The 72,089-nt window shown below is 35.5% G+C and overlaps 1 protein-coding gene across 1 annotated transcript; it reads right to left on the reverse strand.

Annotated features, from left to right (window-relative positions):
• Positions 1-37,889: 37,889 nt before the first annotated feature.
• LOC139856797 (BEL1-like homeodomain protein 11) lies at positions 37,890-39,727 on the reverse strand. Its single transcript, XM_071845502.1, has 4 exons — positions 39,083-39,727; positions 38,596-38,978; positions 38,269-38,329; positions 37,890-38,177 (listed from the first exon to the last, which is right to left on the reverse strand). The coding sequence occupies exons 1-4, from the start codon at positions 39,725-39,727 to the stop codon at positions 38,073-38,075; spliced, it is 1,194 nt and encodes a 397-aa protein (XP_071701603.1). The 3' UTR covers positions 37,890-38,072.
• Between the last annotated feature and the right edge of the window lie 32,362 nt (positions 39,728-72,089).

Here is a 72,089-nt window from a genome sequence, read left to right on the forward strand (position 1 = left end):
GAAAGTATGATGTGCATGTGTCACGATACATCTTTTACCCTCTAAATTTATATATGATTCAAACACTACAAATAAGCACACACAACTAATGAGCACTTAGAACCCGATTATTATAGCACTTCAATGTAAGTATTCTTATCAAGTTCATCCCAAGAGAGCGGTGTAAGTCGAATATTTGAAACTATCAATTGTCCTAGGATTTGTTTGATTGGGGGAGGGGGGGTTGATTGATTTTAATTAACAACTAAAACTTGCACAATTAAACAAACTTAAACTTAACAAGTAAACTAGTAGCAAGAAACAAGTACAAAGTATTAAGACTTAAATCAAATTAACTAAGAAGTGTTCACTTATCTAATCCTATCTATGCTTGGCTTGCCCCGTTTTGCCTATTTTGTTATTACAATAGTTGTTGAACTATTAAATGTTTAGTATTACCACCAAACCTCAAATCAAATAAAACTCCGTGAATTCACATAAGCATTATATTCTAAGATCGAGTTAAGCATGATTTGGTTATTGAGATTATGCTTAGGTTGAAATCACTTAAAACCCCCAACTATTGAAATCACTTAAGATAATCGGCACTACTATATTGACTAAAGACCAATTAAAAACTAACCTAGATCAAGAACACAATCACTTGAAATTCCTAAACTAGTTGTCTAGATCACCTAAGGTGTTGAAGCACACATTGATTCACTTCTCAAATTACTAAGAGAGCTACTCAACATATATAATCAAAGTTAAGCCTAAAACAAACTCATAGCAATGGATCTTTAGCTAACTTAGTGACACATGATCATGTAATTCATTCTAACAACATTATTTAATTGATTTTGGGGCAAACACTAGCATTAGAGATTCATTGATAAGTAAACACAAGAGATTTAGCCAATCATGGCTAAGATCAAACTAATAATAAGCATAGAAACATAAACAATCATCATCTTAAAGTTATTACAAGTAATTAATGCAAAGTAAATGAAGAAACTAGAGATTACAACCCAAAATGTAAATGATGAAGATCTAGAGTAAATCTAAGATGAATCTTGAGCTAGCTTCCTTGAATCCACCCTTAAACACCAATGGATGATGGAATTAGGCTTTTTTATGTGAAATTCAGAGTTGTGGTAGATGCTCTCTAAAGATACATATGAAAAATAACCTAATATTGTTCTTTTTATAGTGCTGAAAATCTGGGCTGAAACAGCGACATGAGCGCCGCTTTTGAACCAGGAGCGGCGCTTTTGGCTTAAGTGAGGAGCGGCGCTTTTATTCAGGAATGCTGCTTTTGGCAACATTCAGGGGCGGCACTTTTGCTTTAGGAGCGCCGCTTTTAGCTGGATATGAGTGGCGCTTTTGGCTGTAGGAACTGCGCTTCTGGCCACTGGTGGAAAATAGAGCCAAAACATGCATAAGAACGTCGCTTTTGAGAGAGGTGCGGTGCTTTTGCTCCACAGAAGCGGTGCTCTTAGTTGAGGAGCGGCGCTTTTGATGCTGAATTCTGCACTTGCCATTTCCTTAGCCACTTTTGATCAAGATTTGGTCAATTTTACACCAAATTAAGTCCTTAGCCCCCAAATTGCCATTTAGCTCAATATCACACAAAATAGGCTCCAAGATCATCAAAAACCGAACAAAGTGAGGGAGATATCGCGAGATAAAACATATATAAATGGAGTGATATCAGTTATATCAAAGGTGGTTGATGTATACGATACTGTCATCAATGACGTTGATGATATTGGTATCAAATATGTTTCCGGTGTAAAAGTTGAAGTGGTAAGTGAAGACATAAAGGTTGAATCTTGTGTTAAGTAGTTGAACCTTGTTGGTGGGACCCATAAGGCAGTGAGTGAGCCAAATGAAAATTGTGTTGTTGACTCTATTGGAAGGAGATATGCTCTTCATAGGTACTTCAAAATGTTCCATGAGAACTATGTTGAGTATGTACAAAAGGTTTTCTTTGAGCTCAAATACCAAGGGCCTCAACTAAAAAAATCATTGATGACCAGCCTGCTCATTTACGTGAAGCACAACAGAAGCTAGCAAAAATGGTAGAGAACTGGAAGAATAATGGTGGTAATGATGTAGACTTGAGGATAAGTCTTTTCGAAGAAGGGGAGGATGATGCATGTATGAGTATGAATAATGTCCCAAATCGAGCAACATACCTAATTCGATTATCTGATTATGTGGATGTTGTTGGGCCTCATGGGTCACAAAATTGAAAGGATCGAATAGGGTGTTACATCCGTTACTTAGAGAGAAAAAAGAATATTCCATTAGATTTCAATTAAAATTAAAACTATTTAGTTTCCTTATTGATATTATCTTGTTTCTATTATTAAAACTTTCCAACATATTGTTTTATTCAGTTTCTGTTATTTACTAATAAAAGAATAGAGGTTGTCACATGTTAACTTGAACCGAGAAGGTTCTCCAGGTTAAACCTTGGAGGTTTAACGATGATCTTATCTTTTATGTTTAAGTCTTCGATCCTTAATCCGCATTATGTGCTATCAGAGCTTTGGAATAGTGGCCAACTATCGTGGACGAGTTATCGCAGAAACACCAAACGAGGTAACAAAACTGATCCGCGAGATGCTGTGATCCAACGCCTTCAAAAGAGAATTGTCGAACTTGAGTTCAATCGTAATCATGGTTTTTATAAAGGGAGTGATTCGTACCTAACCCACGATCATTGGGAAAACTCAAATTCCTTTGCAACCAGGGATCCTCATCAGGATTATAGAAAATATCTATTACGACATCTGGGAATTAAAATCGAGATACCTTAGTATAACAGGATGATGCACCCTGAAGATTTTCTACAATTGGTTAAGCACGGTTGAGTGCATCATTGATATCAAAGATATCCCGAAGAATCTCAAGGTTAAATTGATGGCGATAAAGTTGTGTAAACACGCTTCTTTATGGTGATAACATATTCGGATTTCTAGGGCGTATGCCCGAAAATCTATAGTGAAAACATGGGAAAAGATGAAACGGTTTCCTTGACGGAAATTCTTGCCCAAAAAATACAAGGAAAAAGCTTTCCTGGAGCACCACAACCTCCAACAGCACTCTTTTATTGTCGAGGATTGTATTCCAGAGTTCGAATTAAATTCCCTAAACAGTTATGAAGGTAGTGCTTCAAAGAAAATATTTAAACTGGAATAAGTTCCCGAACCTATTGTGGATGAAAATACTGAACCATCTATGATATGGATGGTGAGGAGGAAGAGTTACAAGTGGACGATGTTAACCTCACTCTCGCACTTTTGACACTCGACACAAACCGGAGGATGGGTTCACCTTTTGTAGACTTAAGTCTATAGATCTATAGCAACTGCTTAAGTTAGTGGAGCTTTTGACAACTTCGAAAAAACGTATGGCAGTGTACTCTGATACAAGTTCTAAACAGTTATCAGAATTGTCTGTATAAAAACCTAAGCTTATTAATTCGAGCAAATCAAGTGAAACCTTTAATAAATATACGATGTCCAACATTAGTTACAAACCTTCTGATGATAATTTCACGAGTCCTTTACCGAATCTTGATTTGAATGACTCGAGGATGAGTCTTTTTTAAGACTGAGAGGATGATGCACATTATCCTTATGATCTAGGTGGGCAACAAAGAATGCGGACATAATTGGGTCAAGAACCGGGTCGTGAGCAACTGTTGAATTATTGTGAAGACTATGTTGCACTTTGGGATCCATGTTGAGTTTCATCTAGCTTAGAGTTCATGGGAAGGCAGAAACTTTGAGTTAGAAAGGGATTCTAATTTCATTTTTTTTTATTGTGTTTCCTATTTTAGTGGAATAGGGATTTATCCAATGTTTAGTATTTAAACTATCATTATTTTTCATTCTTAGTTAGTTTTTTGTTTGATTAATAAAATAAAGAAAAGTTACCGCATATTGTGTTTCTGGTTATAGTCACGAACTACAGATCCATCATGCAACTTTTGTTTTGGCCATTCCAATCCTTGCATTAATAATCCTCTAACATATGAGGAAATCATGTTTATGAAATAATGGATACAAAGGAGAAGATTTGGCAGTTTGAACAACAATGGCATTAACAGTTGAAATAATGAAGTCTTTAAACCAAGTGGGAGGTTGTAATTTTGACCTAGTATATTTTAAAAGTGTAGGCTTAGAAGTGGGAGTACTAGAATTAGGTAAAGGGACAGTAGGAACAACTATAGGATTTGAATAGAACTTCCAGAATTATTGGAAGTTTCACTAGAAACAAAAGGTAAAAGGATTTGGTCATCATCAAAAAAATAATCTCGTGACAAGATTATCACCCTTTGTGGAATTAGTGATCTTAAAAGGAATGATGTATTCTTTGAAAATCACATATCTACTGTATAAGACTTCTCTGGTATGAATTTTATAGAGTTTGTATTCTTTTTGGGTAGATGGATACTCTAAAAATACACATTGAGTGGATTTTGGAGCAAATTAGTTATATTGGAGGTTTTGTAATGACAACATAGCATAGACAATCTATGACCCTTAAGTGATCACAAGTAGGGGGTTTCCTATGTAAATCTTCAAAAGGGGTTTTCCAGGATTAGTTTGACATTGGCATTATGTTTATGATTTACGTGGAAGTTTAGATACAGTCACCTAAAAAAGAATCAGAAAAGTTGGCATGTAGTTTAAGAGCTCTAGAAATTTCAAGTAAATGTATGTATTTTCTTTCTATAATGCCATTTGGTGTGTAGGTTACAGACCATTGATGAATTATGTCATTGGTTTGCATAAAAGATTGACATTTTTTGTTAACAATTTCAATGCCATTGTAAGATCTTATGTATTTTGATTTGGTGTTGAAGTGAGTGAACATATAAGCAACAAAGAGGTTAAAGTCACATGGACCTGAGATTTAGAATGTAATCTATAGGTCCAAGTAGTTCTCGTAAAGTCATCAAAAATAGTGAAGAAGTAAGAAGCACCATTTAATGCTGGTTTTCTATATGGTCCTCAGAGATTAACATGAATCAGTTCAAATGGTTTGTAAGTATTAATAGTTCTTATAGGGAAAGGTAATATGCGAGCTTTGGCAAGCATACAAGTATCACAGAAAAATTTAGAGAAATCATAATGTTTACAAACACTAATATGCCGCAGTTTAGAAATAGAAGTATGCCCTAACCTATCACGAAACAAATCCTAATTAAAGCTTTTAACTATCAAAACAAATTTATTATCAAAAGAGGAAACAATTGGTAAATCAGAAGAGTCAACATTTTTTGAAGAATCAACTTTGCAGACATACACCCATACTCCTTTTCCAACAGCCACACATAGAATATGAAAGATAGTCATAATAGATTTACTCACTAGTCATCAGCCACTAAAAACAAGCACATGACTATACTACTCACTAATTAGCTAATGATCATGTGACCCCATACGGAGTCCCACATGGGAATAAGGCTTTCAATGGCCCATCGGTCCCCCACTCCATTCAATCTTTCGTTTTGAGTGACATCCCAGACTTCGCCTACTTTTCTTGGTCCGTGGGTTCCTTATTTTTTTTTGTTAAAAGGTCCTAGAAAAAAAATGATTTGGGTGCAATTAACCTTATATTCTTGATAATTTACTAATATGAAGAAGATTTAAGTTGAATACATGGACATAGAAGACATCTAAAAGAATAATATTGGGATTGACCTGTATATGTCTAACTATGGTCACAAATTCAAATGTGCCATTATGAAGAGCAATTTGAATGGATTGTTTTAAATTTTGATAGATTTGAAGAGATGTATGTGAAGGGACATGATCAGGAGCTCATGTGTCTATTATATAGTTATATTTCAATTCTCGATAATTCGTATTCTCAAATCATGATAAAGCATGAACATATGTACAAAACTTTATACATGCAGAGTTCATCTCTAGTATCCCTTTGCCATGAAACAATTTTAACATCTCCTAACAAACTGCAACAACCAATCTTTAATCCAAGTTATTCTAGTGCTCTTAATTGAGTTCATTAGTGCTCTTCACTGAGTTCATTTTCACATTCCAGATCAATGGTGTATCTTTATTCCCACATATATCAATATGTACAACTACTCTTGCCACTTTCTTTTTTTATTCTTCTTACTTTTGTAAGCATTGCTCCTCCAAATGTCCATCTTCTTTATACTAAGTACAATACATCTTTTCATACTTGTTATTTGTTCTATCTCCTTTATTCTAACCTCCTCTATTATTATTCATGTTAGCAAAGAAGGTAGTGGGTTCAACAATGTGATTTGTAACTTGTTTTGTTTTTCAACTTGCTGAACAATATATTATGCCTTATTTACTATTAGTAATGGATCTATGGATAGAATTTGACTTTTAACAGACTCACAACTATCATTCGGCTTCATCAATAATTTCATTAGCTTAGAACGATTCTCAATTTCAAGGAAATTCTCTGCGATACCACAACTGCAGTCTCTCGTTTTGCCACAAGAACATGTAGATATCCCATTCAAGTTATAGAACTCATCCTAGTATCTCTTCATTTTATTGAAGTACGAAGGTGTTGTGAGATTACTTGAGAAACATTGCTTAATTCCCTCTCTAATTGATACATGATCGGTCCATTACTCTGGCCATAACGTTTTGCAATTTCTTTTCAAAGATCAAATGCTATCTGTGTATACAAGAAAGCTTCGGATATTTATTCAACCGTTGAATTCAAGATCCAACATGTAACCATACAGTCACATCTTGTCCACCTTTAATATGTATTATCTGTAACAACATGTTTTGGATTAGATCCATCTAAAACTTAATTTTAACTTCGTAACGAAATCCATTTTAACAAAGGAAATTTCTTCCATTAAAAAGAGTGTTAGTCAACATCATTCCAAGATTATTTGAATTTGAAATGTATAAAGGACCATGAATTGAATTCATCGCATTCGATTATGTTGAAGTGTTGCTTGTTTCCGGCGTAGTGTTCGTCATAATCAAGAATTAGGTTACCAAATTCTAACAACGATTGCATAATTAAACAAATTGAACACGAAGCTATTTAACAAAATCAAACAAAGAATGAAACAGAAGTTTGAGTAATCAATTAATTGACTATTCAATCGAATACGAAGTAATTTGAATTTAGGTCAAATTAAAAACACATGTAGAACCTCAAGCTTTGATACCATATGATTATGCTGATGTATTAACATTGAACGAGAACGAAATTGTACCAATTACAGATTCATCTAAAAGTACAATGCTCAAATAATATGAAGCAACTATATACAGTCAGCGTTGCTAACTACCACTATTAACGAATTAATTACAGTGATAACAAACTCCTAACCAACTTTTAACATATTTACATTTTGCTCCCTTCTACTTTATAACTTTACATTTTGAGATGAAATACATTATATTCTATAAATAAGTAGTCTAGAGGACTAGCATTCACAAAAGACTAAGAACATCACACAAAATACTACATATCTAACTTTGTGTGTGGGAGATCACAATCACATACTTTGTTTCCACTGAATGTAGAACATTTCAAAATTTGATTAAAGGGAACATGAAATTTCTATCAACGTCATAAATTGCATATTCAGAGATTGAACTGAGTATCTTTACAATCGTCCATGTCATCAACTACTTTCTTGTTAGTAAGCCTTTTTCGCAGAATATTCTCTGGAGTAATTCTGGCGTCTACCTCGACGGAATCCGGTAAGAGATCAAACGAAACATCCATATCATCATCGACGGGGGATATGGATAACACGCCAGTTCCCTGTTCTACAACCTTAACTGAAAAAGTAAATTGACGATGACATTTACTGTTGTTAAAGTTGTTAAAATGAATTTTTTATTATAGAGATACTAGTGGTGAAATTAGGGTTAAAATTGAAGTCGAATTGACAAAAGCGAGATAAAAATCTAATTATTGAATGAAAACATGTAGTCATTAAAGTAGTTTATTAATACGTTAATTATTTATTGGATATTAAAATCGTTGTTTGTGGATTTGGTTTTAGCTAATGTATCATTGTCGTTAATGGCGGTTGGAAATAATGAAATTGGCCGTTTTCACCTTTAAGTTTTGAATTATGCTATACATAACATTTACATTTTGTTAGTTTGTAATGTACATATCAATTTTTTTAAAAACTTATTTCTGACAGTAGTCGCTTTAACTTTTACTTTTTTTTTTTTTTTTTTAGTTAGTTGCTCATTTTAAAATCTCATCATAAACCCGCACAATCTATTGTATAAATGTTTAAAAAATCAAAAGAAATATATACTTGAACTATAAGTATTATATTAATTTTCATAATTTTTACGGCGATCATGGTTAACGTGCATAAAAGTATAAAAATATTACATAGTATACATTTAAATATAAAGCAACTGTCATTTATATATAATGAAGTCGAGGAGGCATTCTTCCGGTTTGCAGGGAGCTTTTTCTCCCAAGACGGGATATTCTTTTATTATTTTGACCACTACCAAAAAGGAAAACTACTCTCTATTGCCATCTACAAGAACCTATGGCTAGTATTCGGCTTATCACTTGTTTAAACTCACTCTGTAGGTCAGTTTTAAGTATTATATTATCTTCTCACTCCATTTTTATATCTTGCTATTTTTTCAGTACCATTTCAGCCACTAAACTAGTAAGTGAAAATTTAAATTATTTTTAAAAAGAGCTCCATATAGTTTAAGAACGTCATCCTCATTTATGCTATCTCACGACAATGTGGAGGGCGAATACACGAGGGCGCCTCAGGGTAGGGTCACAACCATCAACGCCCTCAAGGGTGTAGGTGAAGGCGGGTGAGGACAGGATCCGTGTGATGATCCGTCCAAATCCCTTTAGACGAATACATCATTCATCAATTTCACAGTGAGGTACTGACCTCTACATGATATGTTTTGTAAACATTGCATTCTTTTGAAAAGACACACCATAAATGAATTTATAATTTCAAGGTTTTTGACGTTTGATGATTTCTACGTATAGACAATCACTGTATATAATAGTTTACAATACTACATCCGTTGATAATGCAGCCAAAATAAGATACATGGTGATTATTTTGTGAATGCAACATTTTCTCGAATAAAGCATGTATGACTCCATGCACATAGCATGTATGGTTTTCCATCGTACATCGGGGGTTTAGTCCTCATGAAGCCCTTAAGACAACGCTCCATTTCACTACTACCCCGAAATTCGGAATACCTCCTATCCATTCTTTCATCCAACGCACTCATTTGCTCCGCAACGGCGGCCGCAACTCTAGTATTAAACTCTTCGTCATTCGTCTCGATCTCGTTTCGCGTCGCCATTCTAAAGAATGCAAAATGATTAGTCCACGAACGTATAACACCATACGCACAACACCGCCCCATCTTGCTCAACATCCGTCGTACATCACTTGTTTGACACGATTTGCACCCGTAATAAGGTTTGCAAGTCCTTATTACTCACACACGCCGTATCGACTCGTTAGTACAACGACCGCTTCGCTCGATGATATAAACCAACACAACGCAAATTCTAAGCGATATAAGCACCCGCAAGAATTATTATCACAACACAATAATATATTAATAATATCCGCATTACTAATATAAACGTTAGTCCACCTACAAACAAGGCACTAACTATAACCTATTCCGACCCGTACTCCTACAAGTCCCGCAACAAATTAAGCACACACAAAAGTCTAAGTCTAGGCACCTACCTCAAGTCACCTAAATCCCTTAGACCATGCTCTGATACCACTTGAAACAACCCAACCCGTATTAAAACCGGCCCATAAAAATTTTTCCTTTTAATACGCGTTAAATAATACTTTAGGTCCCGTTACACATATTCCAAAACGTATTTGTTATCAAAGTAAGTTCATCGAACTTAAAACATACATTAATGATTTAAACTCCTTAATACAATGGTTCATTAATTAAATCGTAAACCGGTTATAATCATTATGACCCGACTAGTTACGTTTACACAAAACCGAGCATGGTGATTTGGGACTATGCTACCCAAATCCTAATCGAGTCCAAAAGCAAGATCTTCTAAAGCAACCTAGCCGAGATCTCTAATTCCCAAGCTTACCCGAGCCGCCAAGCATGCGAACCTATAAAAATATCAACAACGAGAGGGTAAGCTAACGCTTAGTGAGTGAGAATATACTACATACATATATATGCATAAAATGGACATGCCACAAAATAGCAAATACCGCATACCGGAGCATCCAAACATAAAGGCAAGCTAGTCTAAGCATACCGTAAGATCACTAAGCAATGAGCTAAAGATACATCAACAAAATATAAGTTTGCCAACAACGATGTGAACAATGCCAATAAGCTACACCCGGAGGGTTAGCTACAACACGACAATACAACATTATATGTATACAATATATATGTATATATATGTATATATCTCTCGAATAACATAATTCGCTTACGCTTACAACACAATAACCATGGTTAACCAATCGTACAAGGGAACGATACTCGTAAGAGACCGTCGGAGTTCGTAACATCCATTAGCGTTACTTAAACACCGCGTAATCACTAATCCCCCGGGTGATGTCTTAAACACCGCGACTAATTCACCCCCATGACAATGTGGCGTCTTAAACACCGCGACGAATCCACACGTCAATCAAAATAATGAGTGGTGTCTTGAACACCGCGACAATTCCACTCCCATGACAATGTGGTGTCTTAACCACCGCGACAATACCACATGCCAATCAAACAATGAGTAGTGTCTTAAACACCGCGACACTACTACTCGTTACTTAGAATGTGGTGTCTTGAACACCGCGACAATACCACATTCATACTACACAAATACATACATTATATACGTACACGCATAATTATTCCACTCACAATATTAACCCTTCGCCATTGGGGTTATATAATCCACATCACACGCCCATGTGATAGAGTACACGCAAGGTGTGCACCTCGTCAAAGATGGTCAACCAAAACGCACAACCGTGCCAATCGGACCTACACACAAGTCCATCAATCCACCTATATGTGAAGTGAGCTCTATAACCGAGAACCACTTCACCCGACCCGCACCCATCCTACACATACATATGCATATAGGATATTAACACTCACCTTGTCGCCTTGAAGAAATGCTTCCAAGTAATCCGCAACTCTTCAATGGAAAGTACCTAATCCATTATCACAAATTCAACAACACACTTAGATTGGATTTACAAACCAACCCAATTTGACACTTAGTGCAAATTCGACCCAAATGCACTTCCAAGGACAAACCGCGTCCAAACTAACCAATAATGACTAACACAAGTGATAATGGTCCTAATATGCCAATTAAACCCGAATACAAGTGTTAAACACTTATCGTTCTCAAAATCGCCCACAAACCCTAATTTTGACCCATAAGGTCAAAATCTCACCATTTACAAGTTTTGACACCAAAACATGTTTAACTCGGTTTTATACTTCAACTTAATCCATTTTAAGTTTATAAACCTTAATAAATCAACAATCGGGTCATAATCCTCAACAAACCCTAATTTTGACTCTAGTCAAAATTAGTCAACCATGAAAACCCTAAAAGTCTTCAAAACACCAATAATCACTAATGCTAATGATTATACACCATTCTCAAGTCTTAAACATGGTTAAATCATTAACCAACCCAAAACCCGCCTTTAACACTTATATACCCGAATCTTGGTGTTAATCTCCAATTAGCAACTAAATGGGTTTCACCTATGAATCATACAATCAAAAGCCCCAAATTTGAATGATGAACACGAAAATGAATTTCGGAGTTAGAGCTTACCACTAGTATCACCGTGTAGCTAAGAACGAGGAGAACACACTTGTCAACTACGCCAAAGATCAATTCCCGATTCTTCCTTTCCAAAAATCCGTTTGAATCCAATTGGGTGTTTGAGTTTTTGAGAGGAAAATGAAATGAAAAGGGAAAAGAAATTAGGAAATGAAAGGAGTGGATGAGATTTAAGATCTCAATCTGGTTCAAACGTGAAAAGACCAAAATGCCCTTATTATTCTCTTAAAATTACAAAATCCGGAATCAGTTTGCCAGCATGGTCGCGCCGCGACCCTATTCGTCGCGCCGCGACGATTGCCTCGAACTGGTGGCTTTGTTTACAAGCTTTCTGATCCTGATTCTAGTGTAATGCCGCGCCGCGACCTTCTGTGTCGCGCCGCGACCCAAGGCGTGATCTGACATAACCTTTCGCACTCAAAGCTTTAATACTAGAAAATGTCCCGAACCCTTCATACGCCTATCGTACATACCCAATTCACCTATAAATCATGTACGGGGAAAAACGGGGTGTTACAACTCTCCCCCACTTAGACTCGATCACGTCCTCGTGATCCTTGTCATTTAACCAAACGGACCACACTTCACGGTTCTCAAACATAAGTCCAAACCGACTTTCCTAAGCAATTCTTCCCACTGAATTGCCTTTAACAACTAAATCGTCACCCGCGATTTATCAAATCCACAATCCGAGCACTAAAACCATGCTCATTCCCTAACATCGGGAAAACTCAACCAATCTCGTACAGAGATATCAACCCCTTAGCGTACCCTTACCGAGTACAACGCTAAAAGCAACCAAGTCTCAACCTAAGGTCAACAATCCGAAACGATGAAGACCGAACCAACGAATCCTGACGGATAACACCAATCACTAAACATCCCTTGTAGTGCGCAATACGATCAATACGCAACTACCGTAACATCATAATCAAAAGGCTAAAACCGATAGCGCCCAAAACGACTATGAAAACGCCAAATCCAAAGGTGTACAAAATCGACTATCGTCACACCCGTAACAACACGTGAGCGAAACACGGCTATCGCATCACTAATCATACCACATGGTCCTCGCGACCCCACCATCGGCGTATAAAAACACCCGATCGATCACACAACACGGTCCTTACGACCCCACCATTGGTGTATAAAACAACCAACAGATCAACATCACGGTCCTTACGACCCCACCATCGGTGTATAAAACAACCGACAGATCACACAACACGAAGGCTGGCCGAAAACACACGCGCCTTAGTGAATCCGAACTACACGCGATTCACTACCATGATGAAGTCAGCGAACCCGAATATCATGCTTCACCAATCAATAATCCCATGATGAAGTCAGCGGACCCCGAAGGTCATGCTTCACCAATCTCAACACCGGATGAAGTCAGCGGACTCCGAAAGTCATGCTTCACCGATATAACACCTCGCTCATGATGAAATCAGCGGACCCCGAAGGTCATGCTCCACCAATCGCATACTCCCATGATGAAGTCAGCGGACCCTAAAGGTCATGCTTCATCAATCACCAATACCATGATGAAGTCAGCGGACCCGAAAGTCATGCTTCATCAATCAACGCCCTTTTGGCCTCGAACGACGAGTAGCGTAACATCGCGCTCTGCTACGCCATAGTGAATCCTAACGGATACCACTAACCATTCACATACACGAGCAAGAACCACCTATATCAAACATAGGCACAAAACAATTATTCTCTAGAAGAGAATCCGACACACACCTCCCTTAACCGAAGGATTTCACCTTGCTCGCCAAACACGTCCATTATCTCTCAATCGAGATTTACCACATTACCACCCCGGTGATAATTCAAATCCAAAATCATAAGTACAATTTAACCGAAATTGTACTCTACCACAAATCGACCAAACTAGGTCCCAACACAAGTTTCGGATCTACCATAAGCATTATCCGAATTCTCACCCTAAAACTTCCTCGTGCGGGAGTGTAACTCCCCCATTTGGAACTACGTCCCATATCCACAACTCGTACAACCGTACAATGCTACCTAAGGTAGACTTTACAAAGATTGGGCTCACACGACCCGTCACCATATCTTGCTCCAGCCTTGAGCACACAAAGGATTTCAATCAATCCTTAAACACTTCGAGCAAAAAGTGTACCACGATTACACAAACCATACCTTCGCAATCATCCAATTGCTTTAGTTTGTCAAATTCCACCTAGTCACTCATATACCTAAGGATTTCACTTCGGTACCCTAAGTACAATGTAACCGCAACATAATTGGAGTCGAACACCACGCTAGTAGGTATAAAAGAGGCACCTAATGTCGCGTCATAAAGACTCCATTACCAACATACATCGAGATTCAAAACACTCGATCTCAAGGGTTTCAGCCCACCCGTCGAACCTCACGGTTCATCGACCTCAACACAAAAGCGAACACGCGCTTAACAACCGAACACCAACCCATTTCCATGGCTTGGTAGAAACATTTTACAAATATCAAGGAATGCTTGGTTACACCAAGTCTTACGCCCTTCGCCCGTCAATCAAAACGTCGTCATAGGGTACTTCCATTAGGAACGTCACCCATATCAATAACATGCACAACACAATGCATTTAATAAACTCAACTTCAAACGGCACTTAATAAATAATCAAAAGGCATATTTATTAAAACGAAACGTACCCTAACGTCTCCTTGCCACACCCGTCCCCACTAACTTGGGACATTCCGACTTACGATGTCCTTCTTCTTGGCAATTGAAGCACACCATGCCATCACCCTTTGGTACCGAACATTCCCAAGACTTGTGACCCCTCACGCCACAATTGTAACACCTAGACGCACTAGAATCCGTTATACTCGTCCGCGTACCACCCGTGCTCACACTCGGACCCTTAGTCCTCTTACTAGGAGCACCATACGAAACAACCCTTCTCTCACTTGAAGGTTCACCAATCTTTGATCGCGTATACGACTCGAAACCTCTAGCCACGGCGAATAATTCCGCAAACGATTTCGCGTAACCCCGGCTAATCTTATTCTTCAAGTCATCATTCAAGGTTCGATAGAAATCTTGTATCAACAAATTATCATTCCCCAAATACTCCGGGCAAAAATGAGCCTTCGCCATAAAGGTCGTCTTGAGAGTATTCAAATCCATAGAACCCTGTTGCAAATTTCGCAACTCATTACGCATTTCCGATAAATCGGCTGAAGTTCGGAATTCCTCAAAGAATTCCTTCTTAAACCCGTCCTACGATAACGCCATAAACGGTTCACCACCGATAAGATCAATCTTACCATCCAACCAATCCTTTGCCCTATCCCGCAACAAACTAGTAGCGAGTCTTGTCCTCTTCTCAGGAGGGCATTCAATAGTACGAAAACACCCTTCGACATCCGAGATCCAAGTTGTGCTTACCAAAGGATCCGGTTTTCCATCGTACATCGGGGGTTTAGTCCTCATGAAGCCCTTAAGACAACGCTCCATTTCACTACTACCCCGAAATTCGGAATACCTCCTATCCATTCTTTCATCCAACGCACTCATTTGCTCCGCAACGGCGGCCGCAACTCTAGTATTAAACTCTTCGTCATTCGTCTCGATCTCGTTTCGCGTCGCCATTCTAAAGAATGCAAAATGATTAGTCCACGAACGTATAACACCATACGCACAACACCGCCCCATCTTGCTCAACACCCGTCGTACATCACTTGTTTGACACGATTTGCACCCGTAATAAGGTTTGCAAGTCCTTATTACTCACACACGCCGTATCGACTCGTTAGTACAACGACCGCTTCGCTCGATGATATAAACCAACACAACGCAAATTCTACGCGATATAAGCACCCGCAAGAATTATTATCACAACACAATAATATATTAATAATATCCGCATTACTAATATAAACGTTAGTCCACCTACAAACAAGGCACTAACTATAACCTATTCCGACCCGTACTCCTACAAGTCCCGCAACAAATTAAGCACACACAAAAGTCTAAGTCTAGGCACCTACCTCAAGTCACCTAAATCCCTTAGACCATGCTCTGATACCACTTGAAACAACCCAACCCGTATTAAAACCGGCCCATAAAAATTTTTCCTTTTAATACGCGTTAAATAATACTTTAGGTCCCGTTACACATATTCCAAAACGTATTTGTTATCAAAGTAAGTTCATCGAACTTAAAACATACATTAATGATTTAAACTCCTTAATACAATGGTTCATTAATTAAATCGTAAACCGGTTATAATCATTATGACCCGACTAGTTACGTTTACACAAAACCGAGCATGGTGATTTGGGACTATGCTACCCAAATCCTAATCGAGTCCAAAAGCAAGATCTTCTAAAGCAACCTAGCCGAGATCTCTAATTCCCAAGCTTACCCGAGCCGCCAAGCATGCGAACCTATAAAAATATCAACAACGAGAGGGTAAGCTAACGCTTAGTGAGTGAGAATATACTACATACATATATATGCATAAAATGGACACGCCACAAAATAGCAAATACCGCATACCGGAGCATCCAAACATAAAGGCAAGCTAGTCTAAGCATACCGTAAGATCACTAAGCAATGAGCTAAAGATACATCAACAAAATATAAGTTTGCCAACAACGATGTGAACAATGCCAATAAGCTACACCCGGAGGGTTAGCTACAACACGACAATACAACATTATATGTATACAATATATATGTATATATATGTATATATCTCTCGAATAACATAATTTGCTTACGCTTACAACACAATAACCATGGTTAACCAATCGTACAAGGGAACGATACTCGTAAGAGACCGTCGGAGTTCGTAACATCCATTAGCGTTACTTAAACACCGCGTAATCACTAATCCCCCGGGTGATGTCTTAAACACCGCGACTAATTCACCCCCATGACAATGTGGCGTCTTAAACACCGCGACGAATCCACACGTCAATCAAAATAATGAGTGGTGTCTTGAACACCGCGACAATTCCACTCCCATGACAATGTGGTGTCTTAACCACCGCGACAATACCACATGCCAATCAAACAATGAGTAGTGTCTTAAACACCACGACACTACTACTCGTTACTTAGAATGTGGTGTCTTGAACACCGCGACAATACCACATTCATACTACACAAATACATACATTATATACGTACACGCATAATTATTCCACTCACAATATTAACCCTTCGCCATTGGGGTTATATAATCCACATCACACGCCCATGTGATAGAGTACACGCAAGGTGTGCACCTCGTCAAAGATGGTCAACCAAAACGCACAACCGTGCCAATCGGACCTACACACAAGTCCATCAATCCACCTATATGTGAAGTGAGCTCTATAACCGAGAACCACTTCACCCGACCCGCACCCATCCTACACATACATATGCATATAGGATATTAACACTCACCTTGTCGCCTTGAAGAAATGCTTCCAAGTAATCCGCAACTCTTCAATGGAAAGTACCTAATCCATTATCACAAATTCAACAACACACTTAGATTGGATTTACAAACCAACCCAATTTGACACTTAGTGCAAATTCGACCCAAATGCACTTCCAAGGACAAACCGCGTCCAAACTAACCAATAATGACTAACACAAGTGATAATGGTCCTAATATGCCAATTAAACCCGAATACAAGTGTTAAACACTTATCGTTCTCAAAATCGCCCACAAACCCTAATTTTGACCCATAAGGTCAAAATCTCACCATTTACAAGTTTTGACACCAAAACATGTTTAACTCGGTTTTATACTTCAACTTAATCCATTTTAAGTTTATAAACCTTAATAAATCAACAATCGGGTCATAATCCTCAACAAACCCTAATTTTGACTCTAGTCAAAATTAGTCAACCATGAAAACCCTAAAAGTCTTCAAAACACCAATAATCACTAATGCTAATGATTATACACCATTCTCAAGTCTTAAACATGGTTAAATCATTAACCAACCCAAAACCCGCCTTTAACACTTATATACCCGAATCTTGGTGTTAATCTCCAATTAGCAACTAAATGGGTTTCACCTATGAATCATACAATCAAAAGCCCCAAATTTGAATGATGAACACGAAAATGAATTTCGGAGTTAGAGCTTACCACTAGTATCACCGTGTAGCTAAGAACGAGGAGAACACACTTGTCAACTACGCCAAAGATCAATTCCCGATTCTTCCTTTCCAAAAATCCGTTTGAATCCAATTGGGTGTTTGAGTTTTTGAGAGGAAAATGAAATGAAAAGGGAAAAGAAATTAGGAAATGAAAGGAGTGGATGAGATTTAAGATCTCAATCTGGTTCAAACGCAAAAAGACCAAAATGCCCTTATTATTCTCTTAAAATTACAAAATCCGGAATCAGTTTGCCAGCATGGTCGCGCCGCGACCCTATTCGTCGCGCCGCGACGATTGCCTCGAACTGGTGGCTTTGTTTACAAGCTTTCTGATCCTGATTCTAGTGTAATGCCGCGCCGCGACCCAAGGCGTGATCTGACATAACCTTTCGCACTCAAAGCTTTAATACTAGAAAATGTCCCGAACCCTTCATACGCCTATCGTACATACCCAATTCACCTATAAATCATGTACGGGGAAAAACGGGGTGTTACATTCGCGCCCACCAGTTCTTATAACCGGCAGTTACTAGTTACCAAAGCTAAAGGATTTTCGGTTCAAACTCAGTGTAGAATTTAGTATGTACTTGTATCCATTACGTTTAAAATAAAGTGCATGTATTCTCAGCCCAAAAATGTAGATTGCAAAAGCAATTAAAAAGGGTGCAAATGAAACTCACCTTTGTAGCACATAAGGTCATTCACCGAAATGTGACCGAAACTCGGAATGCAAAATAACCGTAGATCTCAACCTAGAGAACATATGTTGGTCAATACATGTCTAATAAGCTAGGTCAGGTCATAGTATATCACAATCCTAATGCTCGAGACCGACATGCAAAAGTTAACAAAAGTCATCTCAAAAGTCAACCTGACCCAATATGATCTTTAAATCTATACATGTTTATTAACATAATATAAGTCTTGATAATTGAACGAATTTATAGTTTATCAAACTCAAAATATTATTTATTTCAGGAGCTATATTATATTTGAATTATCATGGCAACCGAACATATTTTATTATTACACATAGTTTTCCAATACTTGTAAAATCAGATTATAGTATTTATAAAGCTTTAAAACATGATAAGACAGTCAACTTTGACAATTGATCAACAAAACAGAATGTGCCTTATATAGAAATTCATTTACTCAATTAGTAATATCTAAAAATCCAATTTATCAATCTCATAGACAAGTTGTTTAAATATTAATTTACAGTTTCAAACACAATTTCAATTAACGTTAACCATAATTCAGTTGACCATATCTTTTAATTCATTCATCGAAATCACGCGATTTCTAAATGAAAAGTTATTAATTTTCGATAGCTTTCCAAAGACATGCATATCATATACTTTATATCAGTAGCATATGTATCAAATTCGTGATTCATCATAGACTATCAAATAATAAACTTAAAGCATACAAGCATGCATAAATACATATACTCGAGCACTAGACATGGATATACTATTGATATATATATATATATATATATATATATATATATATATATATATATATATATATATATATATAAGATAAGATAAGATATGAATGCTCACGTATCAATATTATGATTCAATATTGCAGGAAAGTACGAAGATGCAACGGAAATGATAAACGCTAGGTTGACCTTTGACTCATGATCATAACCTCCAAGCAATACCCATAACCTCCATAGCTATAACCCATAATTTCCTTACCTCTATCCCGCTCGAAAAGCTTGTTTTGAAATCGTTTGGGCATAAGCTCGTCGTAATATTTTATGTATAATACTAATAATAACGCTATCTAATAATACTAATACCAATAATAATAAGATTAATAATAATAATCATTAATAATAATAATAATAATAATAATAATAATAATAATAATAATAATAATAATAATAATAATAATAATAATAATAATAATAATAATAATAATAATTTTAATAAATATAAATAATATATTAAGAGACAGAGAGATTGAATAAAATAGATGGATTCGGCAGAAAAATGTTGGCTTTTATACGCCAATCCTGACACTGACACCTCCGCAATCGTGGAGGTTTTATGCCTATATGCTCCACGATCACGGAGCTGTGAAATCCATCTCATGCATCATTTGGCTTCTAGTTTATCGACATAATTAAATATATTTAATATATATAATTTATATTAATTAATTATATATTATATTATATTCTCGTGCATGGTTGGCTAGTAACTTTAGCTCCATTGTGTTGTATGTTGACGCTCAACTTATGTCCCGGTTCCGGTTTCTCGAACGTCCTTTTGTACGCTTAGAAAACTAGCACTTTAAGTTTCGCGACGTGTACATTTATCAATAATCAGACTTAATCAATGATAAACTATATTACCCGAAGTATAACTTAATCATTTGAGTGTTTTGGTCATTCGCTTCATTAAATCAACTTCTCGTTATTTATTAATATATATTTAAAATCTAAACGTTTTATAACCAGGTTAATATTATATTTTATCATTTTGTAATATATATATATATATGTATATGTATATATATATATATAAATATATATATATATATATATATATATATATATATATATATATATATATATATATATATATATATATATATATTTATACACATGTCCATTAACAAATGGTTGTTTGTGAATTGAAGGTTAAAGTCCAACGAATAAATAAATGTATGAAATTATTTTAATGTGACACGTCAATTTGCTTATCTTGTCGACATCCATTATCTCAAGTATTTACACTCCGCATTTCCACTTTTAGATTACTTTACCAATTATTCTGTATATAGTTAAAAAGGAATAATTTCTCAAATCAACGTGGACCTCACAACAGAGACCTATAACCATATCATAATATTTACGGGATTTATAAGTGTTGAAGTATCTACTAAATCAATCATTGGTATTACCTTCTAGTTCCGTAGATAAATATATCAAATATATATTGAGACAAATACATTTAACGTAAAGTATTATATATTTAATACTTTGTTAACGTTTTCAAGCTATAATATATATATATATATATATATATATATATATATATATATATATATATATATATATATATATATATATATATATATATATTCATATCCATTTATATAATTGTTCGTGAATCGTCGGAATTTGGTCGAGGTAAAATGAATACATGAACATAGTTTAAAATTTTGAGATTCAACTTAACAGACTTTGCTTATCGTGTCAGAATCATATAAGATTAAGTTTAAATTTGATCAAAAAATTTCGGGTCGTTACAGTACCTACCCGTTAAAGAAATTTCGTCCGGAAATTTGATCGAGGTCGTCATGGCTAACAATAGGAATGTTATTATGATGAATATGAGTCGATATGTGGGGTTTTATCATGATTGAGAAATATGAATAAAATAATTCGATTACTCGAAGCGTATGAGTGAAGCTATCGCAGAAGAGTGAAATGAGAAAATAAAAATTCGTCTTAACTTTTGACGTAGTCACGGTGGATTTCCGAATTTCAAGGAAATTAAAGAAAATCTTCGTAATCTAAATAAGATTTGATTTTTCGGTAATTAAGGAAATTAGGATCCGCTTTGGTTAAATGCGATAATCTGTTTTGATTTCTTTCTCGGATATTTCATTATAAATTCACTCCCTTCGTTTCCTTATTTCCACAGCTCATACCTTCTATTCTCTCCCTCAACTCATACTTAAAAGTATTCGTCAATATGCTCCATCCAGTTCTGATTCTTGATATACTTCTAACCTTCATATCTGTCATTCTTCTTTTTCATCTGCCACCGGAGGAATCTATTCACTTCTACTATACTCTTGGTTTTATAGTGTTTTTAGTTCTCCCGTGTCTTTACGTTGCAATACTTATTGATATACACGGTTTGTAATTTATGCGTTGTCATCGGGCTTTATATCTTTCCTTATTTTTCGGAGTCCCTGCTCTTGTCTTCCCATAATTATTGACATTCACAGTTAATGCTCTCTCTTATTTGCTGTGATTTATACTCCCATTTCTATTTCGGAGCTTCATGCTCTGTTTTCTCTTCTATCCATTAAGCACAGCAAGTAATGGTCCAGAATTCGTAGGTATGGAGTTTCAAATGAACATAGTTAATGTTCTAAGAAGGAAATCGTAATGGCACGATCTTGATTTGTCAAATTATCAGGATATCCGGAAAAGACCGAATCATCAAGAAAATATTTTCTTGATAGTTTAGAGGTTAAATAGAATGAAAGAGTTATGTAACATGGTTCATGATGAGGGTATGATCTGTGAACCTTTATCACGTTCCATTAGAAACTCAGCATGACTTACTGTAATATAATTACGTTGATCAAGTGTCATTATATTATACTAATTCATGCTTCAGTTCCCAACACTACTTCAAAAATATTCATATTTTAAATTTGAATTTTTCAGAATTAGAAACTAAAACAGTTTCCTTTCTGATGTAATACTGATATCGCGAAGAGATAAATGATTTCAGATAAGAATAGTTACGAAAATATCTTCAGAAATATCGAAGTTATTTATAATGAAAGATACGATGATATCTTAGAATTTCTAAGATCGAAAGGTGATGAAGAATATTTGTTCGCAAAGGTTTAGATTCAGGAGCAAGGTATTCACTAATGACTTCAGCAGACACTGAATCATTTGGATTCTTTGAAGGCAGGTTTAGTCTTTGTGATTTGTCCACAGCCTCCTTCATGGTTTGCTCATTCCGTTTTTCAGTTCCAAACCTTCTCTTTTTCTGAGCTTTGCCAACACACTATTCTTTATCATCAAACTTTTAACTATTAAGGTCGTTTACAGTTTTTGCTGCTTCATCAGCATTTTTTAAAAATTCGAAGAACTAATTCATAGTTTAGGGTGCTTTTCAAAAGTTCACAATTGAAGTACGTAAGTCTAGGAGATAGATGTTATATGTACACATATAACTGTTGGCGTAGAATTGCTGCGACATTCGAGAATAATGATTGAAGCTTTTTGGTATGACAATTACCGTTACAAGATGCAGATGAGTACATGATAGGGTTTCAATGAATATAATGATTTTTCGGACAGTCAAAGATCAATGAAGTTGTTGATAGTTTTACTGCTAATGTGGTGGGATATAAACGGTTCCCCGGTAATGATGACGAAGGGCAAACTTATATAACAAAGTTATAATAAGGCTTATTCGAATGGAAGGTCGATGTTGATTTGCTGGAGATGTGATAAAGCTGGCTAATTTTGAAAAGGGATTACAAGGTTATTTTCGGTAATAACAACGCCAATGGATCACAGATTCGTGTTAAACTTCTACTTAAGTTCCGGGAGTTTTCCAAGTGCATGACTATATGCATAAGTCTTTCCTTTCGTAGGTAACGTGTGGTTGGATCATCCTCTCGATTATTTCTTAATTGAGATGTTTTCAAGAATTATGTAGGGTTTGAACGCAGATTGTAATCGTCATATGATGTTTATAATTATTTTTTTTCTGGGTTTTATGAATAGGAGTGATGTTCTAGCACAGTTTTGAAATCAAAGTACAACTTTGAAAGATGTAGGGATCTAAGAGTGATGATATCGGTTATATCTCGACTTGGATTCTGATATGTTAAAATCAGAATATGTAATTGAATTTGAATGAGTATGGTTGTTTTGATTTCTATGAAAGAATATATCTCGTTATAAAAGTAGTGAGTATAGTTGATGATTTGTTGAATCAGAATCGAAGAATGTAACATATTAGTTGTGAATATATATATCTCGCGGGTATTACCTACCCGTTAAAATATTCTCATCATTAACAGTTTGTACAAAAGAATTTTCTTAATTACAATCTTTATAAAAATATACCTACATATATATTTTCTTTAGGTGTAATCATGGATTTAATGAGTTAACATAATATTAATCTCATCTGGTTTTCGACTAGGACTAGAATATATAATCTCTAAAACTTTAGATATTACTTAATCGCCGTAGAATATTTCTTCAATGAAGTTATGAATTAATACTTCATCGTTTGTTGTTGTTGGTATTCCTTGGTACCTACAGTGCGTATGATGTTGATGCTCAAGGTACAAATTGTGATGTTGAGGTGTAGGATGCGGAGGATGTTGGTGGTGGTGGTAATGGTACTATTGGTGTTGATGATGGTGGTACTGCTGATGCTGCTGGTGCTTGTAACCTTTGCACCATATTTTTCAAAGCCACTACCCGAGCGCGAAGCTCATTGACTTCTTCTATTACACCGGGGTGATTGTCGTTCGGACGAGCGGACGAATAAGATATAGAATTTGAGATAGTATATAATCATGATGAGATACACTGGAGATGAGAGAGAAAATGGTATTACGAACAGGTTCGCCGGTAAGTGCTCCAGGTTCTTCGCTAAGAGGGGAATGTGGTGGATGGAAGGGATCGCCTTCTTCTTGTCTCCAATGATTAAGTAGACTACGAAACCATCCCCAATTCATCCAGAATAGATGATGGCTAATTGGTTGATCCATTCCGGTCACACTGCTTTCGGAGCTCGAGTGGAAATCCATATCAGAATAGTTATCGGAATCTAAGGAATTTGAACTAGATACGTGATCCATCTTGTATAATCAGGGAATTGATTTTTGATATGAAATAGATTATAAGACTTAGATTGGTATTCTTCAACACATAATTTACATATGTATATATAATACCAAAATCCCATAAATTACGGAGAAATTTTCGGAAGATGTCAGGAAAAGTTTACAGTAACAGATACGCTAAGATATGAATTAGCAGATACGCTAAGATATGAATTTTTGTCTATACACTATTCATGCAATAAATGCAGGAAAACGTATCTAGACTTAAGAATGATAAGCATGTAATTTCTGACAAGAAATGATAAGCAAAACTCGATAAAAACAGATACAGTCATAGTCCAGACTCACTAATGTATCCTAACAATTACCAGTTAAACACACTAATGCAAATTCTGGTTCCCTATGACCTCAAGCTCTGATACCAACTGTGATGATCCGTCCAAATCCCTTTAGACGAATACATCATTCATCAATTTCACAGTGAGGTACTGTCCTCTACATGATACGTTTTGTAAACATTTCATTCTTTTGAAAAGACACACCATAAATGATTATATAATTACAAGGTTTTTGACGTTTGATGATTTCTACGTATAGACAATCACCGTATATAATAGTTTACAATACTGCATCCGTTGATAATGCAGTCAAAATAAGATACATGGTGATGATTTTGTGAATGCAACGTTTTCTCGAATAAAGCATGTATGACTCCATGCACATAGCTTGTATCACATATAAGCAAACAGCGGAAGACTTCTAGGAACCTGAGAATAAACATTCTTTCAAGTGTCAACACAAAGGTTGGTGAGTTCATAGTTTTAATGTTGCGCATAATCCGTATATAAAGGTGGATCACAAGATTTCAGTTGTTTCATCCAGAAACGTTTATCAAATTATTCTACAAGATTGAGCACCCTGGTAACTAAACTTTAACATTATAATAAGTACCCCTGTTTTAACATACATGCAACCAACATGTACAATACACGTAATCCAACGTGTACTAAACTCAAATAGCATACGTCTGTTTTATAGTTCATGCTAGGGTTTCTATACCTGGAACAGAAGGGGATGTCAAGCCCTATGGATCCATATACAACTATTCACACCCACCAGTTCTTATAACCGGCAGTTACTAGTTACCAAAGCTAAGAGATTTTCGGTTCAAACTCGGTGTAGAATTTAGTATGCACTTGTATCCATTGCGTTTAAAATAAAGTGCATGTATTCTCAGCCCAAAAATATACTTTGCAAAAGCAATTAAAAAGGGAGTAAATGAAACTCACATTTGCAGCACATAAGGTCATTCACCGAAATGTGACCGAAACTCAGAATGCAAAATAACCGTAGGTCTCAACCTAGAGAACATATGTTGATCAATACATGTCTAATAAGCTAGGTCGGGTCATAGTGTATCACAATCCTAATGCTCGAGACCGATATGCAAAAGTTAACAAAAGTCATCTCAAAAGTCAACCTGACCCAATATGATCTTTAAATCTATACATGTTTATTAACATAATATAATCTTGATAATTGAACGAATTTATAGTTTATCAAACTCAAAATATTATTTATTTCAGGAGCTATATTATATTTGAATTATCATGGCAACCGAACATATTTTATTATTACACATAGTTTTCCAATACTTGTAAAATCAGATTATAGTATTTATAAAGCTTTAAAACATGATAAGACAGTCAACTTTGACAATTGATTAACAAAACAGAACGTGCCTTATATAGAAATTCATTTACTCAATTAGTAATATCTAAAAATCCAATTTATCAATCTCATAGACAAGTTGTTTAAATATTAATTTACAGTTTCAAACACAATTTCAATTAACGTTAATCATAATTCAGTTGACCATATATTTTAATCCGTTCATCAAAATCACACGATTTCTAAATGAAAAGTTATTAATTTTTCGATAGCTTTCCAACAACATGCATATCATATACTTTATATCAGTAGCATATGTATCAAATTCGTGATTTATCATAGACTATCTAACAACAAACTTAAAGCATACAAGCATGCATAAATACAAATACTCGAGCACTTGTGTAAGACTCTAATATTTATTGTACGGAAGTGTAATTATGCTACGTTGAATGCAGGAAGTATTGTGGAATTAAACGAAGGTCAGAATCTGCCCAGACTGTTGTGCGCGCCGCGCACCTTGCCAGCAACAGATTTCAACCTTTTTCTATTTTGAGTTTAATGAAGGGCAATTTAGTCATTTCACTTGAGGCCGGATCTGTGGGCTTTATCATTTGGTTTGGATCCAACTTTGGATCATTTTCACATCCATTCATCACTCTCATCTTCAAACCATAGAGAGAGAAGAGTTTTAGAGAGAGGAAGCTTCATTTGGAGAAGAAAGAGTTGGATTCTCACCAAAGCTCGGGTTTTTAAAGTTGTTCACCTCGTTCCTAGCTACGTTTTGGTTCTTGTGGTACTTTTCATTGACGTGTTGCGGAATTACTCGGTTGCATTCATCAAGGCGAAAAGGTGAGTGTTAATATCCTATGTGCATATGTATGTGTAGGATGGGTGCGGGTTGGGTGAAGCGGTTCTCGGTTATAGAGATCACTTCACATATAGGTTCATGATGGCTCGGTTTGCACGATCATCTTATTGTTAAGTTGTGAATTTCGGTTAGAGCGGATTCATGGTGACTCGGTTTATACGGTCATCTTATTGTTAAGGTTAAGTGTTTAGCCTTGGGTTGTAGGTTCGGGGATATTATATTATCTTATGTTTTGATATTGATGTGTTGTAGCTAGCCCTTCGGGTGTAGCTTGGTAGTGTTGTTCATAACGTTGTGAGTGAACTTACATTGATGTTGTAGCTAGTGGTATCGCAATTGTACGGTAAGCTTAGTTTTGCTTGCTATATGCTCGGATGATCCGGTATGTGTTATTTGATATTGTGTGGCGTGTCCATTTTATGCATATATATGTATGTAGTATATTCTCACTCACTAAGCGTTAGCTTACTCTCTCGTTGTTTACTTTTTTTTATAGATTTGCTTGGATGCGGTGGCTCGGGTAAGCGTGGGAACTAGTGGCTCGCGTAGTTGCTTTAGAAGATCTTGCTTTTGGATTGGATAGGATTGGGTAGCATATCACCAATCACCATGCTCGGTTTTATTTTGTATTAGAAGTCGTGTGGTTGAAAACTTGTATTTTGTACGAAAGTCGTAGAACGGCCAATGTGGGCCTGGTCTCGTAAAACTCATTTTATTATTGGAACGTGATAGTTTTAACTATTATAATATGTTGTAAAAAGCCTTTGGTCTAAATGTGTCGGGAAGTCGAAGATCTTTTCGAGTAAAACGGAAAAAGTGGACAGAAGCTGCTAGGCACCAGTGCGCGCCGCGCACTTGGTGTGGTGCGCTCGGCGCACCCTTCTGCCCAGTTTTAAATTTTTTTTATGTTGCGATTTTGATTGGTTAACGGGTTGGGATGTTACAAGTGATATCAGAGCATGGTCTAAGGGATTTAGGTGACTTGAGATAGGTGCCTAGACTTAGACTTTTGTGTGTGCTTATTTGTTGCGGGACTTGTAGGATTACGGGTCAGAATGGGTTATAGTTAGTGCCTTGTTTGTAAGTAGACTAACGTTTATATTAGTAATGCGGATATTATTAATATATTATTGTGTTGTGATAATAATTCTCGCGTGTGTTGTTATCGCGTGGAATTTGTTTGTGTTTGTTTATGACATCAAGCGAGGCGGTCGTTGTACTAACAAATTGATATGGCGTGTAGGCGTAATAAGGACTTGCAAATCTTATTACGGGTGCAAATCATGTCTAACAAGTGATGTACGATGAGTGTTTAGCAAGATGGGACGGTGTTGTGCGTATGGTTTATACGTTTGTGATCTAATCGTTTGCATTCCTTAGAATGAAAACGGAAGATGGATGCGGAACGAGTGAGCCTATTCACGAAGAGAAGGATGAGTTAACGTTAAAGATTGAGGCCGTGTTTGAACAATATGTCTCGGTTTTCACCGGCAAAGTTAGGGAAGTAACCAAGGAGTTGGTCGAAGGACAAATGACGGAAATGGTTCGAGACCAAGTGACTAATGTTGTAAAGGAAGAGTTTGAAAAGAGGTTTTCCAAACCTCGAGGTAGTGATGATGAAGATGTACTTGCAAGGTTAGGATTACATGGTGCTCATGGTAAGAGGGCACGAAGTACGCCTGAAGGAGTCAGGAATGTGAAGAAGAAGAGTAAGAAGGGTTACAAGCTCACGTGCTTTAAGTGTGGGGAACGGAGTCATTTGGCACAAGATTGTACGGTGGTGCCTTTAGGCTCAATCAGGTGTTTCATTTGCCGGATGGAGGGGCACCGAAAGTCAGAGTGTTCCGAATTGCATGACGATCGGGTTAGGAGGTTAGAGCGCGAATACATGATGGGTAGTGGTGTACGGAAGCCCAACAGCGCTACATCAGGTACCTTTAGTACGAAATTATATGTTGTTCGTTTGTAATAACATGCGGTATGTGCGTAAGTCTTAGCTAAACTTTATTCTCCATTGGAGATAATTTGTAGCAAGCGGGCGGTTTACGTTTATGGTTCCGGTTTGCTCTCAGTATAGTGTATAAATGGTGTGTTGTGCCTTGATCCTATGGTGCGAATCCTTGAGTGCTTAAGCATTTTGGTTGGTATCGGGTCGTTAAGCTCGTTTGAGTGAGACCCTTAAAGTCTCAATGGTGTTGTGCATGTTATTGATATGGGTGACGTTCCTAATGGAAGTACCCTATGGTGACGTTTGATTGTCGGGCGAAGGGCGTAAGACTTGGTGCAACCAAGAATTCCTTAGTATTTGGGAAATGTTTCTACCAAACCATGGAAATGGGTTTTGGTGTTCGGTCGTTAAGTGCGTGTTCGCTTTCGTGTTGAAGTTGATGAACCATGAGGTTCGTCGGGTGGATTGAAACTCTTGAAATCGAGTGTTGATCTCGATGCATGTTGGTAAAGGAGTCTACGTGACGCGACATTAGGTGCCTTTTTATACCTACTAGCGTGGTGTTCGACTCGGATTGTGTTGCGGTTACATTGTACTTAGGGTACCGAAGTGAAATCCTTAGGTTCATGAGCGATCGGGTGAAATTCGACAAACTAAAGCAATTGGATGATTGCGAGTGTATAGTTCGTGTAATTTGTGGTACACTTTTTGTTCGAAGTGTTTAAGGATAGGTTAGGATCCTTGGTATGCTCAAAGTTGAAGCAAGACGTGGTTATGGGCCGTGTGAACCCAATTATTGGTAAAGTCTACCTTTGGTAGCATTGTGCGGGTGTACGAGATGCGGTTATGGAACGTAGTTCCAAGTGGGGGAGTTACACTCCCGCACGAGGAGGTTTTAGTGTGAGATTTCGGACAATGCTTTTGGTAGATCCGAAATTTGTGTCGGGACCTAGATTTGGTCGATTTGTGGTAGGGTACAATTTCGGTTAAATTGTACTTATGATTTTGGATTTGAAATATCACCAAGGTAGTAATGTGGTAAATCTCGTTGAGAGATAATGGACGGGTATGGTGAGCAAGGTGAAATCCCTCGGTTAAGGGATGTGCGTATCGGATCCTCTTTTAGAGAATTATTGTTTTGTTCCTATGTTTGATATAGGCGGTTCTTGCTCGATTGTGTGAATGGTTAGTGGTATCCGTTAGGATTCACTATGGCGTAGCAGAGCGCGATGTTACGCTACTCGTTGTTCTAGGCCAAAAGGGATTGTTGACTGGTGAAGCATGACCTTCGGGGTCCTCTGACTTCATCATGAGATCATTGATTGGTGAAGCATGACCTTTGGGGTCCGCTGACTTCATCATGGGATCGTTGATTAGTGAAGCATGACCTTCGGGGTCCGCTGACTTCATCATGGGATCGTTGATTGGTGGAGCATGACCTTCGGGGTCCTCTGACTTCATCATGAGATCATTGATTGGTGAAGCATGACCTTCGGGGTCCGCTGACTTCATCATGGGATCGTGGATTGGTGGAGCATGACCTTCGAGGTCCTCTGACTTCATCATGAGATCATTGATTGGTGAAGCATGACCTTCGGGGTCCGCTGACTTCATCATGGGATCGTTGATTGGTGGAGCATGACCTTCGGGGTCCTCTGACTTCATCATGAGATCATTGATTGGTGAAGCATGACCTTCGGGGTCCGCTGACTTCATCATGGGATCGTGGATTGGTGGAGCATGACCTTCGGGGTCCTCTGACTTCATCATGAGATCATTGATTGGTGAAGCATGACCTTCGGGGTCCGCTGACTTCATCATGGGATCGTTGATTGGTGGAGCATGACCTTCGGGGTCCGCTGACTTCATCATGAGATCGTTGATTGGTGAAGCATGACCTTTGGAGTCCGCTGACTTCATCATGGGTGTAGTGTTATATCGGTGAAGCATGACAGTTGACGGGGTCCGCTGACTTCATTCGGTGTTGAGATTTGGGAAGTGGGTCGCGTGTAGTTTTCTGCCATCCTTCTTGTTGTTGGATGTGTGATCTATTGGTTGTTTTATACGCCAATGGTGGGGTCGTAAGGACCACGTTGTGTGAACTAACGGTGGTTTTATACGCCGATGGTGGGGTCGTGGGGACCATGTCGTGGGATTAGTGAGGCGATAGCCGTGTTTCGCTCACATGTTGTTACAGGTGTAACAATAGTCGATTTTTGTGCACCTTGGGTTTAGCGTTGCGATAGTCATTTTGGACGCTTTCGGTCTTAGCCGTTGCTTATGATGTTAGGATAGTGGCGTATTGGTTGTATTGCGCGCTACAAAGGATGTTTAGTGGTAAGTGTAATCCGTAAGGATTTTTGTGGTTCGATCTTCAACGTTCGGATTGTTGACTTTAGGTTGAGACTTGATTGCTTTTAGCGTTGTCCTTGGTAAAGGTACGCTAAGGAATTGATATCTCGGTTCGAGATTTGCTGAGTTTTCCCGATGTGAGGGATTGAGTAAGGTTTAGTGCACGGATTGTGACTTGATAAATCGCGTGTGACGATTTTGGTTGTTAAAAGCGATTCGTTGGGAAGAATTGCCTAGGAAAGTCGGTTTGGGACTTACGTTTAAGGACCGTGGAGCGTGGTTCGTTTGGTTAAGTGACAAGGATCACGAGGACGTGATCGATTCTAAATGGGGGAGAGTTGTAAGACTCTAATATTTATTGTACGGAAGTGTAATTATGCTACGTTGAATGCAGGAAGTATTGTGGAATTAAACGAAGGTCAGAATCTGCCCAGACTGTTATGCGCGCTGCACACAGTTATGGGTGCGCGCCGCGCACCTTGTCAGCAACAGATTTCAGCCTTTTTCTATTTTGAGTTTAATGAAGGGCAATTTGGTCATTTCACTTGAGGTCGGATCTGTGGGCTTTATCAGTTGGTTTTTATCCAACTTTGGATCATTTTCACATCCATTCATCACTCTCATCTTCAAACCCTAGAGAGAGAAGAGTTTTAGAGAGAGGAAGCTTCATTTGGAGAAGAAAGAGTTGGATTCTCACCAAAGCTCGGGTTTTTAAAGTTGTTCACCTCGTTCCTAGCTACGTTTTGGTTGTTGTGGTACTTTCCATTGACGTGTTGCGGAATTACTCGGTTGCATTCATCAAGGCGAAAAGGTGAGTGTTAATATCCTATGTGCATATGTATGTGTAGGATGGGTGCGGGTTGGGTGAAGCGGTTCTCGGTTATAGAGATCACTTCACATATAGGTTCATGATGGCTGGGTTTGCACGATCATCTTATTGTTAAGTTGTGAATTTCGGTTAGAGCGGATTCATGGTGAGTCGATTTATACGGTCATCTTATTGTTAAGGTTAAGTGTTTAGCCTTGGGTTGTAGGTTCGGGGATATTATATTATCTTATGTTTTGATATTGATGTGTTGTAGCTAGCCCTTCGGGTGTAGCTTGGTAGTGTTGTTCATAACATTGTGAGTGAACTTACATTGATGTTGTAGCTAGTGGTATCGCAATTGTACGGTAAGCTTAGTTTTGCTTGCTATATGCTCGGATGATCCGGTATGTGTTATTTGATATTTTGTGGCGTGTCCATTTTATGCATATATATGTATGTAGTATATTCTCACTCACTAAGCGTTAGCTTACTCTCTCGTTGTTTACTTTTTTTTATAGATTTGCTTGGATGCGGTGGCTCGGGTAAGCGTGGGAACTAGTGGCTCGCGTAGTTGCTTTAGAAGATCTTGCTTTTGGATTGGATAGGATTGGGTAGCGTATCCCCAATCACCATGCTCGGTTTTATTTTGTATTAGAAGTCGTGTGGTTGAAAACTTGTATTTTGTACGAACGTCGTAGAACGGCCAATGTGGGCCCGGTCTCGTAAAACTCATTTTATTATTGGAACGTGATAGTTTTAACTATTATAATATGTTGTGAAAAGCCTTTGGTCTAAATGTGTCGAGAAGTCGAAGATCTTTTCGCGTAAAACGGAAAAAGTGGACAGAAGCTGCCAGGCACCAGTGCGCGCCGCGCACTTGGTGTGGTGCGCTCGGCGCACCCTTCTGCCCGGTTTTAATTTTTTTTTTATGTTGCGATTTTGGTTGGTTAACGGGTTGGGATGTTACAACTAGACATGGATATACTATTGATATATATAAGATAAGATATGAATGCTCACGTATCAATATTATGATTCAATATTGCAGGAAAGTACGAAGACGCAACGGAAATGATAAACGCTAGGTTGACCTTTGACTCATGATCATAACCCCCCAAGCAATACCCATAACCTCCATAGCTATAACCCATAATTTCCTTAGCTATATCCCGCTCGAAAAGCTTGTTTTGAAATCGTTTGGGCATAAGCTCGTCGTAATATTTTATGTATAATACTAATAATAACGCTATCTAATAATACTAATACCAATAATAATAAGATTAATAATAATAATCTTTAATAATAATAATAATAATAATAATAATAATAATAATAATAATAATAATAATAATAATAATAATAATAATAATAATAATAATAATAATAATAATAATAATAATAATTTTAATTTTAATAAATATAAATAATATATTAAGAGACAGAGAGATTGAAAAATATAGATGGATTCGGCAGAAAAATGTTGGCTTTTATACACCAATCCTGACACTGACACCTCCGCAATCGCGGAGGTTTTATGCCTACATGCTCCGCGATCGCGGAGCTGTGAAATCCAGCTCATGCATCATTTGGCTTCTAGTTTGTCGACATAATTAAATATATTTATATTAATTAATTATATATTATATTATATTCGCGTGCATGGTTGGCTAGTAACTTTAGCTCCGTTGTGTTGTATGTTGACGCTCAACTTATGTCCCTGTTCCGGTTTCTCGAACGTCCTTTCGTACGCTTAGAAAACTAGCACTTTAAGTTTCACGACGTGTATATTTATCAATAATTAGACTTAATCAATGATAAACTATATTACCCGAAGTATAACTTAATCATTTGAGTGTTTTGGTCATTTGCTTCATTAAATCAACTTCTCGTTGTTTATTAATATATATTTAAAATCTAAACGTTTTATAACTAGGTTAATATTATATTTTATCATTTTGTAATATATATATATATATATATATATATATATATATATATATATACACACACACACACACACATGTCCATTAACAAATGGTTGTTTGTGAATTGAAGGTTAAAGTCCAACGAATAAATAAATGTATGAAATTATTTTAATGTGACACGTCAATTTGCTTATCTTGTCGACATCCATTATTTCAATTATTTACACTCCGCATTTCCAATTGTAGATTTCTTTACCAATTATTCTGTATATAGTTAAAAAAGAATGATTTCTCAAATCAACGTGGACCTCACAACAGAGACCTATAACCATATCATAATATTTACGGGATTTATAAGTGTTGAAGTATCTACTAAATCAATCATTGGTATTACCTTCTAGTTTCGTAGATAAATATATCAAATATATATTGAGACAAATACATTTAACGTAAAGTATTATATATTTAATACTTTGTTAACGTTTTCAAGTTATAATATATATATATATATATATATATATATATATATATATATATATATATACATATTCATATCCATTTATATAATTGTTCGTGAATCGTCGGAATTTGGTCGAGGTTAAATGAATACATGAACATAGTTCAAAATTTTGAGATTCAACTTAACAGACTTTGCTTATCGTGTCAGAATCATATAAGATTAAGTTTAAATTTGATCAAATTTCCGGGACATCACAATCCGTTAGGAGTGCTGTTATGATTGGTAGTGAAAATGATGAGTTACTAATGAAAAATAAATACCGATGTAGCGCTGATGTGACAATATGTTAATTTGTTGGAGTGTGTTATGGATGAAAGTGGTTTTAAAGCTATCATTAGCGTTTTGTCAGGGAGCGTTTGATATATAAAGATTTTTGTCGTTCTAAAAAAACAAAATAACCATTTTGGTGTGTAGTTGAAGAATTCTTCCTAACAGAATTCTTTTATATACAGGTTTTCACCAGGCAAATTTCAGATTATAATAGAATATTAGTATTTCTACCCTAAACCCGACTAGGACCAAATGCTGGTCAATCGTAGTTTCAAATTTTTTGCTTTGTATCAAGTTTTAACAAACGGATTCACAATTATAGTTCGCAAAATGGAGATTTTAAAATTTTTCTACGACTTTTTTGTGCCATTGGTCCCTCCATTATATACCAAAAAGCTAACAGCGTCCCTCCGATTTTTTTTCTAACAGCATCCTTCCATTATCTTATTTAAACATACCGAGTCCCTCCATCTAATTTATGTTAAAAAATTTTGTTAACCCTTGACATGTGCCTCGCATGTGAGGGCAAAATCATCTTTTTACCCTGCAACTGGGTGAATTTGTTCTTACTGAACGTTCGAACATGCTTCCGCCTTCATCTTCTTCACCTGACTTTCATAACCGTTTGTCATCTTCTTCATAGATTAAATCCATATGTTTGATTCTCGTCCGAATAGTTGAAATCGAACACCTGCATCTGCTAGCTGTATGTGTTTCTGTCCGATTCTTATAATCAAAATCTCCATGAACTTGAAGAACGAAAATTATCAAAATCATCAATAGTTTGAATTAGGAACTGCAACTGATTGAGATGAGTTCAAACAGCAGTGATGAAGATGAAGTTGTAACAAACTTCGATCATAAACAACATCAGCAAATTAAATCGATGAACAGTCATGAACATGAAGATGAACTTCAAAAAAAGCGAACTCAAATTTTGGCCTGTTTTAGACCATGATTCCTTCATGAAAATCGCTCCATATCATCAACTTATCACGCGCAAATCAATTGATTAAACGGAAACATCAAGAATCATTCGAATCAAATCGTTGAACACGAAGAACAAAAGTTTGACTTCGAAATATGTACTTCTGTGTTGTTTCTCAATCGGATTTGAAGCTTCGTATAGCTTGAGTGATCGAAAAAGAATCATAATATGTGTTTAATTCGTTCTGAAAGTCTCTGAATCACTCCGGAGACCAAATCACCACAAGACGAACACAAAGGAAGAACTCGATCTAATTCGCCACAAATTTGTTGTTGATAATTCGATTTAATGATGAACGAGTGTTAGGAAACTTTTCTACATCAGGAATATGTGATCAATTTGTTGTTTAAATCCTCAAGTTTTGATTTCAAATTTTTGCTCTATGAATGGTGATGAACTATACTGTAGTCTGTAGCATCAATAATATGCTTCTGATTTATTTTGGATTTTCTGAAATGTAAATAAGAAAATGAAATGATCACAGGAATTTGTTTGTTGATGTTTTTATGATTTGATATGTTTTGGTTAGATTTGTGATAACAATTAATTTGTGAACCCAAATGAAAAAGAAGGGACAAAGTGAAAGTCCATAGGACTAAAATGAAGAAATTAGGTTTTGAAGGGTAAAAAGTCTATTCTATCCTCACATGCAATGCACATGTGAAGACTTAACAGACCTTTTAACGGAATTTAGACGGAATGACTCAGTATGTTTAAATGAGATAATGGAAGGATGATGTTAGCCAAAAAAATCGAAGGGACACTGTTAGTTTTTTGATGTATAATGGAGGGACCAATGGCACAAAAAAGTCAATTTTCTGGTCATGACTCTAATTAGTAGATAGAAGATTTTGAATTTTTATTTTTTTACTTCAAAATCCATTAAAATTGTCACTAACACACAGAAAAATATTATATATTTAAATAATTAGTGTTTAAAATTAATTAATAATTGATCGTCATGCACAACACTTTTATACGGCAATGCTAAAAGTTGTAAATATATGTGGTTAAAATTCATCTTGGATGATTATAAGTCTACTAGCATAAGAATCCATGTTGAACGAATTCACCGACTGGACACAAAATGGTTAAACGGCACTCGCGTAATATGGTGTATTTTGTTGGTAATTTTTATTGTTCATCTAGGTAACCCTCATTTTAGGTAATTGAAATTTGAAATTTATTTGAAAACAAGAGTTATTTAGTAATACTTAAAAAAAGAGTTTGGAAATTGTGGAGTGCACGTCCGTAAGAGTTTGCTAGATATTGTCGCGACAATAGAGGGAGAAGGGGTGCACCTCGTCAGGGTTCAAGGGGCAGTGCCCTGGTTGGGCTCCCGTTATTCCCGCCAAAAGTCACACATGATCGATTAACAGGTTCTCTCGTCAAAATGAAGGGTTGCACTATTTCATTTTTAACCGGCAAATAATTGATTTTCTAATTGTTTATTGGGCACATTTGTTTTTCATTCAAACACATAGAATAAACACAAATACTCTGATATAGTGATTTGATTTCTTCTTGTTTGAAAACAAACCTTTGTTCTTGTATAATCCCAGATAAGATTTCATGTAACCTAATGCTTGATATGGCTGAATACTTACTGCGAAGGCGTTTCACACGATTCAAGATTAATCCGGATTATTATACCACGTTTTCTAAGTTTTTTTTAATTATACTTTAGTGTTAGTATGATTCGAGTTTTAAGTTAACTTAATATTAATATTTATACATTTATAATGCTTAACTAAATGAGTTTGTATAACATATTCAACGTATGATCCAAAAAATCGATAACTCCTGTTTAGAAATCATAATCATAACATCCATCATAAATGAAAATGACTAATCAAATAAGTACATGTAACCCTTGCCACAAAATGAGATGCATAAATCATAATGTTCACAATATAATATTGTGGTCAAAAAGTACTACTTCATTTTCAAGTACACTTACATTCAATTAACTTGATGACAACCTATTCATTAATTTCTGGTCTTTTGACTCTGAAATCACCACCTTAAAACCACTACACATTTCACTGATATCAAAACACTGCAACCCTAAACAACCTCATTCATTATCCAGGTTCTTTTGATCTGTGATACCTTTATACCTGCACTTCACAAATTTGAATCCTCAGATGAATCTGCAAATTCTTCCTTGTACATTTCCTCGATCATCGGTTTCCATAGTCGAACTCGCGCATTTATGAACCAATTTGACACCTAAAACAAACACCCTCAAGAACATTAGAAACAATATGCCATTCATTTACATGATAAGTTAATTATTAATTTTCTAGTAATAATTAGTTACTTGGTTCTTTGACAATCCTGTTTGTGATGCCAATGTAAGTTTCTCACTGTCGTTCGGGTACCTGTGATCATAACAAGATTAATCAATTTCAGTACATTATAGAACCATTTTGGATCCATTTAATTATGAACGGGTCGATTATGGTTATGTGTTATTTCGAACGGGTAAAATGAAATAGCTAGAAAGAAATAGGTCAAACGGGCTAGTAATAAATCAAACGAATTTTGTAAATATATATATGACACACTACGTATTATTATATCTGTACATTGAAAGTAGATAAATCTTTAATCGGGTCAACTTAACCGGCCCGTTCAATGTACTTACGGGTGGAGAAAATGCTCGAAGAGCCAGGACCGTAGGATCATGACCGAATTTTCGGGTAAACCTCGAATGGGCCTCCAAGTTTGTCTTGGGCTAACCATCATTCCAAGGTGTTGAAGTGAAACGCGGTTGTTTCTACTGGTTTCTTTATCGAACAAGCTAAGTTGTGCGAAACCCGTGTTGATTTTGTGCAAATCTTGCAAGATCTTCTTTCGGGTCGAACAGATTTGGGCCAAGATTGCATCTTTTAAACTAGAAAAGTGTCCTGACATTGCATTAAGTGCTAATGCAGTGTATAATTTCCCTGATCCTAAACCTGCATTCAATTCAAATGAAGACACCACTTCTTCTAAGTGCTGATAGTATTGTTCATATCTTCTCTCAACCTAAATATTAGCCCAAAAAACAGTTAATTACTAAATGATCATAAGGTACTAGATTATGGAATTATAATTTCATAATGCTACTATATATTATATATTATATATACCTCTTCTAATAAAGATATGAGCTTTACTAATGTAGCTTGAAGTTCTTGTTTTTCCATTGAGAACCCATTACTACTTAACTCAGCTTTTAACTCGGAACATAATCGTAACGAACCGAATTGGCCCAAACCGGATAATTTAGCAGTGTACATCTTGTTGGTTGAGTCCAGATCATTCCCATTAAGACTAGCAATTTCTTCAAGTAAAGATTGAGTTGGTTTTAGGTATCTTGAACTGCTAAGTGGCATGGAGAATGAATCTGTTCCATAAAATGGAGAAGATTGATTAAGTGAAGGTGAATATTGTGTGGGATTAAAATATTTTCTACTTTTTTCTTGTAACTCTTGTTCAGAAATGTAACATCTTTCATCTCTATATTGAGTTGAAGGCAATAGTAAACTAGAGCCTAAAGAGAGTGAAAGCTTTTGAATTTGGTGTTGGTTTGGTTGTGGTTCATTTGTCATATGAGGAGGTTGAATAAGGTCAATTGATCTTGGAAGTACATTGAGAGATTGAGGTGGGTATGATCCAAGATTTCTTAAGTCAACTCCATAAGCATCAAAATGTTGACTTTCATAATGGGTTGGGTTTGAAATGAGAAATTGGTGAATGTTGTTAGGGTTTGAGGAAGAATCAGGTGACACCATGTTAAAGAAAAAACTTCAAAGATCAAAGAACAAGATATATTAACACCACCCAAGTGTGAAAGTAACAACCTTTTACATGGGATTTTGACAATTAGTCAAAATTGACTTCTAACATGTTACTTAAGTAAAAGAAAATGAAGAACTAGATGAAAAACAGAGAAATGAAGGGTATTGATAAGATTGATAAGACAAGAAATGAGAACAGTTTTAGTTTAGTTATTAACTAGATGTAAAGCAAGCAACTTTGGAATCTAAAGAAGTTTGCAAAATGTGGAAAGCCAAAAGAAACTAATTTGGAATTGCAAACATACCTCAAATTTGGTTAAAATGTTGCTATATTTATCCAAAAAAGCAAAGAGATTCTCACTCTTTCAGTTTATGTTTTCTCTCTCTATAAAGGTGTAATCAGAAGCAGCAGCTGAAATCTTGAAATCTTGCAAACAGTGTAGGCTTCTGCAAGATCTATGCAAAGAAACAAAACCTATAAACTCAGCTATAATTCAAGTGAAAATTGGAAAAAGGACATGAATTGAATAGAATAAGATGGTCCCCTACCCCCCTTTTTTCCCTGACTACAAAACAACAACAAAAGCATCAGCAGCTTTTTTACTTGGTCTGCTGCTCAATTACTACAAATGTCTTTGGGGGACTCAAAGTTTCAATCTTTACTCTAACCTAACTCATAAAATCAAAAAAAAGTGGGCTATATGTCTATTAATTGTACTAACTTCTATATGTTGCGATGTTGTTTGTATCTATGTTGTTAGACTAGAGAATATTTAGCCTTGTTTCAGTGAAAAAAAAAATTAGTACTCCTTAGTATGCAAGCATGCTAACAGAGCCCAAAGCATCATACATTTGCCTTTGTTCTGTTTCTTGAAGACTAATTTAAGGACTTAAAAAAATATGTCTGTTTCATTTATAGTTTTCAAAATCTTGATCATAAGAACCAAAAATAGTTATTAATTTAATTCTTGTTTTTTGCCACAAAAAAAAAAAAAAAAAAAAAGAACCATTTTGATCTTTTCATAATTTTTTTTTTTTTTTTTGGATATATGATTTTCATTAAATTAAAGAATTGTTACAATCCCAGTCATGTAAGACAAACATTCTAGATAAATTCTTGATCTTTACAATTTTGATTTTATATATGGTTTAAGAAGAAGAATTATTGTGGTACTGATGGGATTAATTGATGTGTTTGAAGTGATTGTTTAGATATTGTTCTTTTTGGCTTCTAGTAATTGTCAATTTGTGTGATTTCACATAATGTGTTACTATATAAGATCTGTTTGGCCCACTATTGATTAAAGTGTCTGTACAATCTTTATATTCCCAGTTAAATTCCATTTGGAAACATTACTTTATTTACCCATATACATACAACAATCCCCACTCTTTTAGACACTGAAAAATGACCCCTTTTGATCAAGTCTGGATCATTGGTCCAAGACACTTGTGAATACTTGCATGTAGTATAACTAAAATCTGATTGTTTACTGTCTTTATTGTTTTCTAGATGATTACTATTGGACCTAAAATAATTAGAGTTAAAAAACCTGTATGTTTGTTATATACTGTGTGTATCTTTTGTTACAAAACTAGATACCAATAATACTTCCCTAATAATAATACTCGTATTACTTAATAATTAATAATTAATATTTAATATCACTAATTAAATTTAGTAGTGTTTATGTTGAAGGTAACATTGAGTTGGTTAAGTCTCCTGTTGGAGTTGCTTACGGGTCAGTCATTGCCGTTATAAGTGGAGTAAAGCAAGGCATCGGTGTGGTCAAGTGGTATTGGTTTGAGATCGTCTCCGATTTTAAACACAAGTGCGAGTGAGCGCAGGGTGATCTTTTTAGGCAGGTACTAGTAGTGGAAAAGAGTGGTAGCGGTTCCGTTGCTAAAAAGAAGATGGTCAACAACAAGAAGAAGGCGACAAGGAGCGTGGATTTTTCTTTACAAGATGAAGATGACGAGACTGAGAAGGAGGTTAACGGGGAAGGTTTTTTTTATGGTTTAGTGAGCCGCGGTTTGTTGGCGCCTTCGACGGGCACTCTCGTCGGCAGCGGGACCTCCAACGTGTTGTGTTGACTTACTCTTTTAAATCTCGACCGGGGAAGGCGGTAAACCGCGAAACGATTGATTGAAAGTTGGTCAAATCGGCCCCTAAAGGGCGAGAGCTTTAGTTTAGCTTGTTCTCCTTTGGTCGTTAGCTTGTCGTTTTTGATTATGCTTTAGGTTGTCGTTTTCTTTATGCTTAATAGTTGGTTATGTGGGTTTTGATTTGTTGCTTGTTTACTCGCTTTTGTTATATGGTTAGGTTCGCTTCGTAGATAGCATATGCTCGTTGTTTTGAGCTTTGATTTTTTAGTCACGAGCCTCTCCTGATTGTATTCTTGATCGGTTCTTTCATCGAAAGATGAAGTTCCTTGATGGATAATTGGACATCCAAATAGCCTTTTACAACAAAACCAATATTTTAAGACCATACATAACAGTTCGTGAGGCGTTAGATGAGGTGTAACCAACATGGCAAAATTGACGAAGCCTAACGGGGCGTCAATTGTGGCGTCAGTTGGACTTCTAACGCAAAAAGAAATTGTCACTACTTCCTTTAACCAATCACTTATTTTTCTGATTTAATATATATATATATATATATATATATATATATATATATATATATATATATATATATATATATATATATATATATATATATATATATATATATATATATATATATATATATATATATATATATATATATAATTTATTTATTTTTCTCTCCTAATTTCCAATTAGACGTTACCACATCAACCTACCTAAAATTTAATAGAAAAAAATGATACAACGGTTAAAAAATGTCATAAACTGACATTGTCATATCATAGTGAACATTTTTTGGTCAAAAAGTACACTAACTGTCCTTGACATTACTATCACCATTAGAAATGGTATAACTTTGCTCTAATGAGATAACGATGTTACATTGTTACTTAGGATTAAGGATTCAATTTATTCAAAGAAATCAATATGGGATAATGTTTTTTTTTTTTTAAAAGGCAAACCTATAATCTATACACGATCATACCACAAATTTTTACATTCCACTGCCTCAAATGAGGCTTGAACCCACAACCTCTTCGTTGAAGGGTTCCTCTCATACCGTTAGGCCACAATCAATATGTGATAATGTACAAATATTTAGAATAACTACCTCCAGAACCAATTTCACGAAGTGATCATCTCGGTCACAAGCTTAATCGACAACTCTACTTATAAATCCAATTCAAATCCTACCCTCGTTAGCTACATATTAAAAAAAACACAATTTCATTCCTGACATGAAATATCCACCCATTACACATTTCTTATATCGTTTGGGGGTAAAAGGGAGGGAGGTTTTACTTGGCCGTGCCCTTGGATTGGTTTCAAGGTTTTCTCCAGGGCAGCGATGTGGGCGGGGTTATTATCGCTGCATCGGCATGGTCGAAACGGGAGATGATCGCAACGGGTGGTTTAGCCCCCCTCGGGTGATCCTAATCGTTGTCCAAAAAAAAGAGTTAATATTTAAAAGAATACTAGTGGACAATGCCAATGTGATGCACGATTTGTCTCGAATTTTAATATTTTAAAATTTACGTCTGAATTGTTAGTGTCAGGGCAAGAGTTGGCAAATTACATATTGACCGTGTAGTGAAACTTGATGTTGGTCTCTTATTGCATGTGTCTAAGTATGATTTTATGCATACGTGCTTGTGAGAAATTGTACATTTGAGTCACATGTTATAGCGCATGATGTAATTATATACATGTGATCATATGCTTGTTAATGGTTAAAACTACTTACGTTGTTAAACTATTTGTTTAGATAATAACCACAATATAATCATCTATCATGTAACGTAAGTCAAAATTATCATACTTTTATTATAAGTTGGGCTTATACAAATTAAACAATAAATTCATTTGTTACATCCACAAAACATATAATCAAGTAATGTGTTTTGCATCTAAAAGCATTATTCTCTACTAAATAATGTAATAAAATTTAAATGCTCTAGACTTAAAATATAAATATTAATAATAATGTTATTTAGATGTTTGTAACATTACAGAAAAAAACTTATAAACTTCCAAAGTACAACAATTATCTTAACGTAAAATTTAAATGTTATATATATATATATATATATATATATATATATATATATATATATATATATATATATATATATATATATATATATATATATATATATATATATAATGCTATTTAGATGTTTGTAACATTACCAAAATAAACTCATAAACTTTCAAAATACAACAATTACCTTCACAAAAAAACTCTCAAACTTCTAAAATACAACAATTCAGATAATCAAGTAAATGGAAATATAAATGCTATAGACTTAAAATATAAAAATTAATAATAATGCTATTCAAATGTTTTAACATTACCAAAATGAAACTCTCACATTTCCAAAGTACAACAATTATCTTCTCATAAACTCTCAAACTACCAAAATACAACAATTTTGTTATCATATTAACTATAAAACTACCACCTGTCCTCTTTTCAATTGAGTTTGTCTTCAATATGTATGTGTGTTGTGCCCATTATTCTTCTTCTTATTACATCATAGAGTCATAACTAAAAATAGAGCATCAATATATATTAAATGAAAAGAGAGTAGGTATTTTTTTAAGTTTTAGTGTGTGATCCTAACACTCATCAAATTAGTGATAATCTCATGAAAGTGACTTATATATATGTGATCAAATACCTTTTCATCTATCTCTTATTAATATTAGTTTTGAGAGTTACATTTGTAATTCAAATATGAAATAATTGCAAGATAATGAAAAGATGATTTCATGAAAATAAGTTATACAAATATATGCCATTATATATGCCATTACTGACTCTTCACATATCTTTTAGTAATACATTTGAGAGTTACAATCACTATTCGAAATTTGTAATAATTGCAAGAAATGTAAAGATGTAGGTAGAAATTAAGAGTTGTAAATTACGCTCAACGTTTTGAACAAAGTTCTTATCTTCTAATTTGGTTAAGGGATTTTACTTTTATAAAATAATTTATTGCACGTAGGAATTAAGTGTTTAAATTATATTCAACTTTCTAAACCAAGTTATTATTCATGTGCTTTTACTATTCATATAACATTACGTATATAAAAGATTATACATATGGCATGCAATGATGTTTACCCCTCCATGTGACTCAATCTTCCATTATCACCGTTCAACTATATTTCATACATACACAATTAAATTAAATATCAGCACATGCTTATTGTATGACTTAAGATATAGATTGTAAATACCACGCAATCAAATGCTTGCAAATATAAAATACAACCGAATCTAATGTGATTCTAATGAACACCAATGGCTACAATCAGAAACGTTGGATTATCACTCTACGTACCAATATGTGCATCACTACAAAATGAGCCCATTGGAGTAACACGCATTGTCGTTACAGGAATCGACATATAACCTCTACATTCTTCATCACTCTCTATATAATATTCGAAAAGGACTTATATATTCACTTTTAATTTTAAACATGACATTTTTTGTAACTCGATGATTGATATGCATCAGCAAACAAAGACTTGAGTATTTGTAGACATAGGGCTTAATACTCTAAAGTTAATTTTAACGGTTCATTGAAAATATCAAAAATGAAACATTTCTAAGTATTAAATGTTTTATTTAACGTAAAGTTTATATTTAATAGTCTTATGAATGCCTCAAAGTGTAACTCCGAATTACTTTTAGAACAACTCTTAATTAATATTGATAATGATAATTGTAATGTTGATGAAGAAATAATGAAAAATCAAGAGGTAAGTTATTCATAAATGTATACATATTTAATAACTTAATGATTCTTATATTCATAAATAAATCATATATTTTTTATTTTACTATTTAATTTATATATATATATATATATATATATATATATATATATATATATATATATATATATATATATATATATAACAGTGGTTAAGAGTCACTGACGGGTCAAACGCAATGTCGAAACCAACCCACCCAATCATGGACAAACATTACAGTTTTACTATCCCTCAGGAGAAAAAAACCCCACAAAGAATTCATACGGACATCGTGTGTGGTAAAATGCATCGGGTTAGGATCAAATGTATAAACGTCTGAAACCCCCCGAGGCCCATTAAATGAGAGGTAACGATAAGGAAATTATTTTTTGTAGCACATGGACGTCGAAACTCTGACCTTACTTCCGTCAGATCACCACCAATATACCAACATCTTACGGCTATTAAAATACATACACACACACCCAGACATATAAGAATAGATCGTGAAAATACCACCCTCACATGCTTTGCACATTGTTGAATTTAACGAAGTTTTTTAACGGATGTTAGAGGTTAAAATCACAACGTGTACTTCTAGCTTCTAAGCATGTTTAGGATGATTGGTTTAATTTTTAAAATATACTATAAGAATTATTAATATAATTTTGAATAAAGTATAAAGTCTATTAAAATAATTTACACTATTTTATATTTAAATATTATTAAGTTAATTTACAAGTATATTCATCAGTTTTTTTGGGTAAAGGGTTTTATCCGATAATTATTATTAAAAATAATAATAAAAAGATACAAGAAAGTGCAAACGACCTCAAGCGCACCTTGAGGTCTCACAAACAACCAAAAAACAACCAAGCTAGAACATAAACACAGAAAGAACTAGCAAAAACCAACACACCTAACAACTTTCCTAACCATGAAGATAACCTATAACCAGCCTGATTTCATACCAAATGTAGTTCTTTCCTTAGAAAAAGATTTTGAAACCATAAACTCTTTATCAGATTCAACATCGTTTTCTTCATCAATTAATCTAAACGCCTCTTTATTCAAAGCATCGAACGCGTTTTGAGTCTTCACTTGTGAACTTTTACTTGTTCCAACTTTCGGATTCTTTTTGTCACCCGGAACACTCTTATGCAAATCATTATTAGAATCAATATTCTTCTTGAGCCTATACACCAATTTTTGCTTCGGTTTACTTACACTAAAAGTAACCTTATGCTTGTTATTACCCTTTTTCACCTCTTTAGCCACCTTCTTGCCAACAACCTGAAAACCATCTTCATCGATAGACTGATTACCCTCGGTAACAGTCACCACTTTTGGAGTCACCACTCTTGGACACTGGGCATCCAAATGCCCAAAAATAGCACAACACTTACACCGCGGGGGTTTCCATTCATACTCTATCCTTACATTACATATGGTTTTGCTCTTTCCATCGATACTTGGTATCGCCATTTTGATATTATCCTTAAAATCCTTGTCTGGCGAGACTTCAATCAAAGCTCGAGCAAAATTAGGCCTACCCCACGACTCTAGACACATTGTGCTCGTGTAAAAGTCCAACCTCATCGGAGTACCAATATTAGAAGCTATTACACTCAACCCATGAAATGTCCCATTCATATTGATTATAAACGTTCCATATTAATTGATTTCGTCGCGAGGTTTTGACCTCTATATGAGACGTTTTTCAAAGACTGCATTCATTTTTAAAACAACCATAACCTTTATTTTATCTATAAAGGTTTAAAAAGCATTACGTAGATTATCAAATAATGATAATCTAAAATATATTGTTTACATACGACCATTACATAATGGTTTATAATAAGAATATATTACATCAAAAAATAAGTTTCTTGAATGCAGTCTTTATATAATATCATACAAGCATGGACTCCAAATCTTGTCCTTATTTTAGTATGCAACAGCGGAAGCACTTAATAATCACCTGAGAATAAACATGCTTAAAACATCAACAAAAATGTTGGTAAGTTATAGGTTTAACCTATATATTATCAAATCATAATAATAGACCACAAGATTTCATATTTTAATATACATCCCATACATAGAGATAAAAATCATTCATATGGTGAACACCTGGTAACCGACATTAACAAGATGCATATAAGAATATCCCCTATCATTCCGGGAAATCCTTCGGACATGATAAAAACGAATTCGAAGTACTAAAGCATCCGGTACTTTGGATCGGGTTCGTTAGGCCCAATAGATCTATCTTTAGGATTCGCGTCAATTAGTAGATCGGTTTACTACTTCTTAGGCTACCAAGCAAAAGGGGCATATTCGGCTTCGATCATTCACCCATATAATGTAGTTTCATTTACTTGTGTCTATTTCGTAAAACATTTATAAAACTGCATGTATTCTCATCCCAAAATATTAGATTTTAAAAGTGGGACTATAACTCACTTTCACATATTTTTACTTCGTCGGGAGTAAGACTTGGCCACTGGTCGATTCACGAACCTATAACAAATATATACATATATATATATATCAAAGTATGTTCAAAATATATTTACAACATTTTTAATATATTTTGATGTTTTAAGTTTATTAAGTCAGCTGTCCTCGTTAGTAACCTACAACTAGTTGTCCATAGTTAGATGTACAGAAATAAATTGATATATATTATCTTGAATCAATCCACAACCCAGTGTATACACGTCTCAGGCTAGATCACAACTCAAAGTGTATATATTTTTGGAATCAACCTCAACCCTGTATAGCTAACTCAAACATTACTGCATATAGAGTGTCTATGGTTGTTCCAAATAATATATATACATGGGTCGATATGATATGTCAAAACATTTGCATACGTGTCTATGGTATCCCAAGATTACATAATATATTAGAATACATGTATAATACAATATAAGTTAGCTAGGATATGATTTGTATAGAATTGTTACAATAATTCCCGTAGCTACAACAATCAAAAAAATATCCAATCTTGTTTTACCCATAACTTCTTCGTTTTAAATCCGTTTTGAGTGAATCAAATTGCTATGGTTTCATATTGAACTCTATTTTATGAATATAAATAGAAAAAATATAGGTTTGTTGTCGGAAATATAAGTTACAAGTCATTTTTGTAAGAGGTAGTCATTTCAGTCGAAAGAACGACGTCATAATGACCATTTTGAAAAACATACTTCCACTTTGAGTTTAACCATGATTTTTGGATATAGTTTCATGTTCATAAGAAAAATCATTTTCCCAAAAGAACAACTTTTAAATCAAATTTTATCATAGTTTTTAATTATCAAACCCAAAACAGCCCGCGGTGTTACTACGACGGCGTATGTCCGGTTTTACGGTATTTTTCGTGTTTCCAGGTTTTAAATCATTAAGTTAGCATATCATATAGATATAGAACATGTGTTTAGTTGATTTTAAAAGTCAAGTTAGAAGGATTAACTTTTGTTTGCAAACAAGTTTAGAATTAACTAAACTATGTTCTAGTGATTTCAAGTTTAAACCTTCGAATAAGGTAGTTTTATATATATGAATTGAATGATGTTATGAACATCATTACTACCTCAGGTTTTGTGGATAAACCTACTGGAAATGAGAAAAATAGATCTAGCTTCAAAGGATCCTTGGATGGCTTGAAAGTTCTTGAAGCAGAATCATGACACGAAAACAAGTTCAAGTAAGATTTCCACTCGAAATAAGATTGTTATAGTTATAGAAATTGAATCAAAATTTGAATATGAGTACTACCTTGTATTAGAAAGATATCTTACTGTAAAAAAGAAATATTTCTTGAGGTTGGATGATCACTTTATAAGATTGGAAGTAAGCTAGCAAACTTGGAAGTATTCTTGATTTTATGAAACTAGAACTTATAGAATTTATGAAGAACACTTAGAACTTGAAGATAGAACTTGAGAGAGATCAATTAGATGAATAAAATTGAAGAATGAAAGTGTTTGTAGGTGTTTTTGTTCGTTGGTATATGGATTAGATATAAAGGATGTGTAATTTTGTTTACATGTAAATAAGTCATGAATGATTACTAATATTTTTATAATTTTATGAGATATTTCATGCTAGTTGCCAAATGATGGTTCCCATATATCTTAGGTGACTCACATGAACTGCTAAGAGATGATCATTGGAGTGTATATACCAATAGTACATACATCTAAAAGCTGTGTATTGTACGAGTACGAATACGGGTGCATACGAGTAGAATTATTGATGAAACTGAACGAGGATGTAATTGTAAGCATTTTTGTTAAGTAGAAGTATTTTGATAAGTGTCTTGAAGTCTTTCAAAAGTGTATGAATACATATTAAAACACTACATGTATATACATTTTAACTGAGTCGTTAAGTCATCGTTAGTCGTTACATGTAAATGTTGTTTTGAAACCTTTAGGTTAACGATCTTGTTAAATGTTGTTAACCCATTATTTATTATATCTAAAGAGATGTTAAATTATTACATTATCATGATATTATGATATATTAATATATCTTAGTATGATATATATACAGTTAAATGTTGTTACAACGATAATCGTTACATATGTGTCTCGTTTCGAAATCATTAAGTTAGTAGTCTTGTTTTTACATATGTAGTTCATTGCTAATACACTTAATGACATGTTTACTTATCATTTATCATGATTAAACATAGTTTAACAATATCTTAATATGATTCATATGTATTTAGTAAGACGTTGTTATAACGATAATCGTTATATATATTGTTTCGAGTTTCTTAATTCAATAAACTCAATTTTATGTATATAACTCATTGTTAAAATACCTAATGAGATACTTACTTATCATTATATCATGTTAAATATATATATAATCATATATATGTCATCATATAGGTTTTTACAAGTTTTAACGTTCGTGAATCACCGGTCAACTTGGGTGGTCAATTGTCTATATGAAACCTATTTCAATTAATCAAGTCTTAACAAGTTTGATTGGTTAACATGTTGGAAACACTTAATCATGTAAATAACAATTTCATTTAATATATATAAACATGGAAAAGTTCGGGTCACTACAGTACCTACCCGTTAAATAAATTTCGTCCCGAAATTTTAAGCAGTTGGAGGTGTTGACGTATCTTCTGGAAATAAGTGCGGGTATTTCTTCTTCATCTTATCTTCTCATTCCCAGGTGAACTCGGGTCCTCTACGAGCATTCCATCGAACTTTAATAATTGGTATCTTGTTTTGCTTAAGTCTTTTAACCTCACGATCCATTATTTCAACGGGTTCTTCGACGAATTGAAGTTTTTCGTTGATTTGGATTTCGTCTAATGGAATAGTGAGATCTTCTTTAGCAAAACATTTCTTCAAATTTGAGACGTGGAAAGTGTTATGTACAGCCGCGAGTTGTTGTGGTAATTCAAGTCGGTAAGCTACTGGTCCGACACGATCAATAATCTTGAATGGTCCTATATACCTTGGATTTAATTTCCCTCATTTACCAAATCGAACAACGCCTTTCCAAGGTGCAACCTTAAGCATGACCATCTCTCCAATTTCAAATTCTATATCTTTTCTTTTAATGTCGGTGATAATGCTAAAAACGAACATATATTTCATAGCATTATCCCTCAAGAAAGACAAGTTTTTAGTTGCAATTGTTCTATTTACAAGTGATATTCGTTTAAATAATAAAAGGTGAAGACAAAAGACAGATTCGACGAATTGAAGACGCAAATGACCAAAAAGCTAAAAAGTACAAAGTACAATCAAAGTGGTTCAAATTATTGATGAGAAACGTCTAAAAGTTATAAGAGTACGAGCCGCGAAACGCAAAGTACAAGATATTAAATAGTACGAAAGGACGTTCGAAAATCCAGAACCGGGACCAGAGTCAACTCTTAAAGCGCGACGCAACGGAGCTAAAATTACAAATCAACTATGCACATGAATATAATATAATATATATAAAATTATATAAAATTATATATATTATATATATTAAATAAATATGTCGACAAGCTAGGAGCCAAAAAGTATGTGACCAGGAAATGACGGCAATGTGATCGCATGGCCAGAAGGCACAAAACTCATGCGACCGCATGAGTTACTGTAGCAGGCCACATTCTTTAAATACAACGAATTCTGGCCGAATTTATAATCATAATTTTTCAATCTCTCTTACTCTCAAATATATTTATATTTTAATTTTAATTATAATTTTAATATTAAAGTTTAATAATAAGGTTATAGTGGTGAATGTTGTAAGTGTATAAGTCAAAATTCTGTCCGTGTAACGCTACGCTATTATTAATCATTGTAAGTTATGTTCAACCTTTTTAATTAATGTCTTGTAGCTAAGTTATTATTATGCTTATTTAAACCGAAGTAATCGTGATATCGGGCTAAATATTAAAGACGGGGTTATTGGGCTTTGTACCATAATTGAGGTTTCGACAAAAGAACGACACTTGTGGAAATTAGACTATGGACTATTAATGGGCTTTATATTAACTAAATGATACCTCGTTAATTTAATATATAGACTTATAATTTGATGTATTTATATATAACTACATACGCTTGACTGGGTACGGTGGGTGGGATATCTATAAATACCAATAATTATTCATTTGACCGGACACGGGGATTGATTAATAATCAATTGACTTGTTGAAACAGGGGTGAATTACATACAAGGGTAATTGGTGTAATTGTTGTAACATCCCGCTTTTTTTTTTCCTTTTACTTTCCGTTTAACTATTTTAAAGTCCGTTATATATTTATAACATCTTTCGTTAATACGCGTTTTAAATTATCTCGATTAGGTAATTCACGCACCCGATTCAAACTTGAGGGACTAAAATTGACACGAGGCAAACTAGTTGACTAGGTCAACTAGTCCACCCCAATCACCACCATTCAACCATCTCCATCTCTCTCTCTTTCTCTCTAGCAAGAACACACACACAATTACCAAATTCATTCAATCATCATCTAAATTCGATCTAGGAGGCTTACAACAAAATAAATTACATATTCGTGATCCTCTCTTCATCCTCTTCATTTTGGTACCAACTTCATCTCGTTTGGGTAACATTTCTAAAACTCTAGATTTCTCTAAATTCGTGTTTTTGACTTGAAAAGGTGTTAGTTAGTGTCTATGGCTCATTGTGATGTCGTGTATGTAATTTATATGCTCGATCTTGTTATTTGGTGTAACTAGCATGAACACTTGAAATGGGTTAGTTTAACCTTTGATTTTGAATGATAAAATGTGTTTAGATGTTAATGGTTGTGTGTTCAAAGTGTTAGTTACTTCATTAACTTCGTTTTGGTGTGTTGATTGACATGAAAACCTTACATTAACATGATTATTGGTTTTGAGATTTTGGTTAGGGTTTGATAAGCTTTACATGAACTTTTGATGTATTAAATGCTATGAAATATTGTTGATAAGCATTTTGTTGCAACGTGTGTTTGATTACCTTCGAAACGGCATATCATACATGTAAATTGGTTACCCGAATCATGAAATGCGTTTTTAGAACTTGGACCTTTAATTATGAACGTTTAATGCGGTTTTGGTTGTTGTAAGTGTTGAATTGATAGATGAAATGTGTTTAGTTGTCTTCCTCGTCAAATTACCTTCCCAACGGTATAAAATACTTGACTTGATTGTTTGCAGATCATCAATTGTGTTTATTAGGTTTTTGGTTCGTGCACTTAGAAGGTTTCTGCATCAGACTGGAATACAAATCTGGACGCCGTCCAGACCCTTGGACGCTGTCCCAGAATTCAAAGCTGGACGCCGTCCAGATATTTGGACGCCGTCCAGGCCTTCAAAGCTGGACGTTGTCCAGACAATCTGGACGCCGTCCAGATACCCTGGCAGGCTACTGCCTTCGTTGGTCATTTTACGGAAAAAGTTTGCTATGCTATGGACCTCCGATTCACATGTAACTTGTTCTAACATGCTCATATATGATTAAAAACCTCAGAGAAATAGTTCGGGACCCGACCCGAACGTGTTGACTTTTTCATTGACCTTGACCCGACCAAGTTGACTTTTAATCAAACTTAACCAAATGTTTGTGCAATCATTCTAACATGCTTTTATACTTGTACCTTGCATGAAACATGACAATTTGATTCACATGCTATTATGATCGAGTCTTAACGAGCCATAGGACTAATTGAACATCTTTGACCAATCGTGACTATCGTTATTGATACAACCTATTTGTTTAGGTCAAGACTAGCATTGTTCTTTGCACACGTTTACTTGTTGAAGTACTTTACTACTCGTGCACTCAAGGTGAGATCATAGTCCCACTTTTACTCTTTTTGAACTTACATTTGGGATGAGAAAACATAAACATTTCTTTTACTAAGTGAACACAAGTACAAGAAAACAAACATTCTACATACGAGTTTAGAACAAAATCCTCAATTCGATTATCATTAGTTACACTTGCCGGGTGTAAGCGAGAACTTATGTTGTATGGATCTATATGGGTTTGACAAACCCTCATTCAAACGGTTCGCTACCGTTTACGAATGAAATATATTTTCGAGAAACAGTGTATGTTCTAGCACTAAGTGATGGGGTTCAATGGAAGGAATGTTAAGCATTGATAATTGGGTGCTCGTGAAACAAACTTTTGGAATGTATTACTATTATCTCATTGTTGCAAATCTTGTGGTTCACTTGTACTTACTTACTTAAACCTATGATTTCACCAACGTTTCCGTTGACAGATTTCTATGTTTTTCTCAGGTCCTTGAACGATACATGATACATGCTTCCGCTCATTATTTTGATACTTGCATTGGATGTCGAGTATATATGCATACATGGAGCGTCTTTTGGCTACTTTTAAATTGTGTCGCATAAGTTTCATTTGTACTTATAACTTTGTAACGTAACTTGTGGTGGAACTATTCTCGTAAACTTTGAACAATCTTTACAATTGAAATGAATGCGACATATCTTTTGGTCAAACGTTGTTTTAAAGACTTATGACCACGTAACGGGACCTAAGTAGACGGCGCCGTCAATGAAGATTTTGTCGGGTCGCTACAGATGGTATCAGAGCGTTGGTTGTAGGGATTTAGAGTTCATTGGTGTCGACCCCGAGTCATAGGGTACATTGGTGAGTCTATGAAATGTCCCGTTCTTATTGATTAAAAACGTTCCATATTAATTGATTTCGTTGCGAGGTTTTGACCTCTATATGAGACGTTTTTCAAAGACTGCATTCATTTTAAAACAAACCATAACCTTTATTTCATCAATAAAGGTTTAAAAAGCTTTACGTAGATTATCAAATAATGATAATCTAAAATATCCTGTTTACACACGACCATTACATAATGGTTTACAATACAAATATGTTACAACAAAATAAGTTTCTTGAATGCAGTTTTTACACAATATCATACAAGCATGGACTCCAAATCTTGTCCTTATTTAAGTATGCGACAGCGGAAGCTCTTAATAATCACCTGAGAATAAACATGCTTAAAACGTCAACAAAAATGTTGGTGAGTTATAGGTTTAACCTATATATATCAAATCATAATAATAGACCACAAGATTTCATATTTCAATACACATCCCATACATAGAGATAAAAGTCATTCATATGGTGAACACCTGTTAACCGACATTAACAAGATGCATATATAATAATATCCCCATCATTCCGGGACACCCTTCGGATATGATATAAATTTCGAAGTACTAAAGCATCCGGTACTTTGGATGGGGTTTGTTAGGCCCAATAGATCTATCTTTAGGATTCGCGTCAATTAGGGTGTCTGTTCCCTAATTCTTAGATTACCAGACTTAATAAAAAGGGGCATATTCGATTTCGATAATTCAACCATAGAATGTAGTTTCACGTACTTGTGTCTATTTTGTAAATCATTTATAAAACCTGCATGTATTCTCATCCCAAAAATATTAGATTTTAAAAGTGGGACTATAACTCACTTTCACATATTTTTACTTCGTCGGGAAGTAAGACTTGGCCACTGGTTGATTCACGAACCTATAACAATATATACATATATATATCAAAGTATGTTCAAAATATATTTACAACACTTTTAATATATTTTGATGTTTTAAGTTTATTAAGTCAGCTGTCCTCGTTAGTAACCTAAAACTAGTTGTCCACAGTTAGATGTACAGAAATAAATCGATAAATATTATCTTGAATCAATCCACGACCCAGTGTATACGTATCTCAGTATTGATCACAACTCAAACTATATATATTTTGGAATCAACCTCAACCCTGTATAGCTAACTCCAACATTCACATATAGAGTGTCTATGGTTGTTCCGAAATATATATAGATGTGTCGACATGATAGGTCGAAACATTGTATACGTGTCTATGGTATCTCAAGATTACATAATATACAATACAAGTTGATTAAGTTATGGTTGGAATAGATTTGTTACCAATTTTCACGTAGCTAAAATGAGAAAAATTATCCAATCTTGTTTTACCCATAACTTCTTCATTTTAAATCCGTTTTGAGTGAATCAAATTGCTATGGTTTCATATTGAACTCTACTTTATGAATCTAAACAGAAAAAGTATAGTTTTATAGTCGGAAAAATAAGTTACAAGTCGTTTTTGTAAAGGTAGTCATTTCAGTCGAAAGAACGACGTCTAGATGACCATTTTAGAAAACATACTTCCACTTTGAGTTTAACCATAATTTTTGGATATAGTTTCATGTTCATAATAAAAATCATTTTCTCAGAATAACAACTTTTAAATCAAAGTTTATCATAGTTTTTAATTAACTAACCCAAAACAGCCCGCGGTGTTACTACGACGGCGTAAATCCGGTTTTACGGTGTTTTTCGTGTTTCCAGGTTTTAAATCATTAAGTTAGCATATCATATAGATATAGAACATGTGTTTAGTTGATTTTAAAAGTCAAGTTAGAAGGATTAACTTTTGTTTGCGAACAAGTTTAGAATTAACTAAACTATGTTCTAGTGATTACAAGTTTAAACCTTCGAATAAGATAGCTTTATATGTATGAATCGAATGATGTTATGAACATCATTACTACCTTAAGTTCCTTGGATAAACTTACTGGAAAAGAGAAAAATGGATCTAGCTTCAACGGATCCTTGGATGGCTCGAAGTTCTTGAAGCAGAATCATGACACGAAAACAAGTTCAAGTAAGATCATCGCTTGAAATAAGATTGTTATAGTTATAGAAATTGAACCAAAGTTTGAATATGATTATTACCTTGTATTAGAATGATAACCTACTATAAGAAACAAAGATTTCTTGAGGTTGGATGATCACCTTACAAGATTGGAAGTGAGCTAGCAAACTTGAAAGTATTCTTGATTTTATGTAACTAGAACTTGTAGAATTTATGAAGAACACTTAGAACTTGAAGATAGAACTTGAGAGAGATCAATTAGATGAATAAAATTGAAGAATGAAAGTGTTTGTAGGTGTTTTTGGTCGTTGGTGTATGGATTAGATATAAAGGATATGTAATTTTTGTTTTCATGTAAATAAGTCATGAATGATTACTCATATTTTTGTAATTTTATGAGATATTTCATGCTAGTTGCCAAATGATGGTTCCCACATGTGTTAGGTGACTCACATGGGCTGCTAAGAACTGATCATTGGAGTGTATATACCAATAGTACATACATCTAAAAGCTGTGTATTGTACGAGTACGAATACGGGTGCATACGAGTAGAATTGTTGATGAAACTGAACGAGGATGTAATTGTAAGCATTTTTGTTAAGTAGAAGTATTTTGATAAGTGTATTAAAGTCTTTCAAAAGTGTATAAATACATATTAAAACACTACATGTATATACATTTTAACTGAGTCGTTAAGTCATCGTTAGTCGTTACATGTAAGTGTTGTTTTGAAACCTTTAGGTTAACGATCTTGTTAAATGTTGTTAACCCAATGTTTATAATATCAAATGAGATTTTAAATTATTATATTATCATGATATTATCATGTATGAATATCTCTTAATATGATATATATACATTAAATCTCTTTACAACGATAATCGTTACATATATGTCTCGTTTAAAAATCATTAAGTTAGTAGTCTTGTTTTTACATATGTAGTTCATTGTTAATATACTTAATGATATGTTTACTTATCATAGTATCATGTTAACTATATATATATCCATATATATGTCATCATATAGTTTTTACAAGTTTTAACGTTCGTGAATCACCGGTCAACTTGGGTGGTCAATTGTCTATATGAAACATATTTCAATTAATCAAGTCTTAACAAGTTTGATTGCTTAACATGTTGGAAACATTTAATCATGTAAATATAAATCTCAATTAATATATATATAAACATGGAAAAGTTCGGGTCACTACAGTACCTACCCGTTAAATAAATTTCGTCCCGAAATTTTAAGCTGTTGAAGGTGTTGACGAATCTTCTGGAAATAGATGCGGGTATTTCTTCTTCATCTGATCTTCACACTCCCAGGTGAACTCGGGTCCTCTACGAGCATTCCATCGAACCTTAACAATTGGTATCTTGTTTTGCTTAAGTCTTTTAACCTCACGATCCATTATTTCGACGGGTTCTTCGATGAATTGAAGTTTTTCGTTGATTTGGATTTCATCTAACGGAATAGTGAGATCTTCTTTAGCAAAACATTTCTTCAAATTCGAGACGTGGAAAGTGTTATGTACAGCTGCAAGTTGTTGAGGTAACTCAAGTCGGTAAGCTACTGGTCCGACACGATCAATAATCTTGAATGGTCCAATAAACCTTGGATTTAATTTCCCTCGTTTACCAAATCGAACAACGCCTTTCCAAGGTGCAACTTTAAGCATGACCATCTCTCCAATTTCAAATTCTATATCTTTTCTTTTAATGTCAGCGTAGCTCTTTTGTCGACTTTGGGCGGTTTTCAACCATTGTTGAATTTGGATGATCTTCTCGGTAGTTTCTTGTATAATCTCCGGACCCGTAATCTGTCTATCCCCTACTTCACTCCAACAAATCGGAGACCTGCACTTTCTACCATAAAGTGCTTCAAACGGCGCCATCTCAATGCTTGAATGGTAGCTGTTGTTGTAGGAAAATTCTGCTAACGGTAGATGTCGATCCCAACTGTTTCCGAAATCAATAACACATGCTCGTAGCATGTCTTCAAGCGTTTGTATCGTCCTTTCGCTCTGCCCATCAGTTTGTGGATGATAGGCAGTACTCATGTCTAGACGAGTTCCTAATGCATGCTGTAATGTCTGCCAGAATCTTGAAATAAATCTGCCATCCCTATCAGAGATAATAGAGATTGGTATTCCATGTCTGGAGACGACTTCCTTCAAATACAGTCGTGCTAACTTCTCCATCTTGTCATCTTCTCTTATTGGCAGGAAGTGTGCTGATTTGGTGAGACGATCAACTATTACCCAAATAGTATCAAAACCACTTGCAGTCCTTGGCAATTTAGTGATGAAATCCATGGTAATGTTTTCCCATTTCCATTCCGGGATTTCGGGTTGTTGAAGTAGACCTGATGGTTTCTGATGCTCAGCTTTGACCTTAGAACACGTCAAACATTCTCCTACGTATTTAGCAACATCGGCTTTCATACCCGGCCACCAAAAATGTTTCTTAAGATCCTTGTACATCTTCCCCGTTCCAGGATGTATTGAGTATCTGGTTTTATGAGCTTCTCTAAGTACCATTTCTCTCATATCTCCAAATTTTGGTACCCAAATCCTTTCAGTCCTATACCGGGTTCCGTCTTCCCGAATATTAAGATGCTTCTCCGATCCTTTGGGTATTTCATCCTTTAAATTTCCCTCTTTTAAAACTCCTTGTTGCGCCTCCTTTATTTGAGTAGTAAGGTTATTATGAATCATTATATTCATAGATTTTACTCGAATGGGTTCTCTGTCCTTCCTGCTCAAGGAATCGGCTACCACATTTGCCTTCCCCGGGTGGTAACGAATCTCAAAGTCGTAATCATTCAATAATTCAATCCACCTACACTGCCTCATATTCAGTTGTTTCTGATTAAATATGTGTTGAAGACTTTTGTGGTCGGTATATATAATACTTTTGACCCCATATAAGTAGTGCCTCCAAGTCTTTAATGCAAAAACAACCGCTCCTAATTCCAAATCATGCGTCGTATAATTTTGTTCGTGAATCTTCAATTGTCTAGACGCATAAGCAATCACCTTCGTTCGTTGCATTAATACACAACCGAGACCTTGCTTTGATGCGTCACAATAAATCACAAAATCATCATTCCCTTCAGGCAATGACAATATAGGTGCCGTAGTTAGCTTTTTCTTCAATAACTGAAACGCTTTCTCTTGTTCATCATTCCATTCAAATTTCTTCCCTTTATGCGTTAATGCGGTCAAGGGTTTTGCTATTCTGGAAAAGTCTTGGATGAACCTTCTGTAGTAACCAGCTAGTCCTAAAAACTGGCGTATGTGTTTCGGAGTTTTCGGGGTTTCCCACTTTTCAACAGTTTCTATCTTTGCCGGATCCACCTTAATACCTTCTTTGTTCACTATGTGACCGAGGAATTGAACTTCTTCCAACCAAAATGCACATTTTGAAAACTTAGCGTACAATTCTTCCTTCCTCAATACTTCTAACACCTTTCTCAAATGTTCACCGTGTTCTTGGTCATTCTTTGAGTAAATAAGTATGTCATCAATGAAAACAATGATAAACTTGTCAAGGTATGGTCCACACACTCGGTTTATAAGGTCCATGAACATAGCTGGTGCATTAGTTAAACCAAACGGCATGACCATAAACTCGTAATGACCGTAACGTGTTCTGAAAGCAGTCTTTGGAATATCATCTTCTTTCACCCGCATTTGATGATACCCGGAACGCAAGTCAATCTTTGAATAAACAGACGAGCCTTGTAGTTGATCAAATAAGTCATCGATTCTCGGTAGTGGGTAGCGGTTCTTGATGGTAAGTTTGTTCAACTCTCGGTAGTCGATACACAACCTGAATGTACCATCTTTCTTCTTGACAAACAAAACAGGAGCTCCCCAAGGTGATGTGCTTGGTCGAATGAAACCACGCTCTAAAAGTTCTTGTAATTGGCTTTGCAGTTCTTTCATCTCGCTGGGTGCGAGTCTGTAAGGAGCACGAGCTATTGGTGCAGCTCCTGGTACAAGATCTATTTGAAATTCAACGGATCGATGTGGGGGTAATCCCGGTAATTCTTTCGGAAATACATCGGGAAATTCTTTTGCAATGGTAACATCATTGATGCTCTTTTCTTCAGTTTGTACTTTCTCGACGTGTGCTATAAAAGCATAGCAACCTTTTCTTATTAGTTTTTGTGCCTTCAAATTACTAATAAGATGTAGCTTCGTGTTGCCCTTTTCTCCGTACACCATTAAGGGTTTTCCTTTTTCTCATATAATGCGAATTGCATTTTTGTAACAAACGATCTCTGCTTTCACTTCTTTCAACCAGTCCATATCGATTATCACATCAAAACTCCCTAACTCTACTGGTATCAAGTCAATCTTAAATGTTTCGCTAACCAGTTTAATTTCTCGATTCCGACATATATTATCTGCTGAAATTAATTTACCATTTGCTAATTCGAGTAAAAATTTACTATCCAAAGGCGTCAATGGACAACTTAATTTAGCACAAAAATCTCTACTCATATAGCTTCTATCCGCACCCGAATCAAATAAAACGTAAGCAGATTTATTGTCAATAAGAAACGTACCCGTAACAAGCTCCGGGTCTTCCTGTGCCTCTGCCGCATTAATATTGAAAACTCTTCCGCGGCCTTGTCCAATTGTGTTCTCCTGGTTCGGGCAATTTCTAATAATGTGGCCCGGTTTTCCACATTTATAACAAACTACATTGGCATAACTTGCTCCGACACTACTTGCTCCGCCATTACTCGTTCCGACACCATTTGTTCCTTTCGTTCTATTAACCCCTGGTCCGTAGACCTCACACTTCGCCGCGCTATGACCATTTCTTTTACACTTGTTGCAAAATTTGGTGCAGAACCCCGAGTGATACTTTTCACACCTTTGGCATAGCTGCTTCTGATTGTTGTTGTTGTTGCGGTTATTATTGTTGTTGGGATGATTGTTGTAGTTGCTGTTGTTGTTGTTGTTGTTGTTGTTGTTGGGCCGTTTGTTGTAGTTGCGATTAATGTTGCGATTGTTGGGATAATTGTTGCGATTATTGTTGTAATTGCTGTTGTTGTTGTATTGGTGATTCTTATCACCGTTTTCCTCCCACTTTCTTTTGACTTGCTTCACATTGGCCTCTTCAGCAGTCTGTTCTTTAATTCTTTCTTCAATCTGGTTCACTAGTTTGTGAGCCATTCTGCATGCCTGTTGTATGGAGGCGGGCTCGTGTGAACTTATATCTTCTTGGATTCTTTCCGGTAATCCTTTCACAAACGTGTCGATCTTCTCTTCCTCATCTTCGAATGCTCCCGGACACAATAGGCACAATTCTGTGAATCGTCCTTCGTACGTGGTAATATCAAATCCTTGGGTTCGTAACCCTCTAAGTTCTGTCTTGAGCTTATTGACCTCGGTTCTGGGACGGTACTTCTCGTTCATCAAGTGCTTGAATGCTGACCACGGTAGTGCGTACGCATCGTCTTGTCCCACTTGCTCTAGATAGGTATTCCACCATGTTAACGCAGAACCTGTGAAGGTATGCGTAGCGTACTTCACTTTGTCCTCTTCAGTACACTTACTTATGGCAAACACCGATTCGACCTTCTCTGTCCACCGTTTCAATCCGATCGGTCCTTCGGTTCCATCAAATTCCAAAGGTTTGCAGGCAGTGAATTCTTTGTAGGTGCATCCTACACGATTTCCTGTACTGCTAGATCCAAGGTTATTGTTGGTATGTAGCGCAGCCTGTACTGCGGCTATGTTTGAAGCTAGAAAAGTACGGAATTTCTCTTCATTCATATTCACGGTGTGTCGAGTAGTCGGTGCCATTTCCTTCAAAATTATCAAATGGAACAAGTTAATCATACAGAATATTAAGAGTAGTTAATAGTATTTCGTAGCATAATATGAACTCATTTATAAAAGCTTTTTCTTCATATTAGCGTTTTATAAGTTTAAATTCGGGTAGTACCTACCCGTTAAGTTCATACTTAGTAGCTAATATACAATTCAACTACTACAATTCTATATGAAAAACTGATTATAATAATATTTCGCGTTCAAACTTTTATACAATATTTTACAAACTTACAATACCGCTTATTTTACATAAAGCATGAAATATAGCACACAATAACTTTGATACAAGATAGTTGTGAAGATAATTCTAGCTAGTACACAAGTCGTTCAGCAAAGGCAATAAAGACACGTAATTCATACGTCCAGAAACAAGTCATGCATTCTGGTTTTACTAGGACTACTTCCCATCCTTGGTCTTGTGGAACATAACCGTTATGGCCGTTGATAAGACAGCGTGTTGTAACGTCGTCAAAGGGACGAGGGTTACGTAATGTCCAACAGTCCCGTAACAATCTAAAAACCTCATTTCTTACCCCAATTACCGACTCCGTCACTTGTGGGAACGTTTTGTTTAATAGTTGTAGCCCGATGTTCTTGTTCTCACTTTTGTGAGAAGCGAACATTACTAATCCGTAAGCATAACATGCTTCTTTATGTTGCATGTTAGCCGCTTTTTCTAAATCACGAAGTCCAATATTCGGATATATTGAGTCAAAATAATTTCTTAACCCATTGCGTAAAATAGCATTTGGGTTCCCCGCAATATATGCGTCAAAGTAAACACATCGTAACTTATGGATTTCCCAATGTGATATCCCCTATCTTTCGAACGAAAGCCTTTTATTAACCAAGGCATTCTTGGAACGTTCTTTGAATGTCTTACAAACTGATCTCACCTTAAATAGTTGTGCTGAAGAATGCTGACCGACTCTAGACAAGATTTCATCAATCATGTCTCCGGGTAGGTCTCTTAAAATATTGGGTTGTCTATCCATTTTGTGTTTTTATACTGTAAAATAGACAAGAGTTAGATTTATAAAAAAAAATACTTATTAATACAAGCAATTTTTACATATATCATAAAGCATAAGCACACTATATTACATATATTACACCACACGAATACAACTATCTTATTCCGACTCGCTTGTTTCTTCTTCTTCGGTTTTGGTTCGTTTTGCCAAGTTTCTAGGGATATATGATGTTCCCCTAATACGAGCCGTCGTTTTCCACATTGGTTTAGAAAAACCTAGTGGTTTAGAGGTTCCCGGGTCATTGTTACAACTTAAGGACTTCGGGGGTTGACGATACATATAAAGTTCATCGGGGTTGGAATTAGATTTCTCTATTTTTATGCCCTTTCCCTTATTATTTTCTTTTGCCTTTTTAAATTCAGTTGGGGTAATTTCTATAACATCATCAGAATTCTCGTCGGAATCCGATTCATCGGAGAATTGGTAATCCTCCCAATATTTTGCTTCCTTGGCGGAAACACCATTGACCATAATTAACCTTGGTCGGTTGGTTGAGGATTTTCTTTTACTTAACCGTTTTATTATTTCCCCCACCGGTTCTATTTCTTCATCCGGTTCCGATTGTTCTTCCGGTTCCGACTCTTCTTCCGGTTCCTCTTCGGGAACTTGTGAATCAGTCCACGAATCATTCCAATTTACATTTGACTCTTCATTATTATTAGGTGAGTCAATGGGACTTGTTCTAGAGGTAGACATCTATCACATAATATCAAACGCGTTAAGAGATTAATATATCACATAATATTCACATGTTAAAAATATATAGTTTCCAACAAAATTTGTTAAGCAATCGTTTTTCAAGTAAACAAGGTCGAAGTCCAGACTCACTAATGCATCCTAACAAACTCGATAAAACACACTAATGCAAAATTCTGGTTCTCTAAGACCAACGCTCGGATACCAACTGAAATGTCCCGTTCTTATTGATTAAAAACGTTCCATATTAATTGATTTCGTTGCGAGGTTTTGACCTCTATATGAGACGTTTTTCAAAGACTGCATTCATTTTAAAACAAACCATAACTTTTATTTCATCAATAAAGGTTTAAAAAGCTTTACGTAGATTATCAAATAATGATAATCTAAAATATCCTGTTTACACACGACCATTACATAATGGTTTACAATACAAATATGTTACAACAAAATAAGTTTCTTGAATGCAGTTTTTACACAATATCATACAAGCATGGACTCCAAATCTCATCCTTATTTAAGTATGCGACAGCAGAAGCTCTTAATAATCACCTGAGAATAAACATGCTTAAAACGTCAACAAAAATGTTGGTGAGCTATAGGTTTAACCTATATATTATCAAATCATAATAATAGACCACAAGATTTCATATTTCAATATACATCCCATACATAGAGATAAAATTATTCATATGGTGAACACCTGGTAATCGACATTAACAAGATGTATATATATAAGAATATCCCCATCATTCCGGGACACCCTTCGGATATGATATAAATTTCGAAGTACTAAAGCATCCGGTACTTTGGATGGGGTTTGTTAGGCCCAATAGATCTATCTTTAGGATTCGCGTCAATTAGGGTGTCTGTTCCCTAATTCTTAGATTACCAGACTTAATAAAAAGGGGCATATTCGATTTCGATAATTCAACCATAGAATGTAGTTTCACGTACTTGTGTCTATTTTGTAAATCATTTATAAAACCTGCATGTATTCTCATCCCAAAAATATTAGATTTTAAAAGTGGGACTATAACTCACTTTCACATATTTTTACTTCGTCGGGAAGTAAGACTTGGCCACTGGTTGATTCACGAACCTATAACAATATATACATATATATCAAAGTATGTTCAAAATATATTTACAACACTTTTAATATATTTTGATGTTTTAAGTTTATTAAGTCAGCTGTCCTCGTTAGTAACCTAAAACTAGTTGTCCACAGTTAGATGTACAGAAATAAATCGATAAATATTATCTTGAATCAATCCACGACCCAGTGTATATGTATCTGAGTATTGATCACAACTCAAACTATATATATTTTGGAATCAACCTCAACCCTGTATAGCTAACTCCAACATTCACATATAGAGTGTCTATGGTTGTTCCGAAATATATATAGATGTGTCAACATGATAGGTCGAAACATTGTATACGTGTCTATGGTATCTCAAGATTACATAATATACAATACAAGTTGATTAAGTTATGGTTGGAATAGATTTGTTACCAATTTTCACGTAGCTAAAATGAGAAAAATTATCCAATCTTGTTTTACCCATAACTTCTTCATTTTAAATCCGTTTTGAGTGAATCAAATTGCTATGGTTTCATATTGAACTCTATTTTATGAATCTAAACAGAAAAAGTATAGGTTTATAGTCGGAAAAATAAGTTACAAGTCATTTTTGTAAAGGTAGTCATTTCAGTCGAAAGAACGACGTCTAGATGACCATTTTAGAAAACATACTTCCACTTTGAGTTTAACCATAATTTTTGGATATAGTTTCATGTTCATAATAAAAATCATTTTCTCAGAATAACAACTTTTAAATCAAAGTTTATCATAGTTTTTAATTAACTAACCCAAAACAGCCCGCGGTGTTACTATGACGGCGTAAATCCGGTTTTACGGTGTTTTTCGTGTTTCCAGGTTTTAAATCATTAAGTTAGCATATCATATAGATATAGAACATGTGTTTAGTTGATTTTAAAAGTCAAGTTAGAAGGATTAACTTTTGTTTGCGAACAAGTTTAGAATTAACTAAACTATGTTCTAGTGATTACAAGTTTAAACCTTCGAATAAGATAGCTTTATATGTATGAATCGAATGATGTTATGAACATCATTACTACCTTAAGTTCCTTGGATAAACTTACTGGAAAAGAGAAAAATGGATCTAGCTTCAACGGATCCTTGGATGGCTCGAAGTTCTTGAAGCAGAATCATGACACGAAAACAAGTTCAAGTAAGATCATCACTTGAAATAAGATTGTTATAGTTATAGAAATTGAACCAAAGTTTGAATATGATTATTACCTTGTATTAGAATGATAACCTACTATAAGAAACAAAGATTTCTTGAGGTTGGATGATCACCTTACAAGATTGGAAGTGAGCTAGCAAACTTGAAAGTATTCTTGATTTTATGTAACTAGAACTTGTAGAATTTATGAAGAACACTTAGAACTTGAAGATAGAACTTGAGAGAGATCAATTAGATGAAGAAAATTGAAGAATTAAAGTGTTTGTAGGTGTTTTTGGTCGTTGGTGTATGGATTAGATATAAAGGATATGTAATTTTTGTTTTCATGTAAATAAGTCATGAATGATTACTCATATTTTTGTAATTTTATGAGATATTTCATGCTAGTTGCCAAATGATGGTTCCCACATGTGTTAGGTGACTCACATGGGCTGCTAAGAACTGATCATTGGAGTGTATATACTAATAGTACATACATCTAAAAGCTGTGTATTGTACGAGTACGAATACGGGTGCATACGAGTAGAATTGTTGATGAAACTGAACGAGGATGTAATTGTAAGCATTTTTGTTAAGTAGAAGTATTTTGATAAGTGTATTAAAGTCTTTCAAAAGTTTATAAATACATATTAAAACACTACATGTATATACATTTTAACTGAGTCGTTAAGTCATCGTTAGTCGTTACATGTAAGTGTTGTTTTGAAACCTTTAGGTTAACGATCTTGTTAAATGTTGTTAACCCAATGTTTATAATATCAAATGAGATTTTAAATTATTATATTATCATGATATTATCATGTATGAATATCTCTTAATATGATATATATACATTAAATCTCTTTACAACGATAATCGTTACATATATGTCTCGTTTAAAAATCATTAAGTTAGTAGTCTTGTTTTTACATATGTAGTTCATTGTTAATATACTTAATGATATGTTTACTTATCATAGTATCATGTTAACTATATATATATATCCATATATATGTCATCATATAGTTTTTACAAGTTTTAACGTTCGTGAATCACCGGTCAACTTGGGTGGTCAATTGTCTATATGAAACATATTTCAATTAATCAAGTCTTAACAAGTTTGATTGCTTAACATGTTGGAAACATTTAATCATGTAAATATCAATCTCAATTAATATATATAAACATGGAAAAGTTCGGGTCACTACAGTCTAGACTACAACCGGCATATAGACTTGAAGTAGGAATTACTTGACTACTTGTGCATTTATACTCGAACGCTTCTACTCATATCTACTCTTAGTTCATCTTAATCTCACGTTGTTTAATTTGATTGACACGCCACCTTGACTTTATGAAGTAGTGTTAAATGCACATGTGAATCAGGGTAATATAATTTCCGGGATTATATTACGGTGGTTCAGATGGACGTTCCGACATTATGACATAAAGAATTTAAGGCGAGTTGAGGAAAAACTTCTCTTTATCTTTATTCCATATCACGGTTAGTATTATTTAGAATACTAACCAACGGTATTCTTGTGTCTTGAAGGAACAATGGCTCCTCGTCGTGTACGCCGCAATGAAACTCCCGAACAAGCTCTCGAACGGATGATAGCTACCGCTGTAGATGCGGCCATGGCCGGTCACTCATCCAACAACAACAACAATAATAACAACAACCACAACAACAACAACAATGGAGCCGGTAACTCAAACGAAGGGTGCTCCTATAAATCTTTCATGGGGTGCAAACCTCACACTTTTGATGGGACCGGGGGACCGGTCGTGCTCACCCGATGGTTTGAGCAAACGGAAGCCGTTTTTAGCATAAGCGGTTGTCGAGACCAAGATAAAGTCAAATATTCCACCCACACCTTTGCCGGTATCGCCCTCACGTGGTGGAACACCTATGTACAATCGGTGGGTACCGATGAAGCTCACGCCCTCTCTTGGGCCGACTTGAGGGAAAAGATGATTGTCGAATATTTCTCTCGTGAAGAAACCCGAAGGCTCGAACAAGAGCTAAGAACTTTAAAGACGATCGGAAATGATCTCAAGGCTTATAATCAACGATTTTCCGAACTAGCCTTGATGTGCCCAAATCTTGTGAACCCCGAAGCTTTAAGGGTTGAACTTTACATGGATGGTCTTCCAAAGAGTATCAAACACGGAGTAATGTCATCCAAACCCACTAATCATCAAGAAGCTTTGAACATGGCCCGCAAATTGATAGAAACGGTTGACGAAATCGTAGTTCCGGCACCTAAAGCCGAGGACAAGTCGGGTAACAACAAAAGAAAATGGGAAGCTCCCCAATCAAGCAACAACAACTTTGCCAAGAAATCTTTCACCTCCGACGGCAAGAAGGGTTATGCCGGAAATCTACCTCTTTGCAACAAATGCAACAAACATCACTTTGGCGAATGTAGTAAGCTAATTTGCCATCGGTGCCAAGGAATTGGTCATAAGGCCAACGATTGTAAAAGTGTCACTCCCGTCGCTCGAAAGTGGCCCAATGCACCAAAGACGGGCACTTGTTACGAATGTGGCCAAACGGGCCATTATAGAAATGCATGCCCGAAGAGAAAAGATAACCCCAATACGCGCGACCGAGCTTTCAACATCAACACCGAGGAAGCCCGAGATGATAATGAATTAGTCACGGGTACGTTTCTTCTCAACAACACTTATGTTACTTGTTTATTCGATTCGGGTGCCGATAAGAGTTTTGTATCCAAGACTTTGACTCATTCTTTTAATACTCCACCACGTCCACTAGATACCACTTATACCATTGAAGTGGCCAACGGAAAACTATTGAGTGCCGACACATATTACCGGGGGTGTACGTTAAACATTTTGGGTAATGAGTTTGAAATTGACTTGATACCCATGGAACTAGGGAGCTTCGATGTAATAATCGGTATGAATTGGCTAGCCAAAACGAAATCTCACATCCTTTGTGATCTTAACGCAATCCGAATCCCTATCGAGAATGGTGAACCTTTGATCGTCTATGGCGATAAGAGTTGCACCGGACTCAACCTCGTTTCGTGTATTAAAGTTAGAAAACTACTCCGTAAGGGTTGTTTTGTGATCCTTGCTCACGTTAAGAAAGTCGAGTCCGATGAGAAGCACATCGATGATGTGCCAATTGTTAGTGACTATTCCGATGTATTTCCCGATGAATTGCCGGGTCTTCCACCTCATCGACCGGTAGAATTCCAAATCGATCTTATTTCGGGAGCCGCACCCGTAGCACGTGCACCGTATAGACTTGCTCCATCCGAAATGCAAGAATTGCAAAGTCAAATCTAAGAACTACTTGACCGTGGTTTTATCCAACCTAGCCATTCACCATGGGGCGCTCCGATTTTGTTTGTTAAAAAGAAAGACGGATCCCTACGAATGTGCATTGATTATCGCGAACTAAATAAATTGACGGTTAAGAACCGATATCCTCTTCCTCGCATCGATGACCTCTTTGATCAACTACAAGGGTCTTGTGTATATTCGAAAATCGATCTCCGCTCGGGTTATCATCAATTAAGGGTTAAGGGGGAAGATGTCTCCAAAACCGCTTTCCGGACTCGTTATGGTAGTTATGAATTCCTTGTCATGCCATTTGGTCTCACTAACGCACCGGCGGTGTTCATGGATCTCATGAACCGCGTGTGCAAACCGTATCTCGATAAATTCGTTATTGTGTTCATCGATGACATATTGATCTATTCTAAAAATGAAGAAGAGCACGAACAGCATCTCCGACTTGTGCTTGAACTCTTGAGACAAGAATGACTTTATGCCAAATTCTCCAAGTGTGAATTTTGGTTAAAGGAAGTTCAATTTCTTGGTCATGTTGTAAGTGATCAAGGTATTAAAGTCGATCCCACAAAAATCGAAGCCATTAGTAAATGGGAGACTCCTACTACTCCTACTCACATTCGTCAATTCTTGGGTCTCGCCGGGTACTATCATAGATTCATCGAAAACTTCTCTTTGGTTGCACGTCCTCTAACCGCATTAACTCACAAGGGAAAGAAATTCATTTGGATGACCGAACAAGAACTCGCATTTCAAATCTTGAAAACGAAGCTAACCACCGCTCCTATCTTGTCACTTCCCGAAGGCAATGATGACTTTGTTGTATATTGCGATGCCTCGAAACATGGTTTTGGGTGTGTATTGATGCAACGAACGAAAGTCATTGCTTATGCTTCTCGACAACTCAAAATTCATGAACGAAACTACACGACGCATGATCTCGAACTCGGAGCCGTTGTCTTTGCACTTAAAATGTGGAGACACTATCTTTATGGAACCAAGAGTACTATCTTCACCGATCACAAAAGCCTTCAACACATCTTTGATCAAAAGCAACTAAACATGAGACAACGACGGTGGATTGAAACTTTGAACGATTACGATTGCGAGCTTCGTTACCATCCCGGGAAGGCAAATGTAGTAGCCGATGCCTTAAGTCGAAAAGAAAGAGCGGTGCCTCTTCGTGTCCGAGCCTTAAACATCACCATCCACACAAACCTTAATAGCTAAATTCGAGTAGCCCAAGATGAGGCTCTCAAGGATGAAAACCTTTCACACGAGCTCTTGAACATTCTCGTCTCTCGATTCGAAATTAGGGAGACTGGACTCCGATATTATGCCGGAAGGATTTGGGTGCCTAGTTATGGGGACCTACGAAGCCTTATTTTAGATGAAGCCCATAAGTCACGATACTCGATTCACCCCGGTGCCAATAAGATGTAACACGACCTTAAACAACTATATTGGTGGCCGAACATCAAAAGGGACGTAGCTACTTATGTTTCCAAGTGTTTGACATGTTCCAAAGTCAAAGCCGAACACCAAAGACCGTCCGGACTACTTCAACAACCCGAGATCCCGCAATGGAAGTGGGAAAGGATAACGATGGATTTTATCACCAAGCTACCAAAAATGACGGGCAGTTATGATACCATTTGGGTTATTGTTGACCGTCTCACCAAATCCGCACACTTCCTTGCCATGAAAGAAACGGACAAAATGGAGAAACTTGCACAACTTTACATTAAGGAGATCGTAGCCCGACACGGTGTACCTTTATCGATTATCTCCGACCAATATGGCCGTTTCGTTTCTAGATTTTGGCGTACATTGCAAGAAGCGTTGGGAACGCGTTTAGACATGAGCACCGCATATCATCCTCAAACCGATGGACAAAGCGAACGTACAATTCAAACCTTAGAGGACATGTTACGAGCTTGCGTGGTTGATTTCGGAAAAGCTTGGGACAAGCACTTACCTCTCGCCGAGTTCTCTTACAACAATAGTTATCACGCGAGTATTAAAGTCGCACCTTTTGAAGCGCTATATGGCCGAAAATGTCGTTCACCTCTTTGTTGGGCC

The sequence above is a fragment of the Rutidosis leptorrhynchoides genome, chromosome 7, assembly GCF_046630445.1.
Source record: "Rutidosis leptorrhynchoides isolate AG116_Rl617_1_P2 chromosome 7, CSIRO_AGI_Rlap_v1, whole genome shotgun sequence".
Classification (NCBI taxonomy): domain Eukaryota; kingdom Viridiplantae; phylum Streptophyta; class Magnoliopsida; order Asterales; family Asteraceae; genus Rutidosis; species Rutidosis leptorrhynchoides.

What these genes read in the sequence shown, in the direction of transcription:
- LOC139856797 (XM_071845502.1), bottom strand. Translation starts at nt 39,727, where the DNA reads ATGGTGTCACCTGATTCTTCCTCAAACCCTAACAACATTCACCAATTT. An exon ending in TTCGAGCATTTTCTCCACCC is followed by an intron (nt 38,330 to 38,595) that starts GTAAGTACATTG and finishes TTATGATCACAG; the next exon opens with GTACCCGAACGACAGTGAGA. An exon ending in CAGGATTGTCAAAGAACCAA is followed by an intron (nt 38,178 to 38,268) that starts GTAACTAATTAT and finishes TGTTTGTTTTAG; the next exon opens with GTGTCAAATTGGTTCATAAA.